We start from the raw sequence: 72,089 nt of genomic DNA on the forward strand, positions 1-72,089 counted from the left end.
TGTCTACATGGGCCGACATTGTGGCTGTAGACCCATTCACACAAAGGGAAACTCACCTGATATTGCTGAACTACTGCTGCTAATCCCTTTGACCGCTACCTAACCACTGACTCCGAACTGCTGCTCCACTAGCTCCCCGAGCTACCAATATCAACATAAAACTTAGTCTAACTGACCTTCAAAGGTCAACCAAGTCAGCTCTTGCCAAAGTCAAAGTCCTGGTCAAAGTCAACGTTTCAGGTCAACCCTACTCGCCGAGTCCACTTACCGACTCGCCGAGTCCCTATGCTCAAGGTTCTTCCAATCACGACTTGACTCGCCGAGTCAGCCCCTGACTCGCCGAGTCTACTGATTCCCGAATCCTGTCCTGTCCAACTCACTAAGTCCTTGCTCGACTCGCTGACTCGAGTCTTAACTCGAAGGGTTTGGGGACAACGCGACTTGACTCGCCGAGTCTAAGAACAGACTCGTCGAGCACACGACAATCTTCATCCAACTCGCCGAGTTGTTCATCCAACTCGCCGAGTTCATGCCTATTTTCATCCGACTCGACGAGCTGTTCATCCCACTCGTCGAGTTCCTCCTCATCTTCAAGCTACTCGCCGAGTCCATTAAGATCTACTTACATGTAGAGGACTTTCGAGTCATGCATGGACTCTAAACTGTAGATCTACCCTTCCCAAGCCTATTCCCCACGTAAAGTTGCAAACTTTACGTGCAAAGATGGAGATCTAAGCAAAATACACCAGGAACTAGGGTTTAAGACCAAGAGGCTCCAAAATCCACCCAATGGCTGATACTTTACGGGATTCTAAACCAAAACAAGCATGGATCTGAGGTAGCAACCTCAGATCTGGACCCCAAGCTCGAAATTGATCTTAGACATGCCTTAAAAGCCCCAAAACTCATAACCAAAGAAGATCTAAAGGAGAGAAACGAATTAATACCTTCAAATGCTCTGAAATGTTCCCCAAACTTCGGATCCAAGGCCACTCCTTGATGCTTAAAAGATTCCTACTTCTTCTTCTTCTTCTAAATCACTCAAAATGGCTAAAAGCTTGAATGGGCACAATGGAGGCTTAGGGTGCGGCGTTCTGGGTGTGAGAGACAGTAAAGGAGCCCTAGGAAGAAGAATGAGGCGATTAAATAGGCTCCAAGCCCCGGATTTAGGGTTTTCCTCGCACAGACCAGACTCGCCGAGTCACCTTGGCCGACTCGCCGAGTCGGTCACTTACTCCTCGACTCGGATCCCGCTCGGACTCGCCGAGTCCCTCCTTGGACTCGCCGAGTCGACCCCTAAACTTAGGGTTTTCTTTCCTTTCTTGGCCTTCAAAACTTTGGGTGTTACAGTCAAACTTTAACCAGATTCGTCGAGTGCACTCGGGTGACTCAGCGAGTCCATGCGTGTTCTCGGAATCCTCCTAAGGCCTCAATCGACTCGTCGAGTTAGCCTTTCACTTGACGGGTTACCACTGGTCACGAATCGCGGGGCAACCCGACTCAACTCGTCGAGTCCTCTTATGGACTCGGCGAGTTTCCTCCATGGCAACACTCAAACGATCTTCTGAGGTCAGATCTGCTTCTCTCTAACTTATAGATCTGACCTCCTAACACCCAATAATCACGTAAAGGTCCAATCTTTAAGCTCATGCAACACTTATATATATATATATATATATATATATATATATATATATATATATATATATATATATATATATCCTTATTTGATGAAATAGCTCCTAAAATGGCAACCAAGGTCCACAACTCCAAAGGGACTGCCTAAAGTTGGAAAGTTGGGACCCTCTGGGCCTTTTAAGGTCCAGATCTAATGCTTATTCCACATAGGGACTTCATATACACCATATTCCATTGGAGAAAAGGGTCAAGAAACCCTAGATTCATGCAATCTACACCATACAGAAAGAAAGGACCGATTTGTTACCTCAAAGTGAAGTTCCTTGCTCCAAAGTCTCAGATTGAGAACCACCTTTGGTCCTCCTTGCTGAATCCCTTCTTTTCCTTTGCAAAATCACACCAATAAAGCTCAAGATGGCCCTTCTCTCAATCTCTATGCTCTCTGGTTCATGGGGATCTCTCAAGGGTGAAGGTGGCTGCCAATGAAGGCCATAAGGACCCTTAAATAGGGCAGAGGCCCAAAGGTTTAGGGTTTCTAACCACAACGCGGACTCGTCGAGTCGACTCTCCGACTCGTCCAGTCCATTCATTAAATTCGGTCAGCATTCGCGATCCTACTCAATGAGTCTGGGCGTCGGCTCGTCGAGTCCCCCTTCTTGACTCAAAATAAATAATTAAAATACTATACCTGGATTTCCAGATGTTACAATTACGTTCATAAACTCAACTCTAAAAGACCTGAGTCTAAGCAGTACATAATACGATAAGAGGTCATTAGAACATGATCCATCAATATACTATGGTAATCAAAGGAAAGAACTTATTTTAAGTTTGTTAAAAAAAAAGAAGGATGAGTCTCCAATAAGGATCGAGATTGTGACTTGAAGGTCACAATTGAAAGTTCAACATGGGATAGGGAGCGGGTGCAAGATCGAGCACCGCCTGCAGACAAGAATTCTAAAAGTTACATACATATTCAAAGAAAACGTATGGATTCATTATACAAGTCATGTCTAGTTGGTGTTTCCGAGAACGGAATGAAGACTTCGTAGTCTGTAGCGACGCACCTGGAGCTGGTTTGTGTTTTGGCCCAAAGGGATAAGGTAATAGCACATGCATCGAGTCAATTGAAAGAACATGAAAAGAACTACCCCGCATTCATTTTAACCTATTAATGCATCCAATTTGTTTTGACATATAAAATTATCTACAAAGAGGTCCTTCAACAATTTGTATATTTTTTATGCGTTTTCCCACGTTTAACGCGGGTCATAATCTAGTTATTATTAGTATTACCCTCAAGAATTTGGGTTTATTTAGTTTTATGGATGACTTGAAACTCTTGAAATATTTACAGGAAAGACCCTCCATTGTAAACCATATTTGTTTGGTATATCAAGGGCAATATACTTGATTAAATATGAATAAATATATGTATATGCACTTGAAAAAAAATGCATATAATGCATCTCAAAGGTTGAGTTTTTTATAAGGAAATTATATATATATATATATATATATATATATATATATATATATATATATATATATATATATATATATATATATATATATATATATTACAGTTTTGTTTTAAATACTGATTTTTACAAATTACTGTTTATAAAAAAAAATTGAAGTTTTTTTTTTTAAAAAGAAAATATTTTTTTCAGTTTTTTTTAAAGTACATGTTTTTTAAAAAAATTAAAAAATCTGCATTTTTATAATATCGAAAATTATTATATTTATAAAAAAAATCCAAAAATTTTATTTATTATGTTAATTTTTAGACATTTTTATTAATATTTCCAATAACATAAAAAAATTAAACATTCAATGAGATTGGTAAGATGACGATCATGCCCTTAATGAGTTAATTTTGATCTGACGCTCCACCTTTAGTTCTCGGGTTCTCGGAAAACTATGAGTTCTCAACGGATCTCAACCCTATATATATATATATATATATATATATATATATATATATATATATATATACACACACACACACACACACACACAATACAACATTAAACCCCTATGTAGACGACAACTTCTTACCACGACATGTCGTCGGCATAGGGTATACCGACGACATTTCGTCGGCACTGAGTCGTCAACATAGGCTTGTCGGGATATGTCAAAATAGTTGTCGGCGTAGGTGTCGTCGACATAGGTTCCCCTGTGCCGACGACATGTCGTCGGTACAGGTTTCGTCGAGAATATTTTCGAAAAAAATAAAGTTTTATTAATTATCTATGGCGACGACAAGTTATCGGGATATGTACCATGTGTTTTTTTTATAGTTTTTACAGATTCTGTACATTTCCATTTTGCATTTTTAGCAAATCCATACACTTGGCAACATATATCAATTAAGATAGAATAACTAGCAATCACTTTTCAAATTAAAAACATCAAATTTAAGTTAAACATTACAATAAGTACTTAACATTGTTCAAAATAATAAAAAACATCAACCATTATTGTCATCATCATCATCTTCATATTCTTCTCCTTCTTCTTCCATCCTCTCGGGCTCGACCATTTGTTTAGAGGTACTCCCTTGTGTGTTGGAGTTGAATAGAAAACTAGGAAATGGTGGTGGTTGAAATCTTCACAACGAGAATGACTAAAACAAGAAATAGACAGATATACTCCAAACTCGGCACTGACTAAATATTGGTTGAAATCCATTAGTTGAAGCTTTGCCCATTCTGAACGTAGGTAAGGGTCATCTTTACATAGTGGGTGTTTCCAAGGGGCACCAAATCGTAATTTATCTTTGACGATTTTGCCCTTTTGAGCATCAAAAGCAAACTTTTGCAGGATTGACAGTGCTCTATCCATTGCAGGATTGACAACAGTAACCTATAAAGAGGGAGAAGATTTGACATAATTTTTTAACAAATTAGAAAAACCAGAAATTTTTCTTGGATTATTTTTGAATCTATGAATTTCTTAAGCATAAAACTTACTTGCAAATATGTTATATACGCATCTATAATGTCCTTGAATGTACTTTCTTTATCATTCATGAGGCTGCATATGTCATGAGTGAGATATAACAAAATAAGAGAAATCAAATTAATAATTAATATTACTTCATAAACTATTATATAATTATATTACTTACACTTGGTAATTAATAATTGCTCTGTTTTAATGTGTATATCTCAAAAAGACGACCTAGACTTGGCCCAAGCACCTCAACAATCAAATCCCACTATAAATTTATATAAACAAAATGTATAAGTTCTTCGAATTTTAAAGGCATTTAGAACCAAACATTTATATTCTTTGGCTTGTTGTAGAGTCCATCCAAGTGTCTTTTATATTGAATGAAAAGGGAAAAAGTAATCTTTAATGTTTTATATGGTTCAAATTTTCATAATTAGAAAAAAGATACAAGATATCAAACACGGGATCAAGTTACCTCACGTGAAATGAAAATATCAGGAAACCCAAAATCCGTAGAAGTTGTTGCCTATGAATAATAGCTGCAAAATTGTCGTGAATTTCAACATTGTATATGATTTTAAGTTATTTTAGCCAAAAAGAATAAATAGATGGAATATTACCTATCAGAAGTTATAATAGAAAGAGAGTTCTTTTTCTTAATATCATGAACAAGATCTAAGAATCCATTTAGTTGATGGAAGAAGAGGGGGCGGGCCTGAGGATAAACTGGTAGTGGGCGAGGGGGTTGCTTTTTTCCTTGAACAGTTCTTTCAAAAAAAGAATCTATCTGATTGATGAGTCATAAGAAGACAATTCATGATTCAGATGCTTAATAATAAGAAGGAATAATCAAACTGAATTCATCGATTTACCTGGGTGGTCAATTTACGGGCTAATAAAAGATTTTTATCTTCGAAACCCATTGGAAGGGGTAGTGCACGAGAAAAAAATCATGTATAAATGATCGACTCTTTGGATGCCCCGAAAATACTATGAGGTGTTCGGAAATGGTCGAAGTAGTTGAATAGGAGGATTACGATGACTATAGTTGTGACATCCCCATTTTCACGGCCAGAAAAGACCGATTTTGTTTATGCTTTATAAAAATCAGAGTACTTCATTTTATAAAAATGTTGCGGAATTTGTTTCCAGAAAAACACGATAAATACGTTATTAAAACATTTTTGAAGAAACGTATTTATTTCATTTTAAAACGTTTGGGATGTCATTGTTAATACAGAAACATAAGCATAAACAGAACTTACAATTATTTACACTAGTGATCTACATCTCTTTAAATCTCTCAGTGTAATGTCACTTCATATCGTCACCTGTGATGTAAATAAACTGAGTGGGTCAGGTTGGGAAACCTGGTGAGTACATAGGGTTTTCAACCCACAATAATATAGTTATTATGTTTAAACAATCAAACAATCAACCCAATTACCCATCCCCGTTATCTTCTTTTAGTCTTCCCTAAAGATATTATCTCAAGGGTCATCTCCTATATCATATTTACTTTTCATCTCCTTACATCGTATTTCCTTATATGATTGTTCTTACGAACTTTACCTAAGGATCATCGCCTACATTGCATAGACAATACTAATCCGGGGATTACTCCCTCAATATGTGTCTAGCAAGAGTTAGGGTATCATCGCATGATTACGCAGCCACAACACCGCCTGGACTCGTACTTCATAATAAGGGTTAGACTATCATCGCATTAATACGTAGTCACAACATCGCCTGGACTCGTACTTCATAATAAGGGTTAGACTATCATCGCATGAATACGTAGTTACAACATCACTTGAACTCGTAATTCATCACCTACAGGTTGCTAGCCTGCTGGTGTTTCCACGGGGTTGTCTATAATAGTCCGTGGTCGCCATCTATACTCTGGTAGATGACTGCATCTCCAAATTGTCGGACAAGGTTGTAGTATCCTACATCACCGATTCATAATCACCTATCTATCATCACCTTCCTATCATCACCTATCTCTCATTATTTTATTTCATCACTCACCAACTATTTCATCTACCCATGTTTTATCCCAACATATTTGTAGATATAAAATAAATATACAGTTTAAATCATTTAAAACATGTATAAATCATTCATCCATCATAGACAACAAGTATTCAAACAATATGCACACATAGCACGTAATTTATATTAAAATACTTCATATCTATGTGTAAGATGAAAGGGACCATGCACTCACCTGAGTAGGTGGTGACTCAGCACTCGGACAGCGCTTCGATACTCTCAAAACGATATTCCTTCGATAAAACCTAGTATCGATACCACTAGGGTTTAGTTTAACGATAACCGCGGCAAATTAATTAGTCTGACTATTATTAAGCGTTAATAACGCTCAATATAACTCATAATAATAGCCCAAATAATTATTTTAAGGACCTAATAACATTCCTATAATTATTTGAAAGCTATATTAAAAATTGCGTAAGCGTAGCACACTTACAGCGAATTTTATCGAAAACCGGAACTTAATTGGAGCAGCATTCCCGAGCCGAAAGGCTCTTTTCTCGGAACTCCGGGAGCCTCGGGGCTTCCTTCGGGTGCTAGGGGGTTTACCTAGGCTTTAGGGGGCTTAAGGAGGCTTAGAGAGAGAGAAACTAGAGAGAGAAAGTGAGTTTGGGAGGTGTGAAGAGAAGGCTAGACCCGGCACCTCTATTTATAGTGCAAAATCTGATGGACTCGTCGAGTCTGAGTCATGACTCGCCGAGTTGGTCCATGTGGTGGCCTTCTGGTGGTGCCACGTGTCCAATTCTGGTGGTGCCACGTCACCCCCTATCGCGTATCAGCCTCCGATTAGAAAAATCATAACTTTCGCATACGAGCTCCGTTTTCGACGTTCTTTATATCCACACGTAGGTAAAATCAAGATCTACAACTTTCATTTAGACTCCGTCGGCTAATTCTCGACCGATCTCAAATTTAACTGTAGGAGGCGTTTAGACTGTTAAATGACCGCGAAGAATTCGTAACTCCTTCATACGAACTCCGTTTTCGTCCATCTTTTTACCGTTGAGTTCCTATTAATGAGATCTTCAACTCTCATTTAGGTCGCGTAAGCCAAAAACCGCTCGAACTAAAATTCGAGTTTCGGGCCGTGCACTGCTAAGCCGAATCTTAGAAAAATCATAACTTCCTCATACGAAGTCAGATTTGGGCGTTCTTTTTACCGACGCTCTTAGTTTAACATATTCTACAACTTTTGTTTAGATTGCTAAGGCTAAATCTTGCTCTATCGTAAATTCACTATTTACGCTTCCCGGTGTCGTGTCGGTTTTGCCGTAAAACTTCGACGGGCCATAACTTCTTCGTTATAACTCAGATTTCGGCGTTCTTTATATGTACGGAAACCTCGTGACATATACTACAACTTGGTTAAGATTATTTATTCTAAATAATCTTTTGTCGAAAAGTCGTTTTCGACCCTTATTGCCTCTAAATTGACTAGCCCGGATCTACGGGCGTTACAATTATCTCCCCCTTAGGATGATTACGTCCCGGAATCATCAACGAAACAAGGTCGTATAATGACTCCATACGTCATCTCTTCATCCTTGGTAATAATTATAACTTCTACATTCCTTCAATTCTATCTCTTAAACTCATTGATAATAAGAGTACTAGATCGTGCACCTGCTCTCTACCTCAGGTTAGACTCCAAATTATGACCTTCAAGTCACAATCTCGATCCTTGCTGGATACAGACTTGAGATAAGTTCTTTTATTACTACTATAGATCGATGTGTCATATTCTAACGACCTATCATCGTACGTTGCAACACTTAGACTTAGGTCTCTTAGAGTTAAATTCTAAAACAAGCTATGCATTCCTTCATGTTCTAATGTGATATAATCACCTTTTAACATTTGGCATTTCCAGCTACCAACTTCTTTAACAACGAGTGCGATACTTCTATTGATCGCTTTGATTTCAACCGTTTGGTTTAAGTCGGACGCTACATCAAACTTGTTTCTCTAAACCACACAACATACTCATCGTAGTCGGACTCGATTCGATATGACCACAAGGGTCGGAATATCAACAATCTTCTTAGTCATTACCGAAACGATGGTAACAACACACTTGAATAAAACGAAATCAATTACTAGCTTCTTGGTAACCTTGTGACTTTCCCTGATCCAAGTGTGAGTCATGTGCTTCCGGTAGTATAGGCCTCTACTACCATTCACACCTACTCATACTCGTCCCAAGTATTGTCTCGCAGTTTTTCCAAGTCATCATACATCAAATCACACAACAACTTAACACATCAGATAACAAAACAAAGGTTTTATATTATTTCTTGAAACGATTACATAGGTGTTCAAGTTCACCCTAGACTATGCCTCTACTAGGCTACATCATACGAAACTATGGCTACTGCATAATTTGATCTTCGGGTAAGAAGTCCTCATTCTTGATTCCTCGCATGGTTCTCTGCTTCGTCAAGGATCATGTGAAATGCCCTTGGTTTCGGCGGAGCATTTGGTCTTGCAGCTTCATTTTTCTTTGGACAGTTCTTTGAAATATGCCCATCATTTCCACATTCGTAGCACTTCTTGTTGTTGAATGTACAATCTCTGGAATAGTGACCGGTCCTACCACACTTATAGCACGTCACTTCACCATCGCATCTTCCGAAGTGCTTCTTCTTGCACTTCTCACACCACTTGGCTTCATTCCTTCGGTCGTCCAGGTTAGACTTCGAGAACTTTCCCTTATTATCAGGTCTTGAGGATCCTTCCGACTTCCTCTTCTCACCAACTTCAACTTTCTCCAGACCCTTTTCCCTTATTTGGGTCTCAACATTCTTGGCTGCCCAGATGGCGGCTTTCAAAGTGGTTGCTTGTTTGACCATTGGACCAAAGTCTGCTGGTAATCCATGGGCAAACTTATTGACCTTGGAGAGTTCGGTTGGAACTAGATAAGGAACAAGCTTCATTTTCTCCGTAAAACTTGCAGCATACTCGATGACACTCATCTTTCCCTTCTTTAGATTCTGAAACTCGTTGTTGATTTCCAGAAGATCCTGTTCAGAGCAGTACTGCATTTTTAGCTGCACCAGAAAATCCTCCCATGACATCTTGTTCGCTTCTCCTTTGGGCATCGAATCAGCTAGTAGCTTCCACCAGCTTAGTACTCCAGATTTCAACAGAGGAACCGCGAGAGCGGTCTTTTGCCTGTTGCTACACTCACAACTCTCAAACATCGTCTCCATCTCGGAGATCCAGTTTATGACTTCCACCGGCGTCGGGCTTCCAGATAGACTCGGTGGTTTGGACGCCATGAAATCCTTGTATTTGCATCCATGTCCATCATTTCCTCCATCCTGGTGGTTTTGCTTAACCATTGGTGGGTTGGCTTGACCAACAGTCCCACTGTAGTTTCCCTCCTCAGTCTGCCCCTCGTTTAACTCGGGCCGTTCGATCTGAATGGTCGCCTCCTCTCGATTTTGCTGGAGCAAACGCCTGGTTTCCTCCATTTGACGATCCAACATCGCTTGGATCATCGCTTGCACTCCGGCCATTGTGACTAGCTCAGCAGTGGCTTCTATCACCGGTATTTGCTCAATCACTGGGGGCTGATCTCGGTTCCCATTTGCATTCACGTTTCCGCTACGTGTTCTTACCATCTTGATCTATACACCTAATGAGGTGAATCTAGACCTTTACTTAGGATTGACGTTTAAATCATCCTTATCACTCCGAAACGTTTACATGCTAGTTCTAATATCGTATTCGTCCGTTTAGAATCCTAAACACATAAGGTTTACAGATCCGGTCGGCAACAGACCATAGATCCGAACAACTAACAGCATATCAGGCACAAGTATTTAGCACATAAAAGCATTTTAGGCATCATTCCTAAAATAAGCTAGTGCTCACACCTCACAATCATCGCTTAGCATTCTAAGTTTAAGTCTAGAAATAAATCCATATTCCTAGTTCGCTTAAACTAATGCTCTGATACCAACTGTGACATCCCCATTTTCACGGCCAGAAAAGACCGATTTTGTTTATGCTTTATAAAAATCAGAGTACTTCATTTTATAAAAATGTTGCGGAATTTGTTCCCAGAAAAACACGATAAATACGTTATTAAAACATTTTTGAAGAAACGTATTTATTTCATTTTAAAACGTTTGGGATGTCATTGTTAATACAGAAACATAAGCATAAACAGAACTTACAATTATTTACACTAGTGATCTACATCTCTTTAAAGCTCTCAGTGTAATGTCACTTCATATCGTCACCTGTGATGTAAATAAACTGAGTGGGTCAGGTTGGGAAACCTGGTGAGTACATAGGGTTTTCAACCCACAATAATATAGTTATTGTGTTTAAACAATCAAACAATCAACCCAATTACCCATCCTCGTTATCTTCTTTTAGTCTTCCCTAAAGATATTATCTCAAGGGTCATCTCCTATATCATATTTACTTTTCATCTCCTTACATCGTATTTCCTTATATGATTGTTCTTACGAACTTTACCTAAGGATCATCGCCTACATTGCATAGACAATACTAATCCGGGGATTAATCCCTCAATATGTGTCTAGCAAGAGTTAGGGTATCATCGCATGATTACGCAGCCACAACATCGCCTGGACTCGTACTTCATAATAAGGGTTAGACTATCATTGCATGAATACGTAGTCACAACATCGCCTGGACTCGTACTTCATAATAAGGGTTAGACTATCATCGCATGAATACGTAGTTACAACATCACCTGAACTCGTAATTCATCACCTACAGGTTGCTAGCCTGCTGGTGTTTCCACGGGGTTGTCTATAATAGTCCGTGGTCGCCATCTATACTCTGGTAGATGACTACATCTCCAAATTGTCGGACAAGGTTGTAGTATCCTACATCACCGATTCATAATCACCTATCTATCATCACCTTCCTATCATCACCTATCTCTCATTATTTTATTTCATCACTCACCAACTATTTCATCTACCCATGTTTTATCCCAACATATTTGTAGATATAAAATAAATATACAGTTTAAATCATTTAAAACATGTATAAATCATTCATCCATCATAGACAACAAGTATTCAAACAATATGCACACATAGCACGTAATTTATATTAAAATACTTCATATCTATGTGTAAGATGAAAGGGACCATGCACTCACCTGAGTAGGTGGTGACTCAGCACTCGGACAGCGCTTCGATACTCTCAAAACGATATTCCTTCGATAAAACCTAGTATCGATACCACTAGGGTTTAGTTTAACGATAACCGCGACAAATTAATTAGTCTGACTATTATTAAGCGTTAATAACGCTCAATATAACTCATAATAATAGCCCAAATAATTATTTTAAGGACCTAATAACATTCCTATAATTATTTGAAAGCTATATTAAAAATTGCGTAAGCGTAGCACACTTACAGCGAATTTTATCGAAAACCGGAACTTAATTGGAGCAGCATTCCTGAGCCGAAAGGCTCTTTTCTCGGAACTCCGGGAGCCTCGGGGCTTCCTTCGGGTGCTAGGGGGTTTACCTAGGCTTTAGGGGGCTTAAGGAGGCTTAGAGAGAGAGAAACTAGAGAGAGAAAGTGAGTTTGGGAGGTGTGAAGAGAAGGCTAGACCCGACACCTCTATTTATAGTGCAAAATCTGATGGACTCGTCGAGTCTGAGTCATGACTTGCCGAGTTGGTCCATGTGGTGGCCTTCTGGTGGTGCCACGTGTCCAATTCTGGTGGTGCCACGTCACCCCCTATCGCGTATCAGCCTCCGAACTTAGAAAAATCATAACTTTCGCATACGAGCTCCGTTTTCGACGTTCTTTATATCCACACGTAGGTAAAATCAAGATCTACAACTTTCATTTAGACTCCGTCGGCTAATTCTCGACCGATCTCAAATTTAACTGTAGGAGGCGTTTAGACTGTTAAATGACCGCGAAGAATTCGTAACTCCTTCATACGAACTCCGTTTTCGTCCATCTTTTTACCGTTGAGTTCCTATTAATGAGATCTTCAACTCTCATTTAGGTCGCGTAAGCCAAAAACCGCTCGAACTAAAATTCGAGTTTCGGGCCGTGCACTGCTAAGCCGAATCTTAGAAAAATCATAACTTCCTCATACGAAGTCAGATTTGGGCGTTCTTTTTACCGACGCTCTTAGTTTAACATATTCTACAACTTTTGTTTAGATTGCTAAGGCTAAATCTCGCTCTATCGTAAATTCACTATTTACGCTTCCCGGTGTCGTGTCGGTTTTGCCGTAAAACTTCGACGGGCCATAACTTCTTCGTTATAACTCAGATTTCGGCGTTCTTTATATGTACGGAAACCTCGTGACATATACTACAACTTGGTTAAGATTATAATCTTTTGTCGAAAAGTCGTTTTCGACCCTTATTGCCTCTAAATTGACTAGCCCGGATCTACGGGCGTTACAATAGTCCTTGGTAAAGTTACCAAAGACGAAAATGATTTGTTTGATATTATGGATGATTGGTTACGGAGGGACCGTTTCGTTTTTGTTGGCTGGTCCAGCCTATTGTTTTTTCCTTGTGCCTATTTCGTTGTAGGGGGTTGGTTCACGGGTACAACCTTTGTAACTTCATGGTATACCCATGAATTAAAAAGACCCTTCGTAAAGCACTCAAATGACAATTCTTGTCTACTTCTTCTCGGTTCCTTCTTCTCCTTCTTCCATAATGTGATCTCAGAGAAGGAAGAGATACGAGGGCCCTATGGAGAATGTGGTCAAAAATCCGTAATAGAGTCCGACCACAACGAGCGAATTGATTATCTTCATGCATAAGGATACTAGATTACCTAGTAGAAATGATTTCAAAATCATCACAAACCTCCCTTTTTCTTTTCTATTGCAATTTATAGATTATTATAAGATGGCATGATGACTTGACGTCATCCTCACCTTCCTCCGGCTTATCACCGACAGTCTGTTGAGGGTTCCAAACTCAATGATAGCAACTAAACACGAGGGTTGCGCTCGTTGCGGGACTTAACCCAACACCTTACGGCACGAGCTGACGATAGCCATGCACCACCTGTGTCCACGTTCCCGAAGGCACCCCTCTCTTTCAAGAGGATTTGCGGCATGTCAAGCCCTGGTAAGGTTCTTCGCTTTGCATCGAATTAAACCACTTGCTCCACCGTTTGTGCGGGCTCCCGTCAATTCCTTTGAGTTTCATTCTTGCGAACGTACTCCCCAGGCGGGATACTTAACGCGTTAGCTACAACACTGCACGGGTCGATACGCACAACGCCTAGTATACATCGTTTACGACAAGGACTACTGGGGTATCTAATCCCATTCGCTCCCCTAGCTTTCGTCTCTCAGTGTCAGTGTCGGCCCAGCAGAGTGCGTTCGCCGTTGGTGTTCTTTCTGATCTCTACGCATTTCACCGCTCCACCGGAAATTCCCTCTGCCCCTACCTTACTACAGCTTGGTAGTTTCCACCGCCTGTCCAGAGTTGAGCCCATGGATTTGACGGCGGACTTAAAAAGCCACCTACAGACGCTTTACGCTCAATCATTCCGGATAACGCTGGAAACACCACTTCCCGTCCGACTTGCATGCGTTAAGCATGCCGCCAGCGTTCTTCCTGATCCAGGATCGAACTCTCTATGAGATTCATATTTGAATTACTTATAGCTTCCTTGTTCGTAGACAAAGCAGATTCGGAATTGTCTTTCATTCTAAGGCCTAACTTGTATCCATGCGCTTCATATTCGCCCTGAGTTCGCTCCCAGAAATATAGCCATCCCTGCCCCCTCACGTCAATCCCACGAGCCTCTTATCCATTCTCATTCAATCACGGCGAATAACAGGCAAACATATCTCATTTGCAGCTAAAGCTATTATCCTTCATATCAAACTATCATGAACATCGATCCGACTGATGAATCATCCACCAAAGCAGCGTTTTTCAAGACTTCAATATTGTTTATTACCAGTGAAATTTGTAAGTGTGCCTGAAAGTAATCAGTTTAAGGAGCTCCAAATTTTATATATATATCAAGAAAACTAGGAAATGATGGCTTGTGGTTATCGGAAATACACAAAATCAAAAAAGATAAAAACCCAAATTCAGGGTAAAAAGCTTCAACAAACTCTAACAAACAACAAATTCGAAGTATAAAGGTTGACCAAGAGTGTATCTGTTGCTCGTCGCCGGTGAAGGAGTGCCCAATCGCGATTTTCGTCGAGAGAGAAATGGGTGCCGTCTTCTGCTGCAAATGAACGATGGACTGGACTTTTGTTAGGGTAAACCCTTATGCCGACGACAAGTCGTCGATATAGGGTTTCCATAAACGCCGTCGTCCTTGCTTTTGCTGAAAAAAAAAATTAAAAGTGCAAAAACTGTACCGACGACAAGTCATTGGGATAGATATTTCACGTGGATCGCCACGTTGCATGCCGACGAAAAGTCGTCGGGATAGCTTACAAAAAACTACATCGTTTTGCTTTTTTGCACCAAGGAATAAAAATAAATGAAAATTAGATTTGTTGTAACCTATCCTGACGACATGTCGTCGACACAGGTTTTCAAAAGACTACGAATAATTTCGTCGTTCCCGCCTAATCTATGACGACGACATGTTGTCGGCACAAATCTTCTGGTCAAACAAATTTGGTCAAAGTTGGCAAAAGCTATACCGAAGACAAGTCGTTGGCATAGTCCTACTTGTAGCGACGACTTGCGTCGTCGGGATAGGTGACGTCGCCATATCCTTATTTTTGTAGTGATATATATTATAATTTATTTTCTATATATGATTTTAGAAAGTACATCATATTATTTGAGCATTACACTATTTTTCATGTTTTATGGTATACACCAGCTTTTTTAATTTAATAATACACCCATTAGCCCAATTACTTCCCTCCGCCCCTACATGTGGTGCCAGGTAATTAGTATATATTTGTATGTATTAAAAAATAATTATTTTAACTGAACTCCATGCAAAAGAAACGGATCATATTAATGATGATGGACTTGTAATAATTTCGCCCACCTACTCCCTCCGCCCCTACATGTGTGGTGCAGGCAATATATATTTATATTAATTTACAAATATATACATAATCAACATATACATAATACCTGTACACATTTAAGAATATTTATACACTAGATGGAAACGGTGACCTCTCATCATTAAACTTTTTTATTTTAAAATCACGTGGACCTATTTCATCTTAGGCTTCTCTATAAATGGAGGAGGATATCATTGCCCAACAAACACAACAAAGAAAAAATACTCATTGAGATGGACATCTTCACTTTCTTCCATTCATGGCTTTTTTCGACAGTATCAATTCTCTTTTTTTCTTCTATCTGCATATATGCTCTTCGATGGAAGAAAACATCCAAGCCTGCTCCTAACCTTCCCCCCAGCCCTCCTAGGCTTCCGATAATAGGAAACTTGCATCAAGTGATAGGTAAAAACTTCCATCAAATCCTATGGAAAGTCTCCCGAAAATACGGCCCTATTATGACTGTCCATTTAGGTTCCACACCATACGTCATCATCTCCTCCAGTGAATTTGCAAATCAAGCCTTAAAAACCCACGATCAGATACTTTGTAACCGTCCACGTTCCAAGAGTTTCAAACGACTAACTTTCGATTACAATGACGTTGCTTTCTCCCCTCATGCTGATCAATGGAAGGAGATGCGAAAGGTTTTGGTAACCGAGTTGTTAGGTTCTAAGAGGAGTAGATTGTTCAAAAAAGTGGTAGACACTGAGGTCAAGGGCATGCTCGATTCTTTTTCATCACTGCCTTTGAATACTACCATTGACCTAGATGAGAGGCTCTTTCATCTTGTAACCGACATTGTTAGCAAGGTTGCACTGGGTAAGAGCTATAGAGAAGAGACGTTTAGGGGTAAAAAATTAAAAGAGATGCTTGATGATCTGGTAATCTCTCTTTGTGGTTCTGTTTCCGATATTTATCCAGGTAGATTAGGGTTGATATTAGACGAACTACTTGGGTTTAATCGGAGACTTGAAAAGACTTTCAGTAATTTTGATGCCTTCCTTCAAATGGTTCTTGATGAGCATATTGATCATACTGGAACAAGTGACAATGAAAAAGATATTGTTGATGCATGCAGATCTCAGTTGACTACAAACGAAATGAAAGCCCTTTTGATGGTAAAAACTTTTACTTTCCTTATTTAGAGTTATACTGTTTGGGTTTCTGCATTAATTAATATTGTTTGTTAAAAAAACATATAATACTGCAACATTAACCCCCTATGGCGACGACAAATTCGGACCATATCCCAACGACATGTCGTCACCATAGGGTATACAGATATCTTGTCGTCGGCATAGGTGTATATGGTCGTCGGCATAGCTTCCTCCTATTGCGACGACACGGTGTCTGTAGAGCTTTCGTTAAACATATTTTCGAAAAAAAAAAAATAAAGTTTTATTAAGATGACTTGACGTCGGGATAGGTTTTTCACGGTTGTCGATTACATACCTATAGCGACGACATGTCGTCGGGATAGCTACTAGTTGGTTTTTTTAGTTTTAAAGATTCTGTACATTATTATTCCTGCATTTTCAACAAATCCAAAAACTTTGCAGCATATATCAATTGTAATACAATAACTAGCTACCATTGTTCAAATTCAATACATCAAATTCAAGTTTAATATTACAATAAATAGTTAATTAACATTGTTCAAAATACTAAAAAACATCAACCATCATTATCATCATAGTCTTCTCCTTCTTCTTCCCCTTCTTCTTCCGTCCTTTTGGCAAATTGTTGAGAGGTACTTCACTGTGTGTTAGAGTTGAATAGAAAGTTCGGAATACATGCTGCCAATGATACATTATATTGTTGCAAGTATTCTTGCATTTGTTGTGCATCAAATTGGGAAGATTGGGGTTGAGATTTGGACGATTTGGAAGTGGAAGATCGTTCATTGGAAATTAAAACGAAGTTGGCGGTTGGTCTTCTACCCACCATGCGAGCATGTCCGCTTCTCGTCCCAAGGGCACGGTCTAAACATTCTTATGTTTTGCATTTTCTCATGTTCCTCTTGAATTTTCTCATAAAATATAGAAAACAATAAACATACGTTAATTAAAACAAACTAAACTTAAACATTAAAATAATAATAATATTCCTTAAACAAAAAACTATAATTAATAATAATAATAATATATTTAAACAATGCATTTATTTCGTTTATCACTTACCCAATCTTCTTGTGCTCGACTTGTACATCAACCCGAACCTTCTTTGTAGCGCATTTATCTCCAACGCTCAATATGTTACGGCTTGAGTCCCATTTTATCCTATAATAAGTGAAAAACAATAATTATATTTATACAAATGTTAATAACAATTTTAGATAATACTACCTCTAAATAACGCCGTTGAGCATAGGATCTACATTCGTGAGCACTTGTGTCCGGAAGTTTCAACCTAATAAGTTTATTTTTGACCGACGTGCGTCTGTATTCATCGGTCAAAAGTAACAAATCAATCATTTTGTTCCAAGCTTTGGCGCTCCAATCAGTTGGTGGACATCTTCTTGCCCTTTCCACATTATGATATCCACCAACTCTATCAAAATGTATTTTCGTCTTATACTTGCGCTCTTGATAAACTCTTTGCATATCTGCTTGGATACCAACTCGAACGGGTTCCCACAAGCCTATGCCCCAAAAGGACCATGCTCATAATCAAATCAAATACATACCAAAAATAATTATGAGCTTAGACACCTAATCCAAAACTACTCTCGTTACAAATCGAGCAATTTTGCATGGAATCATTCTCCTTCCAAAACAAAGCACAATCATATTTGCAAACATGGATGGATTGATATCCTAACCCTATATTTCTCAACTTTTTCTTAGCTTCATAGTGTGAAGTTGGAATCTTGCTCTTTGGGAAAACAACTCTTAGCAAGTCTACAAGTTGGTCAAACCAACTATTTGTCCATTTAATGATCACTTTAATATGCAACAACTTTTCCAAAAAGTTTAAAGACGACATCTTACAAACAGGGTATAACTAGGTATTGAACTCCTCAAACAAAGCATCAAATTTTGGGTCCATGCCTCGTCCTTCAGCATCTGTATTTTCTTCATTTGTATTTTATTCCATCGTAACATCATCAATTACATCAAACATCTCATTAGTTGTTGGAATGTTTATTGGAGTCGAATTGTAGCCCAAATCTGAAACAAGACGTTTCACACTATGATGATGCCATATAGTATACGATTTTAGAAACCCACAGTCATGTATGTGGGCATATGTGACATCCCCAAAATCACAGCCAGAAAAGACCAGTTTAATTTATGCTTTTAAAATGATTTCAGAGTAATCCTTTAATTAAAAGAGTTGCGGAATTTGTTCCCAAAACAAAATATGATAAAATAAGATTTACCAAAGCATTTCTTAAACAAATGTATTTTTCATTATATTACAATACTCGAGATGTCATATTCCGATACACAGACCAAAAGCATAAACATTTCAATACAGACCTTACAACAGTTATTTACAACAACAGGTCTATAATCCAAAAATAACTTGACAAGTCATCCAATTTATGCTCTGACACCACTACCTGTAATACAAAGAAACTGAGTGGGTCAGGCTTGGGAGTCTGGTGAGCATATAGGGTTTTCAACCCACAATAAGTAATTAAATTTATTTTCATTAACCAACAATAATCCAATTACCCATTCCCATTATTCTTACTTTATGTCCCTAAAACAACTAACACAAGGGACCTAGTCTAAGAATATTTCATCAGGGTGACAACACATGCGTTCGGGGGTTTCCCAACAATATATGTCAAATAAGGCAACCATGAGGGGGATGTAGTACAGCGAATGAACACCCAAGTTCATTAACACCTACATGTGGCGAACCTGCTAGCGTTCCACAGGACTGTCTAGAAAAGTCTGTAGTCGTCATCTAAACTCCGCTAGATGACTGAATCAAAAACCACATCGAGGCCTCTCATCTGTTTATCACACATCAACTATATACCCATGTTCTACCCAACATATTAGTAGATAAAATATATATATTTTTATGCATAGTTTAAAACCTGTATAGCATTCTCATTCAATACATATTCCAAACAACAGATGAAGCACATACACATAACACGTATTTCATAGAGAATAAATCATATCTATGAGATAGAAGAAAGTGAATATACATTCACACATATAACAACAAAATATACACATAACACGTATTTCGTATAAAATACTTCTTAATTATGCGTTAGAAGAAAGTGACTACACACTCACTTGATCAGAAGATGATCGGACAGCACTACGACTTGTAGAAGTAGTATTCTTCGGTAGATCTGGAAGATCTTCAAAAAAACCGGGCTTCTCGCGGGCAGAGCTTCGGCTCGGAAACTCTTTTCTTCTCGGGATCTTCGGGCTTCGGGACATGCTTCGGGTCTCGGGAATGATACCGGGGCTTTGGGGGGTTAAAATAGGACTTAGAGAGAATATCGGGAGTGGGAGAGTAAGAGATGAGTAACCAAACTCGGCTGACCCTTGATTTCTATTTATAGGGTGAATTTTCAGGGTTCCCCTCGTGAGTTTCTAATATTCACCTCATGAGCTACATATGCTCACCTCGTGAGCTCAATACGTCATTGCGTTCATCATGGCCACTTGCCCTGGAAGACGTCCATCATCTGTTCACCTCGTGAGCCACTAATTCTCACCTCGTGAGCTAAGCTGACCTCGTGAACTACATGTGTTCACCTCGTAAGCTCTGACACAACCTTGGGGTTCATGCCCCGAACTTCAGAAATTCATAACTTTTTCATACGAGCTCCGTTTTCGACGTTCTTTATATCCACGTATAGGTGAGATTATGCTCTACAACTCTCGTTTAGACTCTGTTGGCTAATTTTGACATTATATTTATTATATTATTTTTAGTAGGCAGGGACAGAAAAACTCCGTTATAAATTCATAACTTCTTCATCCGACGTTCGTTTTCGTCTGTCTTTTTACCGTTGCACTACCATTGACGAGATCTTCAATTCTCATTTAGATTGTTTCGGCTAAAAACCGCTCCATCTTAAATCGATTATTCGGGCTGCACACACAGCACACTGCTAAGTCGAAACTTTGGAAAATCATAACTTCCTCATACCAAGTCAGATTTGGGCGTTCTTTTTATGCACGCTCTCGGTTTAACTAATTCTATGAATTTTGTTTGGATCGCTAAGGCTAAATATCGCTCTATCGTAAATTCATATTTTACGTCACTCAGCGTCGTGTCGGTTCTGTCGCGAAACTTCGACAGATCATAACTTCTTCGTTATAACTCGGATTTCGGCGTTCTTTATATCTCCGAAAATCTCGTTTCGACCACTACAACTTTATGTAAAAATATCGGGTTTATCTCACACTTAAATTTTGACGCTTATTTTATCCTTAATTTAATTATATCTTTATAAACAATTAAATAAGCACATAATTTACATAATTTACATAATACTCAAATAATTTATCTTTATCACTTCAAAAAGAGTTACAAAGTTTAACCTAGACTATTACATCAACAATAATGCCTAGCCTGGAAACGCTGGCGTTACAACATAAACCGTACTCAACAACTGTCGATACATATTCACACACTTTATGTACAGACAACGCACTTTGTCTTCAGAGTCAACATATTTCCTAGCAATCTCCATAAAGTTTTAAAGATCTTCCAAGAATTTTGGGGACGTTCAGTTTTCACGAATCCAACTCTTATCGATTGTCAATATTGTTTCATTATTAAAAATTACATTGTATGCATAGTTAAATTGTATTTTGGCTATATGTAAATGTGTATTGCATGATTTTTTGTTTAAGAAAAAATCAGAAGGAATGGATAGAGTATTCACAAGTATATAAAGAAATATATAGCCTAGAAGTAAAAATCAGACAAAATTGATAGAGTATTCACAAGGGTAGGCTTCTAAACCCACTTTTTGGATTACGTTATCTCATATGTGAATGTGTATTGCATGACTGTTTGTTTGAGAAAAAATTGGCAGCATTTTCCCTTGGCTCCCAAGTATATAAAGAAATATATACCCAAGGAGCAAAGAGAAAATGACAACCAATTTTTTTTTAAACAAACAATCATGCAATACACATTCACATCCTAAATGAGATAAAGTATTCAACAAGCAGTCCCAAAACGGGGACAACCCGAAATTAATTTCTAAATCAATTTCCGGAGGGTATTTCTAGGCTCTTGATGATTATAAAGAAGAGACATAAACTAAAAATCAATGAGTCAATGTACTTTTATAGCAACGTACGTTGATTAGTTTGTTTAAAGCATTGTATTTTCACGTCTGTTTCATATTTATAGTATATATAGCATCTTATTTTTTCAATTATAGCATTGTACTTTTAATATTATTTTGTTTTTTTGTTTCATTATTTCATCGTACTTTTAATAGCAACGTAGTTTTATTATTTTGTTTTATGTTATAAGTTATAACTATGAAATAGAAATGAAAATAAAATGCTTTAATAAACAAGCTAAAAAAAGTATGTTGCTATTAATAACTTTTGTCTTAATAACGTTTGTTCTTAATAAACTTACTTTTGTTCTTAATAAACGTACTTTTATTAGTTTAAATATTTTTATATTTTTTTATGTTGCTATTAATAACCTTTGTTCTTAATAAACATACTTTTATTAGTTTGTTTACAACATATATTTTCACTTATTTTTGTTTTTTTTTTCAATTATAGCATCGTACTTTAAATATTTTGTTCTTTTTTTTTATTATAAAAATTTAGTTTTGTTTTTTTTTTTTCAATTATAACATTGTATTTTAAACAGTCATGTTAAATAATTAAATACAAAAACTTTAACTTATCACTAAGCACTTATCATGAATTTAAAGACAAACATTTTAACTTAAAAATTAAACACTTTATCACTTTATGCACTTAAACTAATAAACCTAAACAAGTAACACAAGCATACATATGTTACACTTTATACATAAAATTTCATATCAACCTAAACAAAGAGAACAATCATACACATTTCACAATTATACAAAATTTCGATTTCATATAAACCTAAACAAGTAAATTAACATTGTATACATATAATTTCAATTTCATATAATATTTTATACACTATTTCAATTTCATATACCATTAACCAAGTTAATTAACATTATATACATACAATTTTAATTCCATATAAACCTAAACAAATAGCACAATCATACAAATACCAAACTAGTAAAACAATCATATAATAATACAAGGATCAATTTCAATTTCAATTTCATATAAACTTATACATACAATTTCAATTTCAACAAAAATTAGAAAAAAAACCAACCTGTTTTGCAGCAACCCGCGACTTTTACAGCAAGTTCTAACCTGTTTTGTTCTTGCTGTGATGGATGGAATCCGTTGATCAGATTTGATGGTGGTCCTCCGGTGGTGGCTAGTGGTCACCGCAAAAACACAAAATCAAAAAGAAAAAAAAACCGATAAAGAAATCAAGGGACGGGACGGGAACGACTTCACCGGTTTTGGTCCATACCTACTGTGGGAAAGGCGAGATGAGGTCTCCGATGGCCGAAGTTGGTGAAGGAACAACAGCGGTGACCACTGTGGTGAATGGAAACGGCTGTGACAGCCAAACATAAAAAACCCCCAAATTTAGAGTTAAAAACTTTAATAATCACTAACAAAATGGAAATCAAGGGCCAAAAACACACCATGTTGCTCGCCACCGACGGAATCCATCGATATTCGTCTTTACCGATCGAGAGAGAAAGGGATGTTAGTTGCTGCAAATAAGAACACGAAGGTATCTTCTGTAAGGGTAAATCCCTATGCCGACGACAATTCATCGGCATAGGCTTCACAAAATGACGGCGTTTTCTCTTTTTTATTGAAATAAAAAAAAAACATAAAAAAAACCTGTGTCGACGACAAGTCGTCGGTATAGCTATTTCACTCGGATCACCACGTGGTTTGCCGACGACATGTCATTGATATAGCTTTCCAAAATCGACGTCGTTTAGGTTTTCTGCACCAAGGAATTAAAATAAATGAAAATACAATTTGTCGGACCCTATGCCGATGACACGTCGTCAGTATAGATTTTCAAAAGACCGCAAAAAAAGTCATCGTTCCCGCTGAGTCTATGGTGATGACATATCGTCGGCACAGGTTTCCAGGTCAAACAATTTTGGTCAAAGTTGCTAAAATCTGTAGCGACTAGTCGTTTGCATATCTCTTCTTTTCGCGACGACACCTGTCGTCGGGACAGGTGTCGTCGCCATAGATTGTTATTCTTATAGTGATATAAATGTAAGCTAACTCTTATGATCTTAAACTTATAATCAGAATGTGCTAAATGGAGGAATTGATACAAATAATACGACAATGGTGTGGACAATGTCTGAGATTATTAAAAATCCTAGAGTTATGAAAAAGCTACAGGAAGAAATTCGAAGATGCGTTGGAAGAAAATCAAGCATTGAGGAAGCAGATGTTGCAAATATGCCATACTTAAAGTTGGTGGTGAAGGAGGCGTTAAGATTGCATTCGACTGTTCCGTTCTTGCTTACAAGAGAATGTGTAAAGCATTGTCAGATTGGTGGGTACGACATCTTCCCAGGGACAAGAGTGTTGATAAATGCATGGGGGATAGGACGGGATCCAAAAGTCTGGACAGAGAGTGCATCCATCTTCAATCCTGAGCGCTTAGAAAACCTTGAGTTGGATCGTAGTGAGATGATTCCATTTGGAGGGGGCAGAAGAGCCTGTCCAGCGGCAAGCTTTGCTACTCAGATTGTGGAATATACGATTGCAAACCTTTTTTACTCCTTTGATTGGCAACTTCCAAATGGAATGAAGAACGAGGAACTGGACATGGAAGAGGTAGGATCCCTGATTGTTGTTAGGAAAACGCCTCTTACCCTTGTGCCTGTGAAGTACGATTGGGAAGACTAGTAATCGTCGGTTTTCGATGTTAAGAAGATTTTGAAAGTAATATGCATGTAATAATTTTATTTGGATAAAATAAGCTCATTGAATATGGGGTTATGTATGAGTTGCTAGAGACAGGTGGATCGGGTGTGGTTGATTACAGTGTTTTTTTTTTTATTCTGTTTTTGTTTTTATTAATCTATGATAAATTACATCTAATCAACTAATTTGAAATCTTTAGAACCATGGTATTATTTAATGTTTTGAGTTTGAATGTGTCATGGTAGCCCCATAAACATTACTTTATCGGTTAATCTTATTATTACCATGTTTCGATCATATTTGGTTATTAACATTTTTTTCATGGTATTCCAAGTTTTAAAATATTCAAAAAGTATTTCAAAATGACCATTACTAGAAGAAGAAAGTGGACAACCAATTAAAAAGATGATATGACATGAAACGTGTTATTTTTTGTTGCAAAAATTATCTGTCTGTGATTTGGGTCTACATATCTTTTTGTATTGATTATTTATTTTCATAAATAAAATTTAAAATTACTAATATTCTTATGAATTTTAATTAATCTCCTCTTCCAACCATTCAACGTCTCCTATCATCATTACCAAGGACCCATCATTTTATTCTAACCCACGCTCCACCTCACCTCTGACTGCCATCCAAAGAAAATCAAATACATGAAATCATGAAACCAAAAATCCAAATACAAGACCATAAGTAAACCAAAATCAGACACCATAAAAAAGCCAATATCATAAATTAGAGACAATAGACCAAAGATCTATAATAAAATATAAGGGAAGAGATGCCGAGAAATTTATAGTACTTTGAAAATTTTCATAAAATATTTCCATTGTGCCTAAAAATTTGAGAGGTAACACGGGCCCTGAGCTCCCGTTAAGCCCGCGACTATGGTAACATATATGTGATATTCAAAAACAATTACAGATAACTCAAATCGACAAAATAACACCTTCAACATCACATACAAATAACTCCAATTTACTAAATTGAACATTCAAATTATGAAATTGAAACTTCAAGAACATGTACAGATTCATTGGCATACCTTCAAGGACACATACAGATGAACCACTTGAACAAAACCTAACCAATACTCCTTGAAAAGAAAATCAAAGCAAGATTTATATAATCGAACCAAGATTGGTGGTAGCAGATATGTGATCTTCATCCCTTTTTGTTCTTTAACCATTGATTTGTATGACTGTGTAGACATAAATAAATATGTGATATTCACCCTTTACCCGCTTCAATTTGAACAATAAATTTGTTGATTTCTTGGTAGCCTTCGATTTCCATATCTATGTATCATAAAGTGTTCTTTAGTTTTTATTTGAAAACGAGATTCAAATATCCCTTTTAGACACTTTATCGAAGCTTGGTAGCAAATGACATTACATGTTGGTTTTGGTCGTAATAGATGGAGAGAGTTAAAGATGAACAATGATTGATATCTACTAATTTTATTTGTTAATTAAAAGGAAACAAATAAAGAGGGTTGATTTAGTAATCACATTTGGATGACATTGTAGGATCTAAAGAAAAGAAGGAAGCTAAGCCTCAAAAAGGCTTAAATACAATCATGAGAATGGAAAAATGTCGTATGTCTTGATGATTGAGGATTTCGAGCTTGTGTTTAGTCGTTGAGTTAGGATTAGATCTAGTTATTTGTTATTACTCTTCGGAAATGTCTAGAAGCCAAAAATTCATTTTATGTGTTATATATTATATTTAAAAAAAATATATTTATGAATCAATGAAATATAAGACACAATTCCACTTTGCGTTAATGTTTTCAATTTCATTTGAATGTTTATGAGTTTATGAGTTTTTGACTTTAGAATAAATGTTTATGAGTTTATGACTTTAGTACTTTCCATCCCATCGACCAATATTATATGAAAACATTCAATTGAAATTGAAAACATTTGCATATATTATATGAAAACATTCAAATGAAATTGAAAACATTTATGCAAAGTAATAAAACCATAAGCTTATAAACATTTATTACAAAGTCATTAATTCATAAACTCGTAAATACTCAAATGAAATTGAAAACATTCATGCAAAGTCAAATTATGTCATATATTCCATTGATTCGTAAATAAAATTTTAATTTTTCTTATATATATATATATATATATATATATATATATATATATATAATCGGGTTGGCGGGTTGACCCTTGAAGCCAAATATTTAACCCAACTCAACCCACGAAATAAACAGGTTGGTGGGTTGGTAGGTCAGAGAACTCAACCCAAACCCGCTTATTTTCGTGTTGGGTTCGTATCAGGTTACATGTTGGATTGAGAATTGTAACCCCTAAATAGAACAAATGCAGGTACAAAACATACTTTTGAACAACTCCTAACCCCTCTGTTTATAAACCAGAAACGTACAATGAACAGAAAAGATCATGCTTAAATGTGATGCACAGACGAAGATCAATCTTCAAAACACTAAACGTCATGAGTGTCTTCACATCAGTCATCATCACCGTCTTCACGTAAGCCCACCAAATTTCCGTATCATCAAAATCTTATTTTTACATGTATAAAACATTTACAACTGTATAAAAAAACTTATCTTTACATGTATAAAAAATGCTGTTTAATTTTTTTATTTAAATATTTTTATACATGTATTAAATAATAAGTATAAATATGTTTAAATGAATAAAGAACTTTAAAAACGTTTCTTAAGGTGTATAATATATAAAACATTTTTCATATATATTTTGGGTCATTTAGGAAATAGTCTCAATATTTTAATTTTTGAAGAAAACTCTTAATTTTTGGGTTAGTTTATGAAATAGTTTCAAATTAATCTGTTAAGTTGAACCGAAAAAAATGATAAAAATTCAAACTTTTACCAGTTTTTAGGACTTTATATATATATATATATATATATATATATATATATATATATATATATATATATATATATATATATATATATATATATATAATTAAACTATTTCATTAAATGACCAAAAATATTAAGATTTTTTTGATATAAAACAACCTTATTTAGGGGTGTGCAAGAAACCGTATAAACCATCTGCACCGCATAACTCGGTTTAGAATTTTATGGTGTTGTTTGTGGTTGGTCATTTTATCGGTTCAAGTCGTACCGCACCACATGTTTTATATTGTTATTGTTGTTATAACTTCAAATCACAATTTAGAAACGATGTATATAAATAACTTTCTTACAAAGTGAGAATATGATAACCAACTATTTATAACATAACAATAAATCACTATTAGATCAAGATCTCATAGTTTACAAGAATATAACAACTATACCGTCAATATAAAAAAGAACAATGATACTTACAAAACTATAGCAACATTAATCACAATTTATTAAAAACATTTTATTTTAAAAAAAAAATATTTGTTTTTATAAAACGAAAACAATCAATTTTTTAAACGGCTCGGCTTTTTAGTATTTTGATAGATATAACGTTGAGCAACTCATCAAACCGTACAAACTACAACCAAATTAAATAAAATGCTCGCATCAAACCGCACAACAAAATACCGTTTTGAACATATATCATGCAGTTTTTGGTTTAAAAAATATTCAAAACTCACATGCGTAAGATTTACGATTTTGACCACAACGCCTCTGTTATTATATACAATAAACAATATATCCACCCTTCAATCAACTTTGTGGTGGCAACTTCCAAGCAATACTCAATTAGTATGATTTTATATCTATTAAAAATATAAAGATTCAACTTTGTGGTGCCAAAACAATACAACTGATACTAAATTACAAAACATAGTCAACATATTCACATATTCAACATTGTACAAGACGGCGACCGGTCATCTAACCTTTTTTATTTTAAAGTGAGGTTGATTGATTGTCATCTTAGGCTCCATTATAAATGGAGTTGGGTACGATAGCCAAACAAACAAATACAACAAAGAGAAAAACCATTGACATGGATATCTTCACTTTCTTCCCTTCATCGCTATTTTCAATTCTCTTTTTTTCTTCTATCTTCATATATGCTCTTCGATGGATGAAAACATCCAAGGCTGCCCCTAACCTTCCCCCTAGCCCTCCTAAGCTTCCGATAATTGGAAACTTGCATCAAGTGATAGGTAAAAACTTCCATCAGATCCTATGGAAAGTCTCCCGAAAATACGGCCCTATTATGACTGTCCATTTAGGTGCCACACCATACGTCATAATCTCCTCCAGTGAATTTGCAAATCAGGCCTTAAAAACCCACGATCAGATACTTTGTAATCGTCCACGTTCCAAGGGTTTCAAACGACTAACCTTCGACTACATGGACGTTGCTTTCTCCCCTCATGCTGATCAATGGAAGGAGATGCGAAGGGTTTTGGTAACCGAGTTCTTAGGTTCTAAGAGGAGTAGATTGTTCAAAAAAGTGGTAGACACTGAGGTCAAGGGCATGCTTGATTCTTTTTCATCACTGCCTTTGAATACTACCATTGACCTAGATGAGAGGCTCTTTCATCTTGTAACCGACATTGTTAGCAAGGTTGCAGTGGGTAAGAGCTATAGAGAAGAGACGTTTAGAGGTAAAAAATTAAAAGAGATGCTTGATGATCTGGTAATCTCTCTTTGTGGTTCTGTTTCGGATATTTATCCAGGTAGATTGGGGTTGATATTAGACGAACTACTTGGGTTTAATCGGAGGCTAGAAAAGACTTTCAGTAATTTCGACGCCTTTCTTCAAATGGTTCTTGATGAGCATATTGATCATACCGGAACAAGTGACCATGAAAAAGATATGGTTGATGCATGCAGGTCTCAGTTGACTACAAACGAAATGAAAGCCCTTTTAATGGTAAAAAAAACTTTTTAAGTTTCCGTTTTAGAGTCGTATACTGGTTCTTCGTTTCATGCATTATTAGTATTGTTTTTTAAAAAAGTTAGCATATAAATGTAAGCTAACTCTTGTGATCTTCAACCTATCAGAATGTGCTTAATGGAGCAATTGACACAACTACCACGACAATGGTGTGGACGATGTCTGAGATTATTAAAAACCCTAGAGTGATGCAAAAGCTACAGGAAGAAATTCGAAGATGCGTTGGGAGAAAATCAAGTGTTGAGGAAGCAGATGTTGCAAATATGCCATACTTAAAACTGGTGGTGAAAGAGGCGTTAAGATTGCATTCGACTGTTCCGTTCTTGCTTACAAGAGAATGCGTAAAGCATTGTCAGATTGGTGGGTACGACATCTTCCCTGGGACAAGAGTGTTGATAAATGCATGGGGAATAGGAAGAGATCCAAAAGTGTGGACAGAGAGTGCATCCATCTTCAATCCTGAACGCTTAGAAAACCTTGAGTTGGATCGTAGTGAGATGATTCCATTTGGAGGGGGCAGAAGAGCTTGTCCAGCGGCAAGCGTTGCTACTCAGATTGTAGAATATACGATTGCAAACCTTTTTTACTCTTTTGATTGGCAACTTCCAAGTGGAATGAAGAACGAGGAACTGGATATGGAAGAGGTAGGCTCACTGATTGTTGTTAGGAAAACGCCTCTTTCCCTTGTGCCCGTAAAGCATGATTGGCAAGACTAATTAATAATCATTTGGTTTTCCATCGGAACATGATTAGGAGTGTAATATTATGTTTGTAATCATTTGATTTGGATACCTCAACTAGTTCATTGAACATATGGGGTTCGGAGGCAAGTGGGCCAAGAGAGTGGGTGGGGTAACTTGTTTTCTTGTTTTATTCTATTTTTGCATGTAAGCAATGAACTTAAAATCTTTAGAACCATGGATCTTTTATTTATTTTTTTGAACAACATATAAGTTGGTTAGCGTTACAACTCCAAAGTTATAACATTTAATTATCCAATAATATCATGGTATTGTTTGGTCAGATGTTAGAACTTCAACGTTCTAAAATTTAATTATCCAAATAAAAATATTGTTTAATGCTGTCTGCTTCTATAAATACTTATCCAATAATATCAAGTATAGTCTAGTTCCATTAAATAATACATTTTCCTGATCAATTTTCCATTATTTCTTAATAACATAACTTGAACGCCGACATTTAGGACTAACTTATGGTTTGACAAAATGAGAGTTTAAGATAACCAGAACATTGGGTTCATATAAAACATTCTTCAAAGTGACAGTGAATATAATATGATTGAAATATACTATAACTTAGGTATTCATCGATAGTAAAATATAGTTTATTTCTTGCTATATTTTTTGTGCAAGTATTGCTCTTTACTTGAAAGCATATAGATAAAAAATATACGAAAGTTAATAAAAACTAGGGGATTAACTGGTTAAGTCATGCTTCACATGCTTTGAAGGGTGTTCAGCTTATTTACTAAAATGCAATGCTAAATCTTGCCACTTTTACAAATAATTAAATTACAATACTATATATATGGTATAGCTTCAATTCGTTTCTTTCCTTTATTACACGGTCAAAGTAGGGGGAAAGTCTTTTTAGTAGAATGCCATAGATGAAGACTTTTTGAAGTACAATGTCTAATAAAAAAATTTAACAAATACGCAATGCAGCAAAAATGCAATAGAGAAGAAAATAGTGCATTGTTATTACTTGTATTTTGCCCTTTTTCGTTGAGCAACTATGGTGTCCAGGGTCATTTCTATTGCTGTTATTGAGGCTGCAGTGTAACCTTCCAATTGTTCATAGTAAATTTTTTAATTTTTAAAATAAGATAAAAGTCATTTACATAAAACTCATCATCCATAAAACCATTTCTCCAAAAACATAAACCCAAAAATCAAATATCTTAACAATGCACAATCTCAAACATAAAAGATGTTGATGAACATTTACAGTCATGCATTTGCCTTTCCATGATCTACAGAAGTATCTTAAACATTTTATCCATAACTGTAAGACAAAAATTGGAGTTCCCCAAAATACTATACATCGCACAATACATGCAAATATTGGCCTTCAGCCCAAGGCTGGCCCTCCCCTCCTTTTCAGTCTACAACATAAACTAGTCCGCCACTAACCTTCAGCATAAAGTCCCCCCCCCCCTCACCCTCACCCGCGAGAATCATGATCTTCGGTACAAAGTTGGATCGTCCTTAACTTGCCAAAATATATGTTCACACACACACACACACACACACACACACACACACATATATATATATATATATATATATATATATAGAGAGAGAGAGAGAGAGAGAGAGAGAGAGAGTAAATTACTGAGATCGTACCTATGGTTTAGTCAAAATTACACGTTTGGTCCCTAGCTTTTTTTTTTTGCACTCGAATCGTCCATGTGGTTTGATTTTGTTGCATTTTTCATCCCTTACATACGTAAAGTAAGGGACCAAACATGCAATTTTGACAAAACCATAGAGAAGAAAAACTCAACAAAATCAAACCACAGGGACGATCCGAGTGCAAAAAAAAAAGTTAGGGACCAAACGTGCAATTTTGACCAAACCATAGGGACGATTTCAGTAATTTACTCATATATATATATATATATATATATATATATATATATATATATATATATATATATATATATATATATATATATATATATATATATAGAGATAATCAACAATAATCCAGCAACACATGTAACTGTCTAAACTAGGCTACCGGCCTAATACATCATTACAACATAACACCATTCTAACACACAATGATACATATTGTAGTGTAAAGTATAATGAGAAAACTCACCTGAACACATGCTGAAATATCAACACTTACCGACTCGCCAAACCGCTATATAAAACTCCTAACCTATTAGAGGTTAAACCTCAATCTATTACTCAAAATCCCTAAGTTTAACCAAAAGTCAAACCGGTCAAAAAGTCAATGTTCAATGGTTAAGGTCAACGGTCAGACCACCACGTTGTGGCCATCACCATGGTCGCAGCGTGGCGACTAGACGACACAATAGACGCGACCGAAACTTGTTATTGTCTTGCGCTTAACCACTCACTGTGTTGTGGTGAGTGTCTAAAATAGCTTAATTGATTAAGCCATTAAACTTTAACCTCCAAAGCTGAAAAGCTCATATCTAATTCATCTAAGGGTGTAAATGGATAAAGTTTACAACTTTATTCACTTAAACATCACAATGAGCTAAAATCTACAACCCTAATTCCAAGGTTTATCCAAGATGGTTCTTTCGAGTGCATGATTAAAATAGGAAGCTTGTGGACTCAGTTTTGTCACATAAATCAAGTCTATAAGAAACATAATGCAACCATAAGGTCCTAGAGTTCCCTAATCTCCAAGAACACAAGGATAACGGACAAAAATCTCATAAAAGTGACAAACTAGATCTAGTAAAGCAATGGTCAAGTTAGAAGATTTATACATTCTAATGACTAGAATCAAGATGAAGATGATGGATCTAAGTTGGAACAACGCTCTTAAGTAACAAGAGGGACTCCTTCTTTCTTCAACCTTCACTAAAAGAAGCTCAAACACTCAAAATACACTTATGGGTGCTAGGGTTTGAGAGATGATCGTTCTCAGAGGATGGGGCTGCCAAATGAGTTAAGCCTAGAAGTTAGAGCCTTTAAATAAGGCCTAAGTCCCGAGGCTTAGGGTTTTAATCTCAGCCCCCACTATATTGTATTGAGTACCAGGTTGTGCCGCCACTTAATGACGTGTTATGTGTCGTGGTGCGATAAAATCCCAAAAATCATATTGTAGAAAAGTAAAAAGATGTATACCTAGGATACAGATGTTATAATTCTCCACCGCTTGACTATCTGGTAAATAACTCTAGGTAATGCTCGAGCATCTCTTCCTCCGGTTCATAAGTCCATTGGGAACCCTTTCATTGCTACCACTTTATATTTACCAAACCCACTACGTTGTTGCACAAGGCCTTCGTCTTCGTGTTTAGAATCACGATTGGTTTCTTAACATATTTCAGGTGTTCTTCATCCTGAATATCATCCAACGGAACGATGGATATCTCGTCTATAATATGCATTCTCAACTAAGAAACATGAACAATGCAATGAATCTAATTCAACTCCTTGGGCAGATCCAATTGGTAGGCAACCATTCCCACCCGAGCTGAGACCATGAAGGGTCTAATAAACCTAATGTCCAACTTGCCCTGCTTCCTAAACCAAATGACACCCTTTCATGGTGACACCTTCATAAATACATAGTCCTCAATCTGGAACTCAAGATCAGACCTACGTCAGCCTGCATAACTCTTTTGTCGGATCTATGCGGTTAGCAGCCTTCCACGCACCTGTTGAATCAATAGTGTCGCTCTTGAGCACCACTGTAACATCTTCATTTCCTGATATCGATTAAAGCTCCAAGAGTCATGTTTCAAGGGCGACTCAACGAGTTGGAAGGCCCAACTTGTCATGTAGAGGCCAAGTCAGCCGTGTGGGTTTTAGACCCTACTCGACGAGTTAGAGGACCTGTTGGGTCAAAAATATGGTTTATACTTTGCTTTTCTAAGCATTTATTGTTTTTAGTCTTGGGCCGAAAATAATATTTGGTTTATTTGTAGCTTGGACCGAAAACTAATGGGTTTCCAGTCAGGCCTTTGTATTTTGGGTAGAGGTGGCAAAAATTGACACGACACGAAACCCGACACAAAATAAACGGGTTTGGGTAAGATATTTCAACCCGTTTAAATAAACGGGTTGACACGACACGACACGAAAATTTAATGGGTAAGGTTAGGGTTGAGAATTTCAACTCGAATATGACACGAAAATGACCCGTTTATTTATATGCACGTTTTTTGAATTATTTAAACAATCTAGAAATATACAAAACCAAAACCATAAGCAAAAGAAAACCTTGGAATTGAATTGTTTTGTAATGTTGAAATGACTTAGTTGTCTAGATCAAGACTTCATTTCAGTTTTTCCATTCTCTCCCAAACTACCCAGTCTCTTTCACCACTCTCACATCCTTATGACCTTGTCATCCGCCACCCCAACTCCAACTCTTTTAGTTTTGTCATTTGAACTTGCTATGACTTCATCTTTTCTACCTCCAAACTATTAGTTTTTCCTTTCCGCATACCCAACTCCTACTCTTTCGACATGCTCTTTCTTTTAACCTCACATGACACGACATATTTCAAGGTATAGCCCTGACGCGAAACCCGACATGAACTCGACATAAAAATAAATGGGTTGACACGACACGACACATTAATTAAGTGGGTCGGGTTAGGGTCGTGCACTTTCAACCCGTTTAGTGTTTCGACACGACACGGACCTGACACGACACGACACGATTGCCACCTCTAATTTTGGGCTTGGGTGTAGTCCATAAGTATAAATAGGGTGCAAGGGGAGTGTTTTAAGGGCATGAGAGAAAAAGTGGTCTATATAAAAAAAAAAGGAAGCCATTGTTGAGGGGATGGAGCTCTAAAGAGAGAAAGTAGAGAGAAGTGTGAATCTTATGTAGTGTTCTTCAATCTTATCAACAATACATCATAGATTCATCTTATTGTTGTTGTTGTTCTTCTTATCCATTTGATCTTGCATTATCCACTTGATTGGGATTCCGCACCATCAGGTAGATCAGATTGATACATCAGGCAAAATTCGGGACTTACAGTTGGTATCAGAGCTTGGATTGTATCAATCTCTTTGGCAAGATCTGAAGCATTTTTGCACTTTTTCTTAAAGGATTTTGTGTTTTTGGATAGTTTTTAACAAAATATTGGGGGTTTGTTCTTTGTGTTTTTCATAAAAATGACTTTTTGATCGAGTTTTGGAGCTAAATAGTTGAAAGATCGTGTTTTCGGCAAAAACTAGGCGTTTTCGGCTGTAAACCCTTGGGCAGTAAACCCGTTTTCGGCTGTAAACTCTTGGGCAGTAAACCCATTTACGGTTGTAAACCACGACTGTTTGTGGTGGACAGTCTCGGATTTTCGGTCGAGCATCCGTTGGTTCGCGGTTGCACATGTGTTCCGTCCGAGTTCTAGCACGTGTACGGTCCTCGGAAATTTTCGGTTCGGTCCATCTCCAGTCCTCGTTTATGGCCAGCAGGTTTTTAGCCCACGTGTGCAGTCAACAGCTCGCGTGCGTGGTCTAGTTTAGTCAGCAACAAATAAATAAAGGGATCTAGGTGGGAGCAAGGATCAAACCCGGGTCTCTCCCACACACAACCCATGCCTTACCAATTGATCTAGCAAGCCACATGTTAAACGTCTACCCGTTTTAATTCAAATAGCTTCGTTGTTTCGATCTTAATTTCAGAATTTTGACAATTTTAGCCCAAAAATCTTTTTTTCGAATTTTTAAATTTCATTTTCAACACAAAACTTTGACTTTTAATTTTTGACTTTCTAAATTGACTTTTGACAATAAAAAATTGACTTTGACTTTCAAGTTTGACCTTTGGCTTTCTCGTTTAACCTTCAAGTTTTCACTTTTAGCTTTTCGGTTTGACTTTTAAGTTTGACTTTTCAAGTTTGATTTTTAAGTTTGACTTTTTAAAACTTGATTTTTAAGGTTGAGCTTCTTGGTTTCAAGTCAAAGGGCATTTTTGGTAAACAATGAGTTCCGCAAACATCCCGGTCAATGAAGTTTCATGCTCTCAATCTTGTAAAACTACGATTAAATTTCTTCGTGAACAAATTGATTTGCTAAAAAGGGAAAATGAGGACCTTAAATATGAAGGATATACACATAGGAAAGGTCAAAAACCCTTAAAAGCACAACTAGATGCCAAAATTAAGGACTTTATAAAACTTCAAGAGGAATATAGCAACAAATGTGAAAATTATACTCATATTAAGGAAAAGCTTGCTAACATGACTGCCGAACTTGATGTATTGAAAGCTAAACATAATGATGCTGATTTCACTTTTAAAAAATTCGACGTGTCAAGTGAGCTAGTTGCATCAATGATAGAAAAACAACTAATATTTAAAGATAACCAAAACAAGGGTCTAGGGTATCACAGTGTACCACCTCCCTTCAATGACAACTATAACCCACCCCTTGAGACCAATACGGAAGAGATACCTGCTCAGTATGGCCAAACCCATGCACCAGCTTCAGTTAAGAGTGAACAATCAGGGCCAACTGAGGGTGTTGAGATGAAAAATACTAATGATTCTACTTCCTCTGCAGGTAAAGCAGTGGAAGATGAGAACAAGGAGAACAAAATTAATTCTAGATTTGTTGATTTTGTTGAATGTCAAAACCAATGTCTCTTTGAACACTGAATCTGTTGCTTCTAATCCAGTTATCTCTAATAATCAACCTGTTGTTGGTAAATACAGGCCACCAAAACAAGCGAAACATACGGCGTGTTGTATGTGTGAATGTGGAAACAATCAGAGACGAGGCAAGGGCACACCACCAGGGGCAAGAAGAAACAACTCCTACGTGAAGAAAAAGACATGTTTTCACTGTGGAACACTTGGACACATTGCCAAAAATTGTCCAAATCGCGCATACGTTCCCTACTACGCATAAGGATAGCAGAATGCGCCAAGAGAGAGATATTTCAAAAGAAACCCTTCGAGTCCTCGTTCAAGCTATGGTGACTGGAATGCCACCAAGGGCAAGAATTCAACTCCCAAGGCTAAGAATCAAATTCCAAGGACATGAAGGGAATGCCACCCAAGAAATCCAATCCAAGAGATGCTCCAGTGAAACCAAGACCGGTTAGGTCAAAGTCATCTCGGCAAGCGAATTCAAGTTCCAAAGCTAGTGATAAGGCACCCAACTAAGCGAGAAAGAAATGGGTTAAACCCAACTACAGATGGGTTCCAAAGGTTCACTCTCCCAAATCTTCTAATGAGTCTAATATTTCTTCATCTTTTGTTTGTGATAAACAGGACATGTCATGGGAGAGAGTACTGTGTGTAGATGACATAGGCCAATCAAGTTTCAAAATGGATTGGGTTCCAAAGACCAACTAATCCCGCTCTATGTCAGAGCAGCTATGGAGACATATCATCAGACTTAGGTTTGTTGATAGTGGTTGTTCCTCGCACATGATAGGAGGCATCTCTCAACTGTAGAACACTCAGAACTTCAATTGAGAGTATGCATCCTTTGCGGGAAAGGAAGAAAGGAGAGGATCACAAATGGGGTTTGTGCTTACCGATGTGAAGAATTTTCGGATCTGTTCCAAGATTGAAACATAGCTAAGGCTGAATTTGTTGTTGCTTGCGTCCTCAATTGCTGACTTTCGGGTTGAATTCTTTCGATGCTCTTGAGTTTTTCTTAAAATGATTCGTTTCAAAGACAAATTTCTTTTAATTTTGCACATTTATTTTATTTCTTCCCCGTGCTCAATTTAAGGGGGGGGGGGGGGGGGAAATCAAAATACAAAAAAGTTATAAAATCAAAAATTAAAAAATATGTGTCTTTCTTTGGTAGGTATTATTAGGGAAGTGATATGAAGTCTAGTGCTAAAATGCAATTTGTGATTCGTGTAATGCACTAAAACTAAATTGTTTAGACTTTGTGTTCAATGTGCTGGTAGGAACGAAGGATTCAAAAGGACTAGACTAGAAGTAGGTTGACAATGAAAGGACTTGACAATGTGGACTTAGATAGTTCCGTTTGGACTGACAATACGAGGCTCGGGTAGATTGAGCAGTGAGATAAACATGGGAACCTGCAGGATACACTAAAATAATATGTATCTAGAATTATGGTTTAACATTTCCTCGATTTATGGTCTCATGACCTTAATTCTGCTACTGATAGGGCGACTGGGGGGTTCTGATAAAGTAGGTCTGTAGGAAATTATTATCTTGCTTTCTATCTTTCAGTCATATGTTGCTTCGTTTGCGTGATTGGAAGAGATTCGACCTGGAATGCAGCATTTGCAACTCTATTTCTATGCATCTTCTTGTCTATGCAATTCTTTCTGTCTGTTAGCCATATGTTGTCTCATCTGCGTGATTGAAAGAGATCCGACCTAGAACATAGCATATGCAACATTCTACCTCTCAATCCCTTTATTCTAATTAGTCATATGTTGTCCCCTCTGCGTGATTGGAAAAGATCCGACCTGGGACACAACATATGCACCTATCTCTAAATCTGATTTCCCTCTTAATGATTGTCTACTCACCTAAAGTAAAGAGTTCTTTGGAAGTTCTTGATTACTGGGGTATATCAGGAAGTGGGAAACACGTTCTAGTACATCTAAAATTGAACCATTTAATAGGTTGTCTGTAAATCTCGCTGTTAAATTTAAGTGGACAACAATATCCTTACTCGTCGTCAGCTAAATGGTCCATTTAGGAATATAAGTACAATGTATTGTCATGTATAATCTGTCTAATTTTTCCATATCATTTATGTTTAAGCGGACCACAATATAGGTGATTGACCAGATCTTAACATGCAGGTGTGTGCAGATACACGATATTGAATCGTCTAACAACGTTGATCCCAAATTAGTTTTGAATTTAGTTATTTTTTTTGTTTTTGTTAAATTTGTTCATAGTTTTCCTCTATGCACAAATTTAGAGGGAGAATTAAAATTAAAAAATTTTAAAAATTAAAAATCAAACAAAATTCAAAAATCAAACAAAATTAAAAAAAAAATCCAAAAATATTTTTGTGTCTGTTTTATTTCTTTTTCAGAAAATATGGAAAATCCAAAAATATTGTGTACTAAGTTTGTTTTTTTAGTTTTGTTTTTATCTCAAGGTTTCCTGTGTCTTGAAAATCGAAGAATTCAAATGAAGAAGAGACTCAAGGAAGCTGTAATTTCAGACGGATACTGCGATAAGTCTCCATTTGAGCCAAGGCTGGGTCATTGAACAACTGTGGTGAGAAGGATCAATTTTGTGACCCACAGGAACTTTTTAGTCTATGGTTACTTTTCAAGGCGCAACGATGATCATTGAAGAACGCTCGTTCGAAGAATCAAGAAACAAATATTATTTTTTCAACATACAATTCTTCAACCTCATAAGCAAGGTGAAGCTGTTCTTGAAGATTAGGTGTCGAATTGCATTGAAGCCTCCTCAATCAATTTGTTGCTATCTTGTACCTACTAAAGTGATCCAGAAGATTAGATCTCTCTATTGTCCTTTCTGAAGATTCTCAAGCTGAAAGCGCTATCTTCAAGAATCTGTACAACAAGCCTCCACACCCAACGTGCATTCAATGACAAATTTTGAAGAAAAGCCCAACTATTCAAGATGAAGTCATTCATAGAAGATTCATATGATCATCTTGAAGTTGTGAAGAAATCGAAGATAAATGCTGAAGTCAAGCTCATATTGAAGATTGAGAAGAAAAGCCAACTACAAACCTAAGGGGAGTTTGTTGGTTCAAAAAGAAAAGAAAGCTATAAACCATAGGGGAGATTTTTGGGTCAAAAATATGGTTTATACTTTGTTTTTTAACCATGGGGGAGATTTTCGGGCAGACCTTTGTATTTTGGGCTTGGGTGTAGTCCATAAGTATAAATAGGGTGCAAGGGGAGTGTTTCAAGGGCATGAGAGAAATAGTGGTCCATATTAAAAAGGGAAGCCATTGTTGAGGGGAAGGAGCTCTAGAGAGAGAAAGTAGAGAGAAGTGTGAATCTTATGTAGTGTTCTTCAATCTTATCATCAATACATCATAGGTTCATCTTATTCGTATTCTTCTTCTTCTCCATTTGATCTTGCATCATCCACTTCATTGGGATTCCACATCATCAAGTGGATCGGATTGATACATTAGGCAAAATTTGGGACTTACAGGACCCGACTCGACAAGTAGGTGCCGGAAAGTGAAAACCATAATTTTTAGGGTTTGCACCCTATTTAAAGATCCTTAACTTTCCTCCTTATCCTCCCTTGTCACCTCTACATCCGGAGAAACCCTAATAGCTATCTATCCTCCATTCTTGAGTGTGTGAGACCAAAAGAGAGTGTATTAGAGCATTTCTTGAGGAGTTAAGCGCTTGGAACAAGGAAGAGATTGTAGATCCAGCCTTTCTAGTGTTGTGGAAACAAGATTGAGGTATAAAGCTACCACATTTTCATTTTATTGCTTAGATCTTCCTTTTTGGTAAAAGAAATGGTCATTTCTATGGCAAGATGGGGTCACATTCGGGTTTGAGCTTGTCACAAGGGTATAGTTTCAGATCTTGACTTCCCATAGCCTTATGGACATAAAGCCTCAAGCTTTACGAATCTTTAGCGCTCCTCCAAGTCCAAAACCTTCTCCTAATGCTAGTTATGGGGGTTTTAGCTTCATAGAACCTTGCATGCACGTAAAGTTAGCAACTTTATGTGATAACAACGCCCTAGGAGCGTAGATCTTATATTTGGAGCTTTGGAGCAGCTTAAAATCGTCTAAATGAGTGTTGGACTGAATGGGACTCGACAAGTTGCATGGTCAACTCGACGAGTCGGTCGAAGATTTGCCCGTGTTGGTTTTTCATGGACTCGACGACTCAGTAAGAAGACTCAACGAGTCACTTAGGGTTCTTCCCAACATTTGGACACGCGTGGACTCGACGAGTTGGTTGGAAACTCAGCGAGTAGAATCAGGGTTTGTGCATTTTTCTGGGTTTTGGAGGAGCTCGACGAGTCAGTAGTTGGACTCGATGAGTTGGGTCAACATGCACTGTTGACTTGGACTTTGACCAGGGTTGACCATGATTGACTTTTGGTGGGTATTTGGTAAAATGGGTATTTATGGAAATAGATCATTGGTGATTATAGGTATTGGTGGTTGGGGCAGTATTTCGGGAACATAAGCTCGTGGTTCAGTTCGGCATTGCATGGTGAATTATCCTCACTATACTCAAGGTTCTAAGGCACCAAGGTCGGCCCTTTGGATTGTTATCCAAGTTATCTTGTGATTATGTGTTGTGATGCTATGTTAGATCTGTCCTGGTTATAGGATGATGTTATGATTAGTGATTTGTTAGATCTGTATGATTATCGGTACATGCTAGTTTACATGGTTTAAAGGAGCTTAGGATGAAGGGTTGCGTTCTGCTTCGCAACTCTGTTTCAGTTTAACCGTTGTGGGGTCGAATCCTTTAGCCTAAGATTGTTTCAATTGTAGGGCATGTATGCTTAGTGATCTGTAGGTCGATTTGACTGCCTGTAGACTGTTATGTGATTTCCTGTTATATGTGCACATGCTTGATTGGTAGTTGAGGGTATTCCATCCTGAGGATGAGTGGACCCTAGTATGTTGTCTTTATAGACTTTATATGATTATCTAATATAGGTGCACATGTTTGATAGTATGTGGGCATTCCAACCCGATGGTTGTGGGTCGAGAGTATTCCATCTCGAGGATGACTAGACTCATAGTATGTGGGCATTTCAGCCCTAGAGTATTCCAGATATGAGCTGAGGGCCGGGCAGGGCATGCCAGGCTCATACTGAGGACTCAAGAGCATTCCAGATAGGAGCTGAGGGCCGGGTAGGGCATGCCAGACTTGTACTGTGGGCACATCGACAAGCCAGATGTGAGTTGTGCGCCCAGAAGGCAAGCTATAATCACACTGTAGGCCCAGGGGTAACCCGGTCTGTAAAGTTGTGGACCCGTTAAATGTTGTTTGTTATTATGTGTATTGTTGTGTGTATGGGTATTTTGGGGGTAACTCACTAAGCCTTCGAGCTTACATTTATCGATTATTTTTTAGGTACAGAGGATGGCCGCAGAAAGGAGAATGCGTGACCGTACACATCTTCACATTTTATGATTTGGATTTATGGGATACTCTGATATGAAACTATTTTGGAAACCTTTTTGTAATAACTAATGGTTTTAATTGGTTGAAATTTTTTTAAGTTGGCATGATTTTTATGGATGTTACAACCACCTTAATGCTCCCCATAACTTTCTAACTAACCTCAACCCAACCAATCGGTGTTTGACACTTGCTCCCATAGAGTAGCTCGTATGGAGGCGTATTAATGTCTTAATGAAAATTGTGATTGAAGGAGAACTCTAGAAACAAAATATATGTATCCTAACTCCCACGAAAATCGGGGACACGAGCTCTCAACATAACCTCCAAGGTCTGGATAATTGGCTCGCTCATAGACAATATTAACATGTAACTGGGTGTAACATCCTGAAATTTTCAAAAACATTATTGCCTTCAAGGCATTATTTTTAAACATTCTTTCCAAAAGCATTTAACACTTTCACTTCAAAACGTTTCATATATCAAAACATTAGTATTTCAATATTATAAAACTCATTTTGCCATGTACTCCAAAGTGGGGAAAATGCTAACACGTACTCACCTAGTTCTCTAATGTAGATTAACTGGTCCTCTTCTAGTTCCTTTGCTTAGATCAACACTTCTCAAACACCACATTTATAACATAAATGTGAAGGTCAACAAAATAACCAAAATACCCTTTTCAAATTTTAACATTTAGATATTCCCCATAAGCTTATTTACTTCCTATTAGCTTATATATAAAGTTTGAGGGCAATCGGTGGTCATTCACTAGGTTTTCCACGATAAACATACATTTCACAGAACCTTTGACACGACCCCGTGTCATTTTGACACACCCTCGTGTCAAAACTGCAGTTCACTATTTTGAGCAGAATTTTGCTAAAAGCTTTGTAACTTGTTTTCTAAACCTCCAATGGCCACCAAACTTTACCAAAAGGTTATTTTGGACATAATAAGGACTATTAACTTCTCAAATACTCAATAACCCTTATCCTCATAATGAATTAATCATTAAAACCTTTATCAAAATGTTAAGTTCATAATGCTTTACAAACACTAAAATGAAAGGGTTAAGAGTTCAAGCTGATCAAGAACACTCGTTAACCAATATGAATTATTCACAAATCATTTAATACATCATTTGGTATTGTCAAGTATATAAAACCACCATTAATCTAATTGCAAGTACTTAAACTAACCATGGAATCCTCAATTCCATTCCATGTTTCCCAAATCGCCCTTGAAGATAAAACAATCACTAGAACCACTTATAGATCAATATATTCTTCATGTTTATGTTCCAATTCCATCTCTAAAGTGTCAATTCATATCCATGAATATCATTCACCTCTTAGATGTCAATCACCATGTAGTTATCCGTAGATTTCCCAAAATGCCCTTATGGCCAAATACTCCATAAATTCAACTAGATATCAGTCAAGTCTACAAGTTTTTGCATTCAAATCATGTTGTTAGCATCAACTCATGATTATGAGTATCATATACTCATCAAATGCTCATATTCAAAGGATTCCATTGTTTCATCATAATTTCCCCAAAACCATCTAAATTCCATGTTTTTGCAACATTCTCCCATCATAGATGTGTTTTAGCATTCCTATTGGATTTACTACATCTAAACATCATCTAGGTCATTGAATCCATTCCAATATAACATATAAACATGAAATACCTAATTTGAATTTCTAGGGTTCATGAGGGGTTTCACCCAAATCCTCAAATCTATCAATGGGATGATTGAATTGAGATTGAGATCATAAAAAAAACTCAAGGGAGGTTAGAAAACCAAACCCTAACCATCATAACAAGCTAAAATCGACATTAGGGTTTCCCCTAAGTTATGAATTCGAATTTAAGAGCTATAGGAGAAGAGATTCTAACTTACAAGCTTAAGATTCTTCTTTTCTTCGCTTGGTTTCTCAATTTCCCATTTGAATCAAACCCTATATGGAAGGAGGAAGGAAAATCGTCATTAAGGGAGTTCTTGGATACATATCACGAATCTGGAACAAGGATGGAGGTTGTGCATCTTATTTCCCAATTTTCACATTTGATCCCACTAGTTTGCCCATTTTGGCCAAAACTCACCAAACCTCTGTTGCATTAGTGTCTAAGTCCATAACTATTTTGGTATGTACTTGACCCGATGGTGCATGGTCCTTTTGGGTTGCCTTCACCAAAGCAACTTGATAGGATGAACTATGGAGAGAGATGATTAATTATGATTTATTAATATATTATGAGAATAATATATTAAATGAGAAATCATATTGTTTAATTAATATTAGTCAAGAATTAATAAGAATTAAGTTTGTGGCTAAAAGACATTAATTAAACTTAAGGGACTAGAACTATGAATTGTGTGATAGTTGAATATTGAGCTAATGGACTCCATATTAGAGGGGTGGACGAATTCTATGGGGAAACCCATTAGAAATCGTCCAAGGCCTCCAAGGAGGGAGTCCATGGGTTGCTTAGGGCTTCAGCATCCAAATTAGGGTTTCCTTGTTAGATAACCCTAATAGCCTCACTATTTAAGGACCCCTTGAGCACCAAAAATGCGAGCAACTGAATCCTTAGGGTTTCTACAAGTTTTTGGGTGTTCCTTCTCTTCTCCTCTACATCCTCTTGTTCTTGGTGTTTGTGAACCATTAGAGGAGTGACATTTGTGACTCTAAGCTTTCTAAAGTCGTTACAAGGAGGATTTGAGATTGTTATTGCTACATAACAATCAAGGTAAGATCTAAACCCCATTCATAAGTTAATTTGATTAATTGTATGCTAGATCTAGGGTTTAAAGTCTTGGATGAATTGCATGTACAATAGAGAAACCTAGATCCAAGCATTAGGGTTTGTATGAGCACATAGGATGTTCTTATGGCTAAAACCCATCAGTAGTATCAGAGCCTTGATTGGTTTCTATTGTATTGATGCCCTGCATGTTCATTCTTATTGCAAAATCGAAATTTTAGCTTTCTGCCTGATGAACTCGGCGAGTTCCAATGTGGACTCGGAGAGTTGGCTCCTACTCGGCGAGTCCATAGAGGAACTCGGCGAGTTCGAGCGTCAGAAGGATGCAGTTTCAGGATTTCTTGCTGTCTTTCTCAAAGATACTTGCCTTAACTGTTATGGGTCATTAAAATTCGAATTTTAATCTTATTTTGAGTGTATCCTTGATTAAACAAAAGATAATTACCAATTGATTAGATAATAACTTCCTTATTTGATTAAAGTTTGATTATTTATATTAATTGGGTAACTTATCTTGCAAGAAATTGATTTTAGGTCAAATTAGATAATAATTAGATTAATTGTTTAATTTAAGTTATTTGCTATTTGATCCTTGTGTTTTGAAAAGTTTCAAAACTTGCCCTCAAGTTTTGGAATTTAAATTTTGATTAAAAGGTTTGATTTTGAAATATTTAAATTCTAAACCCTAATGTTTTGAAATGTTTCAAAACTTGCCCTCAAGTTTTGGAATTTAAAAGTTGATTAAAAGTTTAATTTAGGAATGTTAAATTCTAAAAACCTAGTATTATTTTGAAAAGTTCAAATCACACCCTTATGGTTTTATTAATTAATTAAAGTGTGTAATTAAAAGAGGTTTAATAAATCCATAGAAGTTTTGGTTTACATTTAATTAAAGGTATAATTTTAAAAATTAGACCAACTACTATTTTAAAAGTGTAAAATACACCCTATACTATATATAACATTAAAAGTCTAACATTATACATATGTATGAGTAAAAGTCAGTCTTACCGTTAGTAGGCCTCATTCACGAAGCAGGTCTTTAAGGGGTGTTTAAGGAAATTGCCTATAAAATGGAGATTGAATGGGTATCCACTCTTACCCACCACACTCTTGACTAGTGGAGGGTCGTTAGCCGAACGGGTAGGATAGGACAAAAAACCTTCCATTATAAGTATAATGAAGTACAAAAACAACTAAATGCTTTCATAAAATTCCCAATCTTAGTTACTTTAGGCAAAAGTGAATTGATGCAATTCCATGAAATTACACTTTGTGCCCTTGTGAAGACGTTAGTGGAGCATGTGTGGTTTACCGGCACACTAAATGGTTCTAAGAAAAGGTAGCAAAGGGTGACTCAATGTTTGTCATAGTTCGGTGGAGCGTGTGTGGTTAACCGGCACATCGAATAGGTGACTGTAACATGTGGGGGCACCATCTAAGTTTGCATGATTATTCACACCCGCTTTGTGATCCTCGGCATCCTAGTCACAAACTAGAGGGGCATATCGAGGTTTAAACATGCCATTCAAAAGTTCAATGAATCTCAAAGGATCTAGGAGCTTTCAAAGCATTTAAAACTTGATCCGTTTTTCGTTTTTCATGGTGGAAAATTAGTGAATCGTCATTCACTTACCTTCAAATGTTATGCAATTTGGGTTACGGCATCCCTCTCCTGAGTTGTAGAATATTATGTTGGGTCCTAACCTTAGTATCTCATTTGGGTGATTTATTAAGGACTCAATCAATCAACTAACTTGAATTTATTTTCTCGCGTTTTGTAGATGTCAAAGTATGACAACTATGGTCTTCCTAAATCCCGTGGAACAAGCATTCCACATGAAGATGATATTCCACGATTCGATCGAGGAACAAGAAATCATGCTTCACTTCCTCCACCTCCTCCAATCATTCTCCCTAACCCACAAGATCGAAGAATTGAAAGGTTCAATGTCACTAAAGCCCTATTGGAAATGAAACATGAAGATGGTAAACCTGTGTGTGCCCACGTTCTAGGAATGAAATCACACATCGATAGGTTGATAATGTTGGGTACATCATTCCTTGATAAGTTGGCAGTGGGCTGGGTTCTGCAGTCACTCCCTGAATCATATAATGAGTTCAAAAGAAAGTATTATATGATGGATCATGACGCGAACCTCATTGACCAAACTTACATGCTCATTGTTGCTGAATCAGAAACGATTTGGCAAAGCAACGGAGCATATTTGTTGGGAAAGTCAACCAACCATGCTTCCGAGGACGTTCTAGGAGAACCGACCTGCGTTTGCTGCCAAGTGAAAGGGTGTTGGATACAAGTCTGCCCTAAGAGCCTGAAGAGTCCAGAAGAGGGGAGAGTCAAAGAGTATGGTTGTGCTTCAGGTAAAATCCACTATCTAACTCCATTAAGTTCCTATTCGTTGATTCTTAACACATAATGTGATAAGATTGCATTTGAATGTTTTGCAGGATCAGTGAAAAGAGAGGAAGCTTGATGAAAGAGCAAGATGAATCTAATCACAAAGAAATGGATCTCGATCGCATGGACTTGAAGATTAGATTTTAAGCTTAGAAAGTTATGATAGAGTTGTTAGGAATATTTGACTACATAGTTTTCAGTTGATTTGCATTGTAAGGACAAATGTTTTCCGCTACTTTTATGAATAAAATAAATTTTGGTTTGAATCATTTATTTATTTATTTATTTCCTTATAATGAAATCGTTATGGAAAATTGATGTTCGCATATTTCTACAACCAATGGATGTGATTCTTAATTATGTCATGTATGGAAATATCAAGAATTTACCAAATAGGGAGAGTTTCTCATCACCCAAGTTTCAATTGGACAGAAACATGGAATCATGCAACTTGGTTGCACAATGAATGAGAAATTTCATATTTGGAAATTTGACTAATTCATTGACAAAGTGTCAAGTGAAAGACTAGGAGATCGAGTACACAAAGTCGTGTGTTGATCAAATCCACCACTAGAGTAACAAAGATATTTGTCATGATTTACTAAAGGTTTAGTAAATATGATTATACTTATAAGATTAAGTGTAATTCCGAATTGATTGAAAAAGTTTAAATCAATAGCAGAACGAATAAGAAGAATCAAGTAGGCAGAAAGATAAAAGTTTCTCCATTCTAAGAAGAAGGGAGAGTACCTTTTATGCTTTATGATAGGTCTTAATGATTAAGAACCATATCTTAATTGATCCTCTAAGTGAGTCTTAGTGCAATGGTATGTCTAACAAGAGGAATCAAGAATTGAATAAATGGTTAAATCAAAAAGTCAATCATACTTCGTTCCAATAACAAGTCTTAGTGTTAAGATTGTGACATTGAGTGACAAGTCTAAAGAAGGTTTATAACATTCATCAAATGTAGAATTTGGAAAAGGATTTTCTTATTTTCGTACATTTGAAATTGGAAAGTTGTGATGTCTTGGATAAGACAAAGACCAACCAGAACCAATTTTATGTGGTGTTTTGTCTTGATAAAAGCTACACTAACTCTTGAATATTTGTTTGTTAAGAAATGTTTATTGACAAGAGAATCTTATATGTCAAGGAGTCAGTGAGAGTCTTAATGGTCTTGAAAAGTTTCAAGAACTAATCAAGAATAAATCTTATCGATCGTCACTAGCACACGAGTTGAGGTTTACAACCTATCTTGTTGACATTATCTTGTTTATGTGCCATTCCAATTGAGTTAATTATGCATGTGAGTCCTATGAGTTCTCATTTGAATGCATAAAAAGCAAGGACCTTGATCAATGAAAAGTACATTGATAGGAAAGGGTGAGTTGCTTAACTACTTGGAAGACATGGTGGGCAGTCGTGTTACCATATGGCAAGAAATCAAGATTTAGAAGTTTGGTCCACATGAGTTTGAATTTGTCGTAAACTTTGGTTTTGACAAATTCACATGGATAGGAACACATACACCATTAAAATCTAAGTGTCATAAGATTCACTCCTTCATGAAAATGACTGTGAGGAAATGCTTTCACTAAGAGAGATCTTAAGAAGATAGTGATTGTGAAAATTGGATTCTCGAATTCGATTATGGTTATGGTATCCCTTTCCATGATTCGAATTGTGAGATTTGGCAATTAGTCTGAATTGTTTAGACACACATATGAGCTATCTAAGGGAAAGGTGTATAAGTTTAAGAAGCCTTGATAAAAGATTATCAAAGCATTGGGTATTAGAAATATGAACTTAAAGAAATTCAATAGGCATTGTTTTTCTGAAAGTTAAGCTGTTTCTGAACACATGTCGAAGCTAGTAGGAGCATAAGTGTTATGTTTATAATAATCATCGTGATAGTGGGAGCATAAATGTTATGCTTGTATGATTATTAAGGCACGTATTGCAAGTTAGCAATGTTAATTATAGAAAACAAGAGTCATACTTTGCAAAGTTGTAAGGGTTGAATAGTTGTTTTGCTATAATTAAGGGAGAGAATATTATGCTTCATTTCAAAACTAAAGGCTTAGGTTGTGGAATGTTAATAAACTTAGTCAGTTAAATACATAGTGTGTTCTTAAATTTCGATTATGATTACGGCATTCCTTTTCATAGTTCGAATTGTGAGAACGTGACACATAAATATTATGGCAGAAGATTGATAAAGTATCAAATCTCTATGTAAGACATTATGCATCGTGTCCTATATGCTTCGGGTAAAGGATCGATTGCAAATGCTATAATATTTGACCATTTTAAAATTTTCCAAATGTCTAGCGCATTTAGAGGGAAAAAGGACAAGAATCAGTTTTGACTAAGATAATTAAACAACGATCAAAGGACGATCCTAAGCTTGTTGAGGATTGGTCGCTTGTGAGTAGTTGGAAGTATAGTATTGGATGGACCATATCGACATTATTATGAATAGAAAAGACTCTATTAAGAATGAGTTGTCATATGGAAAATATGGAAATGGTTCCATATTGGGAGTTGGATATTGAGAATTTATGTCTAGATTAGAAACTTTTATGCAAAAAGGATGTTCAAAGGAATTTACTTTGAGTGAGAGACATCACATCTATGGAATTGTCTTGTAACAATCTCCGATAGAGGACTTTGTAATTTCATTAGCAGTAGTCATTGTGACTTTAGTGCCATGATATTACGAAAGGATCATTGCATAAAATGTCAGAATCTAACATATTCTATAAGTGGCAAGAATTTGATATTCTTTCACTTGTGAATAGGATTAGGAGTTGTGAAATGAGTATGATTGGAAATGTGTTCATTTGATCTATTTCAAAAAGTAAGAACCGTAGGTAAACATTGTGTGCATGCTAAGAGCATGGGACAAGTGTAGTAATAATTCAAGTAAGAAGTTGATTACCTGAAACAACAAATAATGAGTAATCGATATGGTGATAAATAAAAGGTGTTTTATTTATACTCAAAGATTTGAGGCCATATGGGATTAGTATTATTCTTGTGTTTCACTTTGCATGTTTGGACTTCCTGAATAATTTAATTGGTTCAGAATAGTCAAATTATTCAAACAGGCCACAGTCGTTCATATGTTGGAAGTAGGTATGAACGAAGACTGTCATGAATTGGGGTGTGGGTTGTCTAAAGTGTATTAGACACAAGCAATTGTTTGCTTCAACGTTCATGAGTGCTTATGAATATGATTTGAGCATTGGATTAAACCCACGCTCACTTGGATCACTTCATGAATTGTATCACAAGTGATTGGTGAGACGATAACATCTTATATTCTTGAAACCGAGATGTGTGAGTTGTATCTTGCGAATCGATTGCATATTGATAATATGTAAACACACCAGTAACTTGGTGTTATAAAACATATTGTTGTATGTGATTCGGTGACTAAGTGCAAGCAAGCATTGAATCAAAGTTTATCCGTTCCTTTTATCCAAAGTAAAATAAAAGTGATATCTTTGGGCCTCTCGATGATTTAGTGATGGCACCTAGGCGCTTGGCCAAGCCGGGACTAAATTGATTTGTTCAATTGTAGTCTGTTGTCAGTCGTCATAAATCGGAAATTGGGAAACGGTATAGAGAGAATGATTATATTTCATGTCTCATATCTATACGATATCTAGAATGGAGGAATATATGATCCCTTATCTAAAGGACACTCGTATCTAATAAGATCAGAGTTGACAGCGGCTTTAGAAAGCTACGATTGCATATCAGGATCTGAAGTCATACGCAGAATAGTTATTAGACTTATCCAAGTGGGAGACTGTTGGATTAGTGTCTAAGTCCATAACTATTTTGGTATGTACTTGACCCGATGGTGCATGGTCCTTTTGGGTTGCCTTCACCAAAGCAACTTGATAGGATGAATTATGGAGAGAGATGATTAATTATGATTTATTAATATATTATGAGAATAATATATTAAAGGAGAAATCATATTGTTTAATTAATATTAGTCAAGAATTAATAAGAATTAAGTTTGTGGCTAAAAGACATTAATTAAACTTAAGGGACTAGAACTATGAATTGTGTGATAGTTGAATATTGAGCTAATGGACTCCATATTAGAGGGGTGGACGAATTCTATGGGGAAACCCATTAGAAATCGTCCAAGGCCTCCAACAAGGAGGGAGTCCATGGGTTGCTTAGGGCTTAAACATCCAAATTAGGGTTTCCTTGTTAGATAACCCTAATAGCCTCACTATTTAAGGACCCCTTGGGCACCAAAAACGTGGGCAACTGAATCCTTAGGGTTTCTACACGTTTTTGGGTGTTCCTTCTCTTCTCCTCTTAATCCTCTTGCTCTTGGTGTTTGGGAACCATTAGAGGAGTGACATTTGTGATTCTAAGCTTTCCAAAATCATTACAAGGAGGATTTGAGATTGTTATTGAATGGAGGAATATATAATCCCTTATCTAAAGGACACGATATCTGATAAGATCAGAGTTGACAACGACTTTTGAAAGCTTCGATTGTTGATCAGGTTCTGAAGTTATGCAAAATAAGTTATTAGACTTATCCAAGTGGGAGACTGTTGGATTAGTGTCTAAGTCTATAACTATTTTGGTATGTACTTGACCCGATTATGAGCATGGTCCTTTTGGGTTGCCTTCACCATAGCAATATATAGAATGAATTAAAGAGAGAAAGGTTTAAATATTAATTATTAATATATTATGAGAATAATATATTAAAGGAGAAATCATATTGTTTGATTAATATTAGTCAAGATTAATTAAGAATTAATTTTGTGGCTAAAAGAGGTTAATTAAACTTAAGGGACTTCTTGTGTAATTATAAGATAATTACATAGATGGGCTAATGGACTCCATAGAAGTTGTAGTGGACGAATTCTATGGGGAAACCCATTAGAAATCATCCAAGGCTTCTAAAGAAGGAGTCCATGGGCTGCTTAGGGCTTAAGCAGTCAGATTAGGGTTTCCTAGCTGTAAACCCTAATAGCCAACATATATAAGGAACCCTTATGGCTCCAAAAATGTGGTGAATACTTCCTTTAGGGTTTCCATCCATTTTTGGTGCCTCCTCTCTCCCCCCTCTTCATCCAAGTTGCTTAGTGGTGTTTGTGACTCCATTAGAGGTGCAACATTTGAGGCACTAAGCTTTCAGAAGCCAAGGATTGATTGTTATTGCTATATAACAATCAAAGGTATGATCTAAACCCTAATTTCAGTTATAGTTTATTAGATCTAGGGTTTATGGCTTTGGATTATCAATTGCATGTTCATTAGACAAACTAGATCCAAAGCTATTAGGGTTTGCATGTACACCATGCGACTGATGTATTGCTCAAAACCCATGATGTCCAACCTCACCCCAACAAACCGGAGTCTTACATCTCCTACCATACAACATCTCAAATGGTGGTCGGCCGATGCTGGCGTGGTAACTATTGTTGTATGAAAACTCTGCCAATGGAAGGTATGTATTCCAAATCCCTCCAAAGTCCAACACGCATGCCCGAAGCATATCCTCAAGTGTGTGGATCGTCCTCTCACTCTTACCATCTGTCTGGGGTGGTATGCTATACTAAAATGCATCTGAGTGCCCAGTTCCTCGTGGAACTTCTTCCAAAATCTGGAAGTGAATCGAACATCTCTGTCAGAGACTACTGATACAGGTACCCCGTGTCTCGCCACCACCCCTCGCACATAAATATCCGCCAACTTTTCAGCGGATATACTCTTAGTATTGGAATAAAGTGGGTAATCTTCGTCAATCTATCCACAATCACCCATATTTCGTCTACACCCCTCGTCGTCCTCGGTAACTTCGTGATGAAGTCCATAGTGATCTCTTCCCACTTCCACATGGGAATGGGTAGCGGCTGAAACTTGCCATGAGGACATTGATGCTCGGCCTTGACCTTCCTGCAGGTCAAGCACCGCTCCACAAACCAGGCGATCTCCCGCTTCATGCAAGACGACCAGTAACTCAGTCTCAAATCCCTATACATTTTCGTACCCCTGGATGTATAGAGAATTTGGACTTATGTACGTCCTCCAATATCCTCTGTCTCACTCCTCCAGTCACCGGTACCCACACTCGACCACACTATGTCAGAAGACCTTGGCTATCCTTAACAAACCAAGGACATTGTCCCCGAATCCGCTCTATCTTCCAATTCTCCTTCTTCACCCCTCGATCTGAGCCTCCTTGATCATTTCCAACAATGGAGAGATCACCGTCATCATCAAACAAACATTCCCAATCAGAGAACCCGCCGCCTTGCGGCTCAAAGCATTGGCCACGACGTTGGCCTTCCTGGGGTGGTACAATATCTCACAATCATAATCTTTCAGCACATCCAACCACCTCCGTTGCCGCATGTTGAGGTTTTGCTGATCCGTCAAATACTTCAAACTCTTGTGATCAGTATAAATAGTGCATTGTACTCCATACAAGTAGGGCCTCCAAATATTGAGGGCAAACACCACTGCCCCCAATTCCAGGTCGTGAGTGGGGTAATTCTCCTTATGAGGCTTCAACTGCCTCGAGGCATAAGCTATCACATGCCCTCTCTACATCAGTACCGCGCCTAACCCTGAGATCGATGCATCCCAATACACTACCAAGTCATCCAACCCCTCCAGTAGTACTAGAATCGGAGCCTCACATAGCCTCTATCTCATAGTCTCAGAAGCCAATTGCCGATCCATGCCCCACCAAAATATCACATTCTTTTTGGTCAAGTGGGTCAAAGGCACAACAATCTTAGAGAAATCCTGGATAAATCTCTGCTAATAACTCGCTAGACCCAAGAAACTACGTATCTCAGATGCATTCTTCGATACATCCCGTCGCATTACCGCCTCCACTTTGGCTGGATCAACCGAAATACCCTCCTGGTTGATGATGTGCCCCAAAACCTATACCTCTCGTAGCAAAAAATCACACTTGGAGAACTTGGCATAACTCCTCTCCGCCCTCTGTGTCTGTAACACCTCCCTCAGATGTTGCTCATGCTGCTCTTTGGTCTTAGAATAGACCAGGATATCATCAATAAAAACCATCACTGACCGACCTAACATCGGTCTACACACTATGTTCATGAGATCCACGAACGTTGTTGGGGCATTGGTGAGCCTAAATAGCATCACCACACACTTATAGTGCCCATACCGAGTCCTAAAAGTTTTCTTCGATATATCCTCATCCCGAATCCTCATCTGATGGTACGCTGACTGAAGATCAATCTTGGAAAACCAAGATGCACCCTACAGCTGATCGAACAAATCGACGATCCTCAGTAACAAGTAACGATTCTTCACTGTTAGTTTGTTCAACTCTCGATAATCAATACACTTCCTGTGTGAACCATCCTTCTTTTTCACAAATAGGATCAGAGCTCCCCATGGGGAACTGATCGGTCGGATAAACCCTCGGTCTAGAAGCTCCTGAAGCTACATAGATAACTCCTGCATCTCGGGCGATGCTAGCCGGTACAGTGCCTTTTCTCTCAGTGCGACAGCCGACACTACATAATTGCAAAACTCTACCGGCCTCTCCGTAGGAACCCCTGGTAACTCTTCGGGAAAGACGTCCTAAAATTCCCATAAAACCGACACAGTGCCCACATCCGTCGTGGTCGCAACTCTCATATCCGAGATATAAGCTAGAAATCTCGTACATCCCTACTGTAAAAATCACCTAGCCCTCGCAGCCGAACAAATGCTTGGCCCCTGCAAGGCCCTCTCACCATGAATAACCAGTTCTCCCCTACATGGGGTTTGAACCCTCACCAAATGGTGCTCACAATCGATCATGGCCCCATTGTCTCCCAAACAGTCTATGCTGACAATCACCTTCAGCCCTCGCAACGGTATCGGGACTAGATCAACACGAAACCTCTCTCCAAAGACATACAGGACATAGTCCCAATACACACTCACAACACTCACAATGCGATCATCTTCAATCTCTACCTCGAGTTTGGAATCCAAAGTCCCTGGCGCATCCCGAAACTTCTTGGTAAGTGCAAGAGACACGAACGATCGGGTAGCTCCCGAATCGAACAAAACGTGAGCATACATAGCTTTGAACAAAAAGGTCTCTATCCATAAGCACAATATACACATAAGCAATACATATAATTGTAGATTAGAGAAGAATAAACACATACCAGCCACAAGTATAGATTTGCCTGAGCCTCCTCGGTGGTCAACTGAAATGCGCGACTCATCACTGCTGGAGCATCCGCCTTAAAAGTGCGCCCATTCGTAATCCTCATCGTAGCGGGCGCAGGCGTCGCCACTGCTCCTCCCCCTCCATACAACCTCAGACAATCGGCCCACTTATGGCCAATCTAGTTGCAGTGAAAACAAATCAAGCCCTTTTTAGGTCAATCCCTACTCAAGTGACCCTGTTGGCTACATGCATAGCATCCCAAGTCTGCTATCTGACAAGCTCCAATTTGCGGCTTACCACACTTGGCACACCGACCCCGAACCTGTTGGCCCCTACTGGATGAATCCGAGGTCTTAGGCTTTTTAGCCTGACCTACTGCTGTTTATGCCTGCTCGGGCTTCCGCTTGGTGCGGAAGTCCAACTCCATCTCCCGCTCACGGGCCTTTTCCACTATCTCATTTAGGGTTGTACACCTTCTAAAGCTCACAAAATCCTGGATATCATCCCTCAGCATGGAATGATATCTCGTCCTCCGCATGTCCTCATCAGTAGCTAGCATATTGTGGGATCAACAATGCTCGCTCCCGAAACTTGGCGGTGATCTCTGCCATAGTCTTGGTGGTCTACTGAAGGTAATGAAACTCCCTCACAAGCCATTACACCTCAATAGTTGGTGCAAACTCCAAGTCAAACTGCCTAAAAAACTTGGCCCATGTCATCTTAGCCACACCGGATGCTCCCACCTGTCTAGTGACCTTGCCCCACCAGTCTCGAGCTCTGTCTCTCAGCATACATGAAGCAAAACCCACCTTTGCCGCATCCGGGCAAGAACTCGTGCGTTGAACATTATCAATATCTACCACCCAGAGTCGGCTGACAATGGGGTCCCTGACCCCAAAAAACTCTGACGCCCCGCACGGCTTGAACTCCCGAAATGAGGGAGTTCGGGCCCGAACCTGGCCCGCAGCAATCTCAACTATGAATTACCTGAGCCTCTCCTCCATAAGCTCCATCATACCCTTCTTGGCCATCCCAAATATCACTGGGGTAGGGTCAAGGATCCCCCTGGTAACCTCTGTTGCAATGAGCTCACGCAGCCTCTCGTCAATGGCCTCGATAGTGTCACCTACCCAGTGTCGGATCTAGATCCTGATCCTGATCCCCCTGCTCCAAATCGTGTCACCACCATGCTGAACTGAAATGTCATAAATCATAATGATCAGGATATCCATATAAGGGATCTTCCCACACCGGTCCTCCTTAGAGCTGTCAAATCTAACATTGGTTCGGGTATAGGTCATGTACTTCCAGTAATACAGGCCCAATACTACCTTCCACACCTACTTGTACCTTCCCCAAAGCTCTACCTGATAACTCCAATTTGTCCCAAAATAAATCATATTCCACAAACTACCGCATATTTAAAATCCCAGGCTATCCTAAGATTTCCTCTACCCACATCAATCATACCATTCATAACAGGCTGCCTTTATGCATGAAAATTATACACAGAAAAGGATCAAATAGACTTTCGAATAAGAGATTCTACCCTAGGACCACAACCAAACGAGGAACATGAAATAAGGCCAAATCAATCATTCTAAGGCTATAAGCTCCTAACCGTATACACTTTTAAAAGCGCACACATAGCTAGATCCATACAACTATCATAGCTCGAATATCGGTATAACATGGCTAACATACATTGGGGAACTACTTACTTGGCTCAGATGATCACGTGCATTGCACTCTCCTCTTTTTCCATTCTTTAAAAGTCTTAACTTTTATTTTATTTTTGAAAACAAATTTACCATTTCCTTAGTTTGAGTCCTGATAAACCCAAAAGTGTGCCTGAATCCCTCATACCAAGGCTCTGATACCAACTTGTAACAACCCAATTTTCAAAATAAAATTTTCATTTTTGAATAGTCAAAACACTTTCCATAACATCCAAAATACAATTGTTTTCAATCCATATTAGTTACAAATTTTATTTCAAATCATCAGGGTGTCCCATAAATGCATGTGAGGAGTGCACGTCACGCCATCAAGCCTTCACCTTGCCCTTAGGCTCAGATATACCTGAAACAAATCCACAAACTGTAAGCTAATGTGTACTGAGTCCCTTAGACCATACCCCACACACAATCCACATAACACATGTCATATTAGCTATAAAAGCTATCTCTACCACACAATCCATGCATACAAACATATAAGGATGTCGTGGGCTCCTCCCAAGGTCTTAACCTAGGATGCCATGGGCTCCCCCACATGGTCTTACACCTAAGTGCCATGGGCTCTCCCATGGTCTTTAACTAGAACGACATGGGCTCCCCCACATGATCTTACATCCAAATTCCATGGGTTCCCTCCATGGTATTTAGCTGGAAAGCCATAGGCTCCCCCACATGGTCTTACATCCAAGTGCCATGGGCTCCTCCCATGGTATTCCCTGGAAGTATCACATATATAGCTAGCATATCACCAAACATATCTAACTATCATGCCACATATCTCTACAACAAGTATACCACATAAGTCTACACAACAAGTATACCACACATCTCTACAAAATGGGCCGACCTTGGTGCCTGAGACCCATTGGTATGGTGAGAAGACTCACCTATCGAATGCTGAACTGATAAGCTAAGGTCAGGTATATCCCACGTCTTGCTCCTCCCCAACTGCTTATAATTATCAAGTGATTAACTTATCATAATCCCATAAATACCCTCATATATCCCTGGTCAAAGTCAAGGTCAACAGTCCATGTTGACCTTAACTCGTCGAGTGCATCCAACAACTCGTCCAGTCACCTGAGTAACTCATCAAATCGTCGAGTCCCTCTATGTCCAGGAAACCGAAAACTCATGAAGACCGAAAACCCTAATCCTTCTCAGAAATCATTCGGAAGACCCGAAAATGGGTAAACCCTACTCGACTCGTCGACTCAACTAAGGGACTCGACAAGTTCCTTCAGTCCCTTTCATGTTCAGCCCTTTTCAATGGGATCTAAGGTCCCAAACTTCAGATCCAACCACCCCTAGTGCAGATACCATGTAAAGTTACAAACTTTACATGCATGCAAGGCCTCACAAGGCTAGAATGTCAAAACTAAGCTCTCTACAAGGTTTTTGTGCACGGAAAGGGGCTAAGCTGCATAAAGCGAGCAACTTTATGTCATTGGGGACCTAGAGAGGTCCAGATCTGTGATGAGAATAAATATCAGATCGATTAGATCTTTCACAGGTAAAAAGATGAAGATCAAACTATTCAAACACAATAATATTATGAACACAGTATGGAATCAACGTTATGCTTATGATTCAAATGTAGTCACGCCTCAGCAGAGCTCCATGAAGAACTTCCACTGTAGAGACGAGCTAGGGTTTACAAAACTCAATGAGAAAAATAATAAAAGCGTTACTAACAAAGGATGCATGCATGCATCTTAAATACTAAACCCTAAAAGGAAAACAAGCACGGTTAGACAGGCCCAAACCGGCAACCAAAACTAGGCTAAGGACCGAGCCCATGACGCAACACTATAAGACCAACAATCTGGAACCATATCCTTGTGATAAGTCCAGATCCATGTTTGACTCCATTTTTCCCTAAAAATGGCCATTTACTTCCAAGAAAATGGATCTACTCAATTAGAGATCAAGGTGACGACTTTATACCTTAAGGTGGTGGCCACTACAGAGTAGATGTCAATTCCTTTTTTCCTCTCCTTGCTCCATCTTCTCCAAGCTCTACAATCCTTCACAAATACCCCAAAATTAATCACAAAGGCTCTTTATCTCACTCAAGGAGGTGCAAGGTCGAACTAGGGCTTTCTCTTGCTAGTAGGGTGATAAGGGAGGCCACAAAAGGCGGATTATGTTCTTTAAATAGGGTGCAAACCCTTAAAATTTAGGGTTTCCTCTACACGCCTAATCATCGAGTCACGGCTTTCCGAATCGTCGAGTAGGATCCAAATCTTTCGTCCCCAATTAAACTCTACTTGACGAGTTGGAGCACCCCAACTCGTCGAGCCCAAGCACAAAACCCTAAAAATTATATAAATTAACCAACACCTGGAATAGGTGTTACATTATAAAGCTAACGTGTTGCTTGAAGTTGGGAAGTTCCCCAGAAAATATGTAAGACTTGTGGCACTATCATGTTGCAAAAAGTGGGATCCTCCTTGATGAACAAGGATCCTTCCATGTACAAACTTTAGGATCCTATGGAACAAAAAAAATTGTGACTTTACGCTTCTCCTAAAGTGAGTTTTAAAGATCATGAAGCCAGAGGATAATCAGGTTCTATCTATCTTTATTTCTCAAAAGTTCTGTTTCTAAATGGATCTCAACTATTTTAGGATCCTAAATGGATTACTAACTGTATTCAGGGTATTCGGATCCTGAGAGTTCCTGTAAACTCTAAACTCCTTCATATCCTGATTATAAGGATCCTAGAAAATCCTACTGCTACAACCACACAATTCAATCAAGCATGCAAAGAAATATTAAATAATCATAGCATTAAGGGGTTGCCCACCATCTTACAAAAAAAATAGTAATATTGTCTTACACCCCAAGAAAAAACCAAAAACTACTTAAACTAAATTTTTTCAGGCCTAAATTGTTGACTGGTTATCATCACCTGTGTTCTTATCCTCCTTGCCCACCTTCGGCTGCGACCCTTCAGGATCCTAACCGATGTTCACAGGTTCACCAGTTAGTTGGGCAAGAGTTGTATGTCACCCTGCCATATTCCATGATCCAGCATTGGCCACATCCTCAACCAGTTTAATCTTGGCTTCCCAGATGGCCACAACAAAACTAGCCTTTGCCTCGGCGATCGCCTCCTCTATTTCCGCTATATGCTCCTCTTCTTTCTTGTCCTTCACCTTGCTAAAAAGTTCCACCCTCTCCAGGAGGTCCTCGTTGGTTGCTTTCTACATTTTTCTCTTGCTCTTTGAGGGCTTGTTCGGCTCCTTCAACCCGGATCCTCAACTCAGCAAAGATGTGGTCGGAGATCACAAATAAGGAAGACATAAGAAATAGAAAAGAGTAAAAATATAAAGGGAAGAAGGTTGTTTTCTCTTACAGCCCGAGAGAAGGAAACCAATTTTCGGAGTGCATCTTCCACCCCACGGTCCTCCAAACTCAACTTAGTGGATCATGTATTCTTTCTCTTCTTGGATCCTAGAGTGTTCACGGTTGAATCCACAGGGGCTCTCATGATGGGAATGGAAGGCAAGGTCTTTTCTTTCTTCATCACCAACTGACCATTGGAGATTGTCGTATCCAAGTCAGCAAGGGTGAAGTGGGCACCAAAACGAGTACTCTTGGATCCTAAGCAGAACAAGAACGAGGACAAGAGGTTAGGATCCTCCGCACGAAATAAAAAGTTAAGATCCTTACCTTTCGACATGGAGACGAGGGTAGGAGAACATTCTTGAAGATTGAACTGGCTGAGCATGAATGACCTCTCTGATTCAGACAAAGTTAAAAAGATTTTGATCCTGTTTTCTGGGAGGAACCAACTCGTCGAACTTGAAAACTGCAAAACATAAAAAAAGATAAAAAGATTTTGATCCTGTTTTCCTTCAAGAATTGAGTCACGTCTTACAATGAAATATTTTCCTTTCCAAGCACCGTCATTATGCTTGGACTTCAAAACAAGGGAAAATCTATCAGTTTTAACCTTCAACAAAAAGCGGGAGTTCCTAAAATTGTAAGATCGTAAACATATGCTAGCTCATTTAGACCCACAGAAAGAATCCTGGAGAGATTCAAATGATCAATCCAATATATGATCCTCCAAATTGATGGCATGACCTGGATATACGAGATTTTTGTGATATCGAAGAATTCATAAATGATTATGGAGAAAGGATAAGAGAGCCCTAGGGTCAAAGGATACTCGGGAAGACAAACCCAAGTAGAAGAAATGGAATCAGGCTGAATCCTAGCATCAAAAGCCCTAAAGATAGTGCCAGTAGGAAAAGTTCCAGATGACTTCAACATCTCAATATCATCATCGGTGAAGGTACAAGGTTCCTCATAAGACAAGATCTTCTGATCCATGAAATTATCATCGGGTATAGAAATAATGTTTGCACGAGATCGAGTTGTTTTCTTGCCCATGATCGAAACTGATAGGGACGAAAAGGAAACAAGAAAATACATTCGAATGGTATTCGATGAACGTCGGAACTGGGAGCTAAAAGAGTAAGCTAGAACCGAAAGGTTAGGTGTTCTATTTATGTAGGGATCACGAAGAGGTAAATGGTTGATGTGACGTATTCCAACTACTAGAAATTTAATCATTGAAATTCAAAATTACTCTATCCGTTAAACTTCAATGTCTAGTCTCTTATTTATCTTTTTATTTTATATTTTTAAATTATCCCTTTATATATTGATAAACTAACTTCAAAATATTTCGCATGAATAATTTGGGGGAAATTGTTAGGGGCAGGATCCTCAAACCTTAGGATCCTCAGATATACTTCAGGATACTGATTATTATCATTTATTTTCCTAACATATATAACGGTTATATGTTTCTTTATTTTTCTCACATGTGTAGAAATAGTAATCTGAAGAATTATTCTCAGCAAAGAATCATCTTGACGATGCAAACGAACCGAAATACCAAGTAAAATAACGTCTATAAGTTGATCTCGGAGAATCCCAGAATTATAAGACTTCTTGTTATTAGTATTAGACTATAAATAACACATGCATTCATCACACTATGGACACAATTACTTAGCTTATACACGATACTTGTACTTACGTCTACATCATCTCTATAATTAACTTCTTCTATTAAAAAATCATCAAGGCAGGTGATCATTATCACATCCCAAGGTTTTATGCCGGAGATCCTAACAAGGATCAAGGGCTTTCCTTGTAAATCACTTGTGTCACTTTGATCATCATCTTATACTTGCTTTATTCTATACATCACAAACTCTCATACAATTTGGTTGATTCTTGCTTGTTCATTTCTTGACCAAAATAGAAAGTATGTGTTATTTGGTGATTTTGATGTAGTCCGACATGTTTTAGAAAGATTCGGGTCGTCTTTTTGTTTTGTGTTGGCTGCAACTTTTAATGAATTTATTGATGATATCGGGTTGGTTGATGTTCTGATGGCAGGAAAGAGGTTTACTTAGGTTGATTATGTGTTTGCTAAACTAAGTAATTTAGATCACTACTTGGTTTCGGAGGATGTTTTTGATACGTTTAACAACTTGGAGGTGGTGGTTTTGGATAGAAACTGTTCAGATCATTGTAGGATTTTGTTACATGCTCGACAGATTGATTATGGTCTGTCCGCTTTCAAATTTTACAATTCTTTGCTTCAGATTGAGGGTTTGATGATGTTATTTGTAGTAATGTAGACGATTTTATGGTTGATTCTAGGTAGCGTAAGTTTCTGATATTGAAAAATAAACTGAAATTTATTAAGGGTAGGATTCGGGATTGGCGAGATCAAGTAAGGGCGGAGACTGATTTTTCCAAAGTCGATCTGGATAAGCGGTTGAATGATATAGACAAGAAGATTGATGAGGGTGTATCTTCTGTGGATATTCTTAATGAGAGGAAAGTAATTTTAGGTGAGATGGCAAATATGGAAAATCTATGTGTTTTAGATATAGTGAAAAAAAGCAAAAGTTTCTTGATCGATGGAGGGAGATGAGAATTCTAGTGTCTATCATGGTATGTTCAAAAAACGAAGGAGGCAAACGATGGTTCGAGGCATTACGGTTAATAGAGACTGGTTTACGGATCCTATTGTTGTTAAAAAAAGAATTATTTGATTTTTTTATGTCAATTTTCAACCGTTTGATGGAATTAAATTAGCGGTTCTTAGTAATAATTTTCCTTCAATCGATACGGACCTATAAATGTGCATGAGGCTGAGTTTTCTCCCAAAGAAATTAAGATGGTGGTGTGGGACTGTGGAAGGGATCGAGCACCTGGTCCAAATGGTTTTTCCTTTAGATTCCTTAAGCATTATAGGGATATTTTAGGGTCGTATGTGATAGATTTGGTGCAAGATTTTTTTATAAACCGGTTATACCGTTTGGTTGCAACTCGTCCTTTATCACTCTCATTCTAAAGGTGGATAATCCTATTTTGGTCAAGGATTTTAGACATATTAGTCTTATTGGGTTACAGTTCAAAGTCATTACCAAGTTGTTAGCTAAATGCCTTGCTTTGGTGCTTCAAAATATTATTGGGGTTGAGGATACTACCTTTTTATAGGGGCGTAAAATTATAGATGGTCCTTTAATGGTTAATAACATGGTTTCGTGGTTCAAAAAGAAAAAAATAGGTTGATTTTTAAGGTTGATTTTGAGAAGGTGTATGACTCGATCAGCTGGGATTACTTGGATCAGATCATGAGTTTTATGGGTTTTGGTGACAGGTAAAGGTCGTGGATTCGTGGTATGTTCAAAAATTCTAAATCATTGGCGCTTTTGAATGGTAGTCCTTTTGATGAATTTCAGCTCTTCAGAGGTTTAAGGCGGGGTGATTCGATTTCTCATTTTTTGTTTATTATTGCCATGGAAGGCCTTCATGTGGCAAGGATGGATGTTATGAGGGAGGGTGTGTTTCTAGGCATTCCTTTGGGAACAAGTGACTTACTTATTTCTCATATCTTTTACGCGGATGAAGCTCTTTTTTGGGTGAGTGGGATGAGAGGCATGTGTGTAATTTGATTCGTATTCTTTGGTGTTTTTATATGGTCTCAGGTTTGAGGATCAATCTCCTTAAATCTATATTACTAGGAATGAGGGTGACGGAGACCAAAGTTTCTTCATTGGATACTATTACGGTGTGTTCTTTGGATACTTTTCCTTTTATTTATCTTGGAATTCCAATCGGAGAATCTATGGTGCGAGTAAAAGGGTGGGAGGTGATTATTGATCGGTTCAATAAGAGATTATCTTCTTGGAAAATGAACTTACTCTCCATTGGAGGTCGGCTGACTCTTACCAAATCCGTGTTGGGAAGCTTAGGTTCATATTTCTTCTCGATCTTTAGACTTCCTTGGTTGGAAGCCTTTAACCTTACGCTTTTGTATAAGTGGAGGTGGAGATTGTTTACAGAAGGCACTTCTCTCTAGATTAAATGTATAAAGTCTTTGTATGGTGAAGATGGAGGTTTGAAGGGTGAGGTTCGGTTTTTAGGAGGGGTAGTGTGGAAAAAATTGTTGGCTCAATTAATCATTTACATGAAAATAATGCTATTCCTAGGGACTGTATGGTGATATCTGTTGGGATTGGGGTTTTGCCTATGTTTTGGATGGATGTTTGGTGTGGTTATTAACGATCACTTTCATAGACTTTTTGCTTTGTCAACTTCGAAAAAATGATTTTGTTTGTGATTTTTGGTCGGGTAATGGGTGGAGATTTGACTGGAGATGCCCGATCAAGGGAGGAGAAGAATCTTTTCAACTTGATACCCTTATGAGGTTTTTGAGTTCTACGGTTCTTAATTTCAGTCCGGATAGATGGATTTAGGAATTGGATTCCAGTGGTACTTTCACTGTCAAATCGACTATGATGTATCTTGATGATCATCGGTTGCCCGAGGGATGAAGGTCTACAAGGTGGAGTAGCTTTGTCCCGATTAAAATTAATGTTTTTTTTTTTGGCGATTGTTGTTAAGCAGATTTCCTCTTAGAAGTAACTTGGTGGATAGAGGTGTGGATGTGGATTCTTTTTTATGTCCTATTTGTCAGATCGAGACGGAAAGTATTATTCATTTTTTTTTCGGTGCATGACGACTTGTTAGATGTGGAGATGGGTTGCTTTGTGGCTTGATTTCCAGGCTCGATCTTTCTCTTTGGTTATGGATTTTTTAAATTGGATTGATGCTTGCTAGATGGCCAGAATGGAAAGATCGATCTTGGAGTTGGTTTTTATGACAATGTTTATGGGTTATTTGGACGTATTAGAATGCAGTTGTTTTTCCGTCGTCCGAATACAGGAAACAATTTATTTTTGATACTATTGTCGAAAATTCTTTTAGTTGGTTTTCTTTTAAAAACTCTAAGATTAGGATTAATTGCATTGTTTGGTTGAAAAATATAGTTATTTCGAAAGATCTCATACTGGTTGTCCAAAATATGATATATTGTTACGTTTCTTGGGATTATAATAATTATTGGAGTATTAAATGGTAATGTATCCCTAAAACGCCGATATAAATCTGTTTGATTTTATATCTTCATATGAATCCACAAGTTATGGGCCTTCTGTTTATTATATTAAATTTACAATAAAAAGATTATCCATATTATATTATATGTTTATATTTCTTAATTTTTTTGCCAGTTGAAAACTTTCCATTTATACGAACAAGTTTTTAGCAAATCATACGAACCTTATTGGGCAAAATGTCAAAAGAAGAGGACACCCAATTGAAAATGACTTTCCAAACGTATTTTGCTTCAACTATCTGATTTTGTTTGAAAATATGGATGATATAATCTTGACATATTGTGTTTGATTACAATTTCATATTTAGATATGAAAGCCGACATTTTAAGTTATAATTTTTTTGAAAGAAAAGTCAAACCCTACTCACACACTTCAACGAATAATAAGACTAGAAAGCGACTCACGACATCACAAAGCGGCAACACGTATGCTTTGCTAATAAAGTCGTATTTGAATATTGATAGTTTGATACGAACGGAAAAGTAAATGAAGAACGGCAAGATCTGGTTATAGACTAGAAATCGAGTTAAAACAATTGAGGTTGTGAATGAAAATATAGACACGATTCCCTATTTAGAATTCAAGAACGACGGGGGCATCATATGTATTGTGTCGTGTTGGCAATCAAACATAAATTTTGAATAGGGAAACGGAACATATAAAGCTAAATAATCACATTTCTTTTTTTAAATTTCGTTTAGTATTTTATTAAAACATATCAGATTTAATAAACTTTTTATTTTTGGAATTGAAAACAAATAAAAACCATATGCATGTCGATTTGTCTCAAAATTGGATGTCAACTTATTTCAAAGTTTACGTGAACGTTAATCGGAGAGCAATAACAATTTTTTTATGTTAAGGTTTGAACATTTATATGTAAAATTTCTTTTTTGGAACCGACGGAAAATATATTAAAACACTCCGCCCTAAGAAAAAACAAGGCAGGGCAAGCAAACAACAAAATACAAAGGTTTACAAAACATTAAAAGTAGAACACACCTAATCCACCCAATTACACTCCATTTTCTTTCCTCTATACTTCACCCGATTAAAAACTAACGTACTAATATTATTCTCCAGTTTGGCAACATTAGTTCTCAGGTTGTTGAATACCATATTATTTCTCGTCTTCCAAATACACCAAAGATAACCATAAAGAATAGCCAAGGGGATTTTTCGTTTTTTTGGGACAATGACCCCATCAATGTTTGGTTAATTTGCACATTTAGTCACTAAATTTTTTTTTTTGTACTCAATTGATCCTTAATGTTACTAAATACCGGAAAATTACCCCCTTATGCACTTGATAAACGGAACAACTGGTGGTATTGCTTATGTGGAATAACTTTACATTATATATGTCATTTATTTTATCCACATAAGATTTAGAAGTCAAAATAAATACATTTATTTAGCCACAACTACACTCCTTCGTTCTTCCTTTTTCTCAACTCACAGTGAATACAAAGCATTAAACCTAGGGTTCGAAGTTGTTTACTCCGATCGAAGTCAGTAAGCAGTCAACTAACCCACAATGTCTAGCTCGACGCCAAACCCTGATGGACTCTACCCTATAGTGGAGCTGAACTTCAAAGGTGTTTTTCTTAGAAATCCTTTCTCGTATAACCATGGTATCAATTTCCTTTCAATGATCATGATTTTTCTGAAATGACATACGATGAATGTATCACCTTTCTCGAACGGTTCATGCAAGAAAGTATAAAGAAGTTATACTATTATGAACCAGGTAAGCCCTTAATATCTGGGATAATTGCTATTGCTAATGATGAAGACTATGGTGGTTTCTTTTCAAGCATATGGGACAGATGGTAAAATTTGTATGTATGTGGACCATGATGGTCAACGAATAGAAGATTGGTTTGGTTCTGAAATAGAAGAGGAGGATGGAGATGATTCATGCATTGATGGTGGTGAGAATGAGGACGAAATTGATAACTTAATAGATGTGGATGTGGACTTTAATAAGGACATATTCACTATGAATAGGACAAAGGGTGATGAATTTCTAAATAGATCATGTAGCGAAGAGGAAGAGGGAAACGATAACAGCATAGATGATGATGATGATGGGCGTGAAGAGGATGCCAATGTAACTCAACAGCATTCCATTTTTAATGAGTCAGTTCCATGGAAAAAGCAGTTCCCAATACTTGGTATGAGGTTCAAAGATCCAGCTCAATTAAAATCAATGTTATGCAACTATGTTGTTGCAAATGGGTACCAAATTTGCTTTGAGAAAAAGGATAGGAAAAGATTGTTGGTTAAGTGTTACAACGGTGAGTGCACATTTAGGTTGTGGGCATCGTGGATGAGTGATGAATCAAGCTTCCAAACTAAGTCTTTAAAGCTAGTCCACAAATGTGCAAGGAACAACAAGTTAGGGTCCATGGTCACTTATGCTTGGATAGGGAGTCATTATACAAGAGAGTTCTTACTTAGACAAAAGATGAGTGTTAGAAAGCTGAGAACAGCCTAGTCATAGAAGTTCGGTATTCATGTTAGTGTTAGTCAATGCATGAGAGCTAAGAAATATGAACTCAACTAATAGATGGTACCCTAGTTGAACATTATGTAAAGTTATGTTCGTATGCAAAAGAGATTAGGAGATCAAATCTAGGTAGCACTGTGAAGCTTGATGTAAATCATATGCCAGATGGGAAGAACTACTTTAGTAAGTTCTATGTTTGCTTTGATGCATTGAAGAAGGGGTGGAAAGAGGGATGCAGGAAGATAATAGGTTTAGATGGTTGTTTCCTTAAAGGGATCTACAAAGTGTAGTTATTATGTGTTGTTGGAAGGGATGCAAACAATGGGATTTATCCTATCGAAGGAAAATTGGAGGTGGTTTTTGGATTTGCTCATTGATGACTTGGGACTTAACTTAGGCTATGGATATAGTGTAATATTTGATCAACACAAGGTAATTTAATTGTTTGTAATTAATTTCCCTATCTATTTGCATCCTTATTCACTGTATTTTCTTTTTGTTAACATGGTTTGATTGAGGCCGTGTAAGAACTCCTTCCATATTTAGAGCACAGGCAGTGTGCTGAGCATATTAGCCAAAACCTTAGGAAAAGGTATAGTGGTGCCCAATATGAAAGCATATTCTGGAAGGCATGTAAAGCAACAACAAAGGTAGATTTTAAGGTTGCCATGAAAGAGCTTGAAGTGCTAGACCCAAGTGCTCATCAGTATCTGATGGACAAAGACCCCAAAACATGGTCAAATGCCTACTTCCAACCAGGAAGTGTGATGTTGTGGAGAATGGAATGTCAGAAAGTTTTAATGTTGTGATTGTTGATGCTAGGAAGAAGCCAATTATCACCATGCTAGATGGGTTGAGGATGTATATGATGGAGAGGGTGTTCAAGATGAAATGCAAGGGTCTAGGATGGGGCAACCAAATTTGTCCAACAATTAGAGAAATAGTGAATGAGATTAAGAAATCTCTAAGACATTACCAAGTTTTACCTAGTGGACTAAATCAGTTTGAAGTAAGAGGAACTACAGATGCTTATGAGGTGGATATTAAAGAAAGAACTTCCTCATGCAGGCTTTGCAGCTTAATGGAATGGGTTGTGTCCATTCTGTTGCAGCTATTAGTTATATGAATAGGGATGTAGAGTCATATGTGGACAAAATATTTATTAGCGTCACTTAAACAAAGGCATACAAGTTTAGGTTAGCACCTATGAATAGAAGTAACTTGTGGTCTGCAACTGATTATACCCCACATTTACCTCATGTTCGTAGAACTATGCCTGGGAGACCTACAACTAAAAGGAAAAGGGATGCAACAGAAAACCCAAACCTGTCAAGTAAAAAATCAAAGAAAACTACCCAAACATAAAAAAAAAGGTAAGGAGCAGGTGAAGGTATCTAAGGCTGGTAAAAAAACAAAAATGTAGCATTTGTAAGATTGAAGGACACAACAAAAGAGCTTGTACTTTGACAAGGCCTCCTAAAATCAAAGGTAGAAGAAAAACAAAAGAGATATGGAAGTGCATCCCGACATGACGGCTCAGCAGAAAGAGGTTTTCCGGTGCTTACGTGCACCACATGCTCAAGATTTTATTCTAGCTATCCTTATAGATAGGATTAGCCAACATATATATGTCTCCCGTGGAGTATCGTACTATCCTTAAATATCGACTCATGATTCCCATATTTCCAGCTGACGAGTTATGTCCGATGTGTCACAAGGCATGTTTGGATTCTTTTGGAGTGCATGCAGTTTACTGTAAAGAACTCTCGGGGTTCAAATACAGGCACGATAGGGTTAGGGATGTTTTGTTTGACATATTTAAGAGTGTCGGGGTTTCCGCTAAGAAAGAGGCACTTGTTAATTTCTTGACTGGCCCGACGGAAGGAAGGTCAACCCTCAGACCGGCTGACATTTTGATTTTTGGATGGGTCTGACGGAAACACACATTTTTGGACCTTACATGGGTATCCCCTCTTGCGGGCAAGAGGGATAGGGGTTTCAAGGCGGGACAGGCTGCTTTAAAAGAAGCCACAAGCAAAGCCACCAAACATGAGAAATCGTACATGGAAAATCAACACGTGTTCATACCATTTTCATGTGATACATTTGGTTTCCTCGTGCTGGATGCGGTAGAGCTTCTTAAAAGAGTACAATGGATCATGCATAGTAATGTTATATCCCCTAGATCTTCAGATGTAGTCTTTAAAAGAATTAGCTTTACCATAAAAACAGGCTTAGCGGTGCAGCTTGTTGCACATTTTCCATCTCACTTATTGTACGATGATAATTAAATGAGCAATGAATATATATTTGTCTTTACAATTTCTTTTTTATTTTCTAATAATATTTCATATTGGTCATTCAGGGTGTAGCTAAAGCAGTCAATGAAGGTGATGAATGTAATGTAATGAATGAAGGTAATCAAGCTAATGCAATGAATGAAGATTATGAAGTTTATGAGGGTGATCAAGGAGTAAATGATGATGTAGGAGCAGTAAATGATGGTGGAGAAGCAGTCAATGAGGTGTATGTGCAACAAGACTATGATTAGATGGAACTCACTCCTTTAGAGTTTGATGCATTAGGAAATGGAGAACCTATTCAGGTTCATGTGCAAGAACAAGAGGCTATAGAAACACCAGTTTCAACCCTATTGAAGAGAATCAGGAGGAAGAAATCTGAAAGAATTATCAAGTTGAAGCTTACACTACTAGAAAAACAGCCTGGCACTCAAATGCGTGTCAAGGAAGGCTCTATCATAATGAGAGACGACACGCTTTTGCGCGTCGTCTATTGACGACGTGCATTTATGACGCACATTTACGACGTGCAGTTATGACATGCAATGCGTATCAAGGAAGACATTGTCATAAAGAAAGACGACACGCATTTGCGTATCGTAACCTTACGACACGCGTGTTTATGACACGCAATGTGTATCAAGGAAGCGCCTGTCATAAATGAAGATGACACGCATTTGCGTGTCTTAAACTTCAATAACCATTTACGATATGCATTTACGGCGCGTCTTTACGATACTCATGTATGCATATTACAAAAATATGTAAACAAATATATACCAAAACAGTCAATTTCATCCAATATCATGTCAAAAAATTGTAATACATTGATATTAAGAGGATCTAATTGTACATTGTTATTAAGAGGTTTTCCCTAACTATATAACCTAATACTACATTGCGTATCAATGGACACCTTCTGCAAAGTAATGCTATACAAACTAAAAAGATATACAAAAAGATGATAAACATCAAATTCCAACTAAGTAGAGTTGCATCTTGCCTTTCATAATTCTTTAAGACTAATGAACCCCAGCTTCGATAATTCTTGTGATCTGAACAAATAAAAGTCAAAAAATTAATATGCTAATATAATTAATATAAGAATCAAACAAGGAATGTTAGTTGCAAATACGTGTGCCAAATGTGAGTGGTCAAATGAGGGAAAAGTGAACATCTGCAAGCTTTTTGACACCAGCCTACACACAAGCACATATACATATCAAACAAGTAATGTTAGTTTTACTTTTTACCTTGTCTTTAACCAAACCACCCGATGTAAAAATCCCTAACATT

The 72,089-nt window shown here is 37.5% G+C and overlaps 2 protein-coding genes and 1 pseudogene across 2 annotated transcripts; 2 read left to right on the top strand and 1 right to left on the bottom strand.

The window, feature by feature from the left end:
* Window positions 1-13,337: 13,337 nt before the first annotated feature.
* On the bottom strand, window positions 13,338-14,274 carry LOC145060675 (18S ribosomal RNA; annotated as a pseudogene).
* Window positions 14,275-15,872: 1,598 nt separating this feature from the next.
* Window positions 15,873-24,873, top strand: LOC145057389 (eupatolide synthase-like). The gene is made up of 2 exons (XM_079005213.1): window positions 15,873-16,809; window positions 24,055-24,873. Exons 1-2 carry the CDS (start codon window positions 15,922-15,924, stop codon window positions 24,661-24,663), a joined length of 1,497 nt encoding a protein of 498 aa, XP_078861339.1. The 5' UTR covers window positions 15,873-15,921; the 3' UTR covers window positions 24,664-24,873.
* A 3,730-nt stretch (window positions 24,874-28,603) lies between these two features.
* LOC145057390 (eupatolide synthase-like) lies at window positions 28,604-30,482 on the top strand. The gene is made up of 2 exons (XM_079005215.1): window positions 28,604-29,525; window positions 29,657-30,482. Exons 1-2 carry the CDS (start codon window positions 28,647-28,649, stop codon window positions 30,263-30,265), a joined length of 1,488 nt encoding a protein of 495 aa, XP_078861341.1. The 5' UTR covers window positions 28,604-28,646; the 3' UTR covers window positions 30,266-30,482.
* Window positions 30,483-72,089: the final 41,607 nt, after the last annotated feature.

The sequence above is a fragment of the Lactuca serriola genome, chromosome 6 (assembly GCF_051521515.1).
Source record: "Lactuca serriola cultivar US96UC23 chromosome 6, Lser_US96UC23_V15, whole genome shotgun sequence".
Taxonomy (NCBI): Eukaryota; Viridiplantae; Streptophyta; class Magnoliopsida; order Asterales; family Asteraceae; genus Lactuca; species Lactuca serriola.

Excerpts from the sequence above, each read along its gene's own strand:
- LOC145057389 (XM_079005213.1), top strand. The coding sequence starts at position 15,922 with ATGGACATCTTCACTTTCTTCCATTCATGGCTTTTTTCGACAGTATCA. Across the intron at positions 16,810-24,054 it reads AAATGAAAGCCCTTTTGATG|AATGTGCTAAATGGAGGAAT; the intron begins GTAAAAACTTTT and ends ACTTATAATCAG.
- LOC145057390 (XM_079005215.1), top strand. The coding sequence starts at position 28,647 with ATGGATATCTTCACTTTCTTCCCTTCATCGCTATTTTCAATTCTCTTT. Across the intron at positions 29,526-29,656 it reads AAATGAAAGCCCTTTTAATG|AATGTGCTTAATGGAGCAAT; the intron begins GTAAAAAAAACT and ends TCAACCTATCAG.